At 32.9% G+C, this 72,089-nt stretch overlaps 1 pseudogene; it reads left to right on the top strand.

The window, feature by feature from the left end:
• The first annotated feature begins 19,583 nt into the window (after positions 1-19,583).
• On the top strand, positions 19,584-19,701 carry LOC145007638 (5S ribosomal RNA; annotated as a pseudogene).
• The last annotated feature ends 52,388 nt before the right edge of the window (positions 19,702-72,089 follow it).

Genomic DNA, 72,089 nt, shown 5'->3' with positions numbered 1-72,089 from the left:
GCTTAAAGGGAACAACTTTCAAGACAAGATTACAGGAAAGATTATACTTTGATGATAATGTGTAACCATGTTCTAAGAAAAGACATAAGAATCAAGAAAAAAACATATTTTTTAACATTAATTAATACATAAAGAGCTTTATAACCAATTATTTATCATCCCTATTTACCATCTGTGGGTAGTGATGTGTGTATAGATAATCATCCCATATAGACAAAGTCTGTTTATTTCTTGCACCGATTGAGCTGTTTGAATATAATCAAATCAAATGGCCATTTTACCATTGTATATACAGGAGGCATAGGGGAACAACTTTCAAGACAAGATTACAGGGTTTGTGTTGTTTGGATCTAGCATTAGTGATGCATATACTGACAAAGATAGAGCCTGTTCATCAGCAATTGCTAAAAAGTTTTGAGCTAATACTTAAAGTCCCTGTTAGTTTTTGAGCTAATGAGTTAAGCACTTAATGCCATATGGTTGTTACCTGTTGACTTAATTTGGACAAAATTACTTAATAGGTTAAGCCAAGAAAAACCTTGGTTGAATGTCATTTGTCCAAATTATTTTACCTGTCTAAATTATATTCATTACTAAATTAAGCATTACCAATCAGGAAAATTAAGCATTACTAATTTAAGCATTACAATAATGCCATTTGTCTAAACGCATCTAGACACCAATCATTTACCTGTCTACATATTTTCATTTCTTCTTTTTTCCTTCCAAAATCATGTTAATTAAAATTGATGAATGTTGTGAACCTACTCTGATTTATCAAGATTCCATGTCTACCTATTTTCCTTTATTCGTTTTCCCTCCAATTATTTATTATCATCTCTTTGGTATACAGTTCCTCCTCATGATGAAGGGTGGCTTTGCCCTGTTTGTGATTGCAAGGTTGACTGTGTTGACTTGTTAAATGATTCCATGGGGACAGATTTGTCCATCAACGATACCTGGGAGGTCAGTTTGGTCATTTTTAAAAAAATATTACATTTGGGTTTTTACAAAAATCTTGATTTTCATATCTTGCAGAAGGTGTTTCCTGAAACTGCAGTGTATGGGGATAAATTTAATGACATTTCAAGGCTTCCTGATGATTCTGAAGATGAAAATGATAACCCTGATGCTCCACAGGTATCAGAAGATGAGGTGGATGTAGAGGATCCAAGCTCTAATGAGTCTGATGAATCTGATTTCTCTTCTGCATCTTGAGATTTGGGAGCCATATCTAATAAAACTAATAACTGTTTATCTGTTTATCAATCTTTTATTTTTTTATTAAGTTTATTTATGTAAAAATAATTGTAAATTGAAAGAAAAAACATTGTGTAAATAATAAGCATAAAAAAAGGAAAACACAACCGTGTTTGTGGAGGGAGACGGTGAAACTGTTGTTGTGCATACCGACTATTCAGCTAAGCAAAAAAAATTGCGAGCTTTAGATCGTATGATGTAGAACTGATGAACGGACAAATGTTGAAGTCTTTGTTAAATAATGACAATCAAGAAAAACTCAAAATTAACACATCTTTGATTTAGATATGAAAGAAATAAAAAAAGACTGTTATACCCCTGCAACATATAAAGCGACTAACATAGTAAAAACAAGAAAATAAGCATCTTGCAGCTACAAATGTAAATGGTTCCTATTACTTTAAACACATAAAGACTACATAAATGATGCTAATTTTAAAAACAATTCCCCGTCCTTTACAGAAGTTACAGTAATTGTCCATAAGTGAGAAAAAATAAAAATATGTTCCTGGCCATAAAAAAAAAAAAAAAAAAAAAACTGCAAGAATGGTCTCTTTAAAAAAGAGACAAAAAAACAGTGTGTGGTCAATAACAAAAAAGATCTAGGTGCAAACAACTTGCATGAATTATCCTTATTAAAAAGAAACAAAGAGTATATTTGTGAATCCATATGATGTTTGTATGAAATTTTTTGAAACTTAAGATAGCTATGTATGACGATTTTGCCCTTATGACGATTTTGCCAGTATTCATACATAACTATTAAAACAGAGCGATAAACATGAATATATGAATGATGTATACGACAAAGTAGAAAGCTATATGCTGTTTTTAAACAATCAGTACAAAAGTTTTACAAAGTTATTTATATAATTTTTAAAACTAAAAAACCCACATAATTCTTCTATCTATATATGTAATGTAAAAAATCATATATGTTATGAATGTGATAATAAATTGGAAGCAACAGGTGATATTTCAAAAAAAAAAACTAAAAGGATTCTAATGTATATATCAATAAGAACTCAGTACAAAATTAGCAAATTGTTGGGAGTGACAATTTCTACAATGTTAGTATGATACATGGTCAAATTTAAAAAAAAATGACTATTCTGACACTGCTCATACAGAAATGATAATTACAAACACACAGACCACAGTTCATCGTCACCCGGGTTGATTAAAAAGGCACAAAGAGATATCAACACAGAGAGATAAAAAAGAATACATCAATGCTATATACGACAAAGTAGAATCGTATATGTTCACTCAATATAAGCAATAATATCTGGTTTTGTATAGATTCAATAGTAATTAACACATCAAACCTTGTTAACTGCTTATCAATCTTTTATTTTTTATTAAGTTTATGTGATACATCAATGCTATATGTTCATTCAAAATCCATTCTTAACATAAAAATAAAGAAAACAGAATATGTGAAACCAATTACGAAAGTATTCTTGACAAACCATAAAATCTAAAAATTGATGTTCGACTTGAATGATAAAAAAAAAACGAAAAACTTAAAATTGTTTGAAACGTTCATAAGATCTCACTTCTCGACTTTAGGAATCAATAGTTGGGTGGACACAACAGTTTCCTTGATTCCAATGGATATTTTTGAAGGTTTTGTTGATGACTCACAAACAGTATCTTCAAGATCGTAAACATCTACAAGTTTACGTTTCACATTGGTAGTTGGTGAGAGCAGGCTAGTGGTGTCATGGTTGGTTGATGGAGTCATTGAGATAGTATTTGGAAAAGTAGAGATATGAGTATTATCAGCAACGAAGGAAGCAGAACCCTTAAATGCAAGAATTAACATATGTTAATGATTGACATAGGAGTAATGTAAAATGAGTGAAGGGCAAAAAAAGTAGGATATTATACCTTAAAACCAATTGTATCCTGAGAGTTGAAATCTGAGACCACGACATTAACAGACTCAGTTTCACTGTCCTATATGTAACAGTTTGTAAAGTGCAATTTAGATTGGTAAATATCAAGTATATAAAACATAATTTGTAGACGGATTAATCCAATATTTGTAGGTATACCTGTTCAATGTGGTTTGCTTTTTCAAGCTTCTCGAGTGCAGAAATTATGTCAACATCATCACTTATCTTTGATATGTTGTAACTACGAATGTATTTTCTTCCAGCGGTAAAGCCTCTAACTATAATTTTGAAAGCCATTTTTCTACCAATAAGTTCATTGATCTCAACAGGAAAAGCAACAGTGTCACCCATCTAAACAAAAGTAAACGAAACAAAATTAGACTTAAAATGTAGAAATCATTAGAATAAATTATGAATTTTATATAATGGATTTTTAATAATATATACCTTTTCATACTTTTCTATCAAATCTGATGCTGAAATGTTTAGAATACTTCTAACATCCCGATCAAACAGAGTAAGTGTCACTACTCCCACCAAGCCTTGTACTCGAATTTTGAGCATAAAACTAAGGTATTTAAAAAACAAATAAAAACCATACAAATTAGATAAATACAATAATGTAAGAATATTAAATTTCTTATTATACCTTGGTTCAGCAACTATGACTTGGTTTTTGCACTTATGCTGTGTACATACCCAAGATTCATTCTCAGCCACATGATCCAAAAGATTTGCCTGTTCAATGGGCATTTTATGAACCTTTCTCTTACAGTTCTTGCAAGCCGGGTAGTACCATTCTTGATTATCTGTAAACATCTTAATTGTTCCAAGAATGATGGCATAACTCCCCTATTATTAGTAATAACCAATGATGTTGAATCAGGAAAATTAAGCATTACTAATTTAAGATTTAATAATGTAAATATACCTCATCTAATTCGTGGATCATGGAAATCTGGTAAAATTTAGTATTTTTCAGAAAGTCATCATGTACACTATACATGATAGAAGATGTTGTAGCACGAGAACATGAAGAAGCCGATCCACTTTCTTTTTCTTTAAACCTGTTTAAAAATAAAGTGTAAGCAAACTATCAATAAAAAATAAATTTAGTTTAATAGTAATATATAAAGGACTTGATTGAAACATTATCAAACTTTTTTTTGAAATCAATAATTTCTTCAACTTGCTCATCAATGAATAGCTTTGTTGCTAAATATGTGTTATTCACATATACACGCCCTGGAAATTGAATGAAAAAAATATTGGATTAAATAATTTCTTAGATAAACATTGAAAATGGTAAAGATAGAACATTGTATTAATAAAAGGACCTCGGTAATCCTTCCACCTAGCACACTGAATAATCATTACAAAATTCACCCGATGTTTGGATACATAGGAATCAATTTGTTCAGCATAATCTCCCCACAAAGTAGCAAGCACTTGTCGTCCCCTAAATGTATATGAATTAAAACAACAATTTTTAAAGTAATAATACACAAGTTTTAAAAGAAACATACTCTAAATCTTCCAATTTCAGTGTAATCCTTTTATCAAGTTTTTGGGTTGCAGGTTCCAGTGGATAGCATTGAAAAACATTACCGATCACATCTATAATATACATTATGTAAGATGTTAGTATATAATTAGTGTTAGGATGGACAAATTATATAAAAATATTATAAGAAGTAAAATGTCAAATCAAAGTTGTGAACTTTACCAAAAGAAATAGTTGAAGGGATCGCCTTATCGATAACATCTTGGAAGTTTGCAAAAGCGAAAGAATTCAAGGGCCCATTAAAACCAATGCACTTGTTTACTTTAGTGGTATATTGAAAAAACAATTTGTTTTGAATGTCAACAAACTTCATGGCATCATCAACATACAAACCAAGTGTTGGCTTATGAATGTAAACATCAGCATATTCTTCAAGTGCCTTTCCCAGTATAACATATGGTTTGTCCACAGTGCATTCAATTTTATTACCCTTCAAAAAACGATTAAATAAATAAGACATAAACAACTATATGATTAACATAATAGTGTATTACTAATAATATGATAAGTTGAAATCATTAAATATGTTTAAAGCAATTATTTTTAAATACCTCTTCATCCATTAAAATCATTCCGATTTGTCGTGTCTCGTGTGGTTTCGACCAAGTTGTTTGTTTCCAAAGCCGGATTATTCGCACTTTAATTGTGTAGTTGTCATTTGAGAGACCTAGATCATTAATCATTGTAATTTCTGTTAGATCCATGAGCTGCATTACAAAAATTAAACATTCATTATATAATGGAAAAAATTGAGAATGATAAACAAATTAGATTTGAGAATAATAAGCAAAGTAATCAGGATACAATTTATTATTTATTCCCCTGTTTAGATAATTGTTTGTGTAAGTCATAAATTTTCTTTTCAAAATTAAAGTTGCATCGACAATTTTTGTAATGTTAGTATGATACATGGTCAAATTTAACAAAAATGACAATTCTGCCCCTGCTCATACAGAAATGACAATTACAAACACACAGACCACAGTTCATCCTCACCCGGGTTGATTAAAAAGGCACAAAGAGATATCGATACGGAGAGATAAAAAATCGTACATCAATGCTATATACGACAAAGTAGAATCATATATGTTCACTCAATATAAGCAATAATATCTGGTCCACATATTACATATACACAACAGGGGCATAACAGTCCTTCTGGTCCACATCTTTCAAAGAATGTTGTATTGTGTTGTGATTATTATTTCTGGAGTGTCTAAACACACATTCAATTACCTGTCCAGGTTGTTTTTTCAGATTTGCTTGAACTTATATTCATCTAATACTTCATGTACTACATAGAAGTAATCTTTGTTCACATGCTCAAGAATCATATCCAAGTTCAATGAAAGAAGGATGTGCATTATACAAAGTATACCATTAATTTTTAAGAATAGTCACCATCCATTAAAAGGACCAAGTTTTGTCGAATGAATGACAGTTAACATTAAATTACCAAGAAAGGCCCAAAGAGATGAGATGAGTGGTGAATGGATTGCAGTCAAGACAATTGATCAGCCATTACCTTTGCAAATTGGACTATCATTAGCTATTTATCTAACAAAAAAACATTTACCGGAGCAAACAACAAAGCTTTTTTATGCTGTTTGCAATTGATCAGGCACATTAAAACTTAGTTTTTTCTATATTATATCCACATTCAACTAAAGACATGCTAGCAAACAGCAAAGCTTTTTTATGCTATTTGCAATCCTAGAAAAAATTAATAAAATATTCAACTGTATTTCTTCTTTTCAACTTTCACAGAAGCTTAAATTTCAAATATAACATCAAAAAAATCAAAATATAAAAATATCCAAAATCAAGAAGATTAGAGTCAACAATCAGGCACATTAAAACTTAGTTTTTTCTGTATTATATCCACATTCAACTACTTGGACAAAAATGCCCTTTTTAAGTCCAAAAAAAAACTCAATAACCGTTTTTTATATAAATAAAGTGATATTCTCAATAAAGTTACAGTAGGGATTGAATTAAACACTCACACTAAAATTGAAAAAAATAAGAAACAACCATTAACTACTGGTTTCTTGTATGGATATATGCAAATCAAGCAAAGCATCACAGAAATCCAACAGGAAATCCTAGCTACATACTCTGTTCACATATGAATACCATGTTTTCTGATGATCAAAACAATAACTAAAGACATGGTAGCAAACAGCAAAGCTTTTTTATGGTAGTTGGCATTACATCGAACAGTTGGCGGACATTATACAAATGACCTTGTTACAATGTGTTAAAAAAAAGAAAATAATTGAAAATAAAAGGAAATGCATCACTGGGCATAATACTAACCTTATGTAGTTGTTGGGATGGTAATGCAGATTCTTAAAGACAGTTGATTCCAGCGTGAAGAAGACGAGTCGTGCATGTATAAACGAAATTGAAAAGAAACGACTCATGAATGTATTATAGATGTAATAATAAGTAATTTTTGGAAATTATTACCTGCTATATATAAAGGACGAAGGATTACGCATGATTGATGCGATTCTAAATAGATTTCCAGTTAACATTCCATTTAAGTACAGGCCATACACAGAGAAGATTATGTTAAAAGAAACCGATATGATTTTAAAATCGAATCCTTGAATCCACCATGATATGATTTTGAAATCGAATCCTTCAATCCACCGTTGAATTCTGCTCTGAACGCCAATCCTTCAAACATCATAACTGATATGATTTTGAAATCGAATCCTTCAATTCACCGTGATTGAAGGCTAATCAGTTGGCAAACGTATCTTTGTTGTTCTGTATAAGGACTTAATTGAGGAAACAAATTATTTATTATTATTTATTATTTATATTTATTATTATAGTAGATATACGTGTGTTCAACAATTTAGCTGCATTCCATGTGGCATTCTAATACATTTACACGTGGAATATTTGAAAATTAAAAAATTAAGAAAATGCCATTTGTCTAAACGCATAATAATTTGCCAAGTGTCAAAAAGATGTTGATTTATTAGGGTAGATTAATTATTAATAACTTATTAATAGTTTCTTTTAATATATAAAAAAAATTGACATTGTTAAATATATTTACTATATAAACAACTATAATTATTTATAAATCTATTTATTAAAATATATATTTTTTATTTAGTTTAATTATAGATAATTTTTTAATATTTTTTTTATAGAAGATACTTAATTATTTTTATTTAATTTTAAAAAAACTTAAAATACAACACAACAATAGTAAAATAATATTTCAACGTAACAAATAATAAAAAAATTCAAATATATTTGCATTTAATCTTTGATATGTACGTGTTTCAAAAATATAAGACTTATGTTGGTTATATAATCAAAACGCCACCAATATATATAGTTTGCCATGTAGATGCAAACGAACTCTTATGGATATTCAAATATATTATAGAATGATACATTGGGTAATGTCCCTTTAAAAAACCCCTGACATATAATAATTACTATTTACATGTGCCAATGTAATGAATCGGCGGGGTTGAAACTCTTCTGGACCTCTCTATAGAGGGAAACAGGTTTAAGATTGTTTGTGGCTTAAAAAATTAAACGATCACTCCAAACTTGTCGACAATTTGGTAACCATTTAAAAACATAGTCATACAACATCGCAAAGGTGCAGGTGATTCAAAGCAGCGTAATGACTTGTATACCACATTGAACCCGTTAATAAAAATACTAAGTTGTGCCTGATATTGACTCTCTAACTCTTCAAGCATTTGTCGAATGCATATCCATTGTTCTTCATTATACCCTAGACAAACAAGTGTCGCTCGTAACCTGCAATTTTCATCAGCGTTTACGTCAAGTATATCGTTGATGTAATTATGATATATATATATATATATATATATATATATATATATATATATATATAATACTTTTCATTTGGAATGGATATCACGCGTTTGTGGTTCATCATTTAAGTCAATCATATATATATATATATATATATATATATATATATATATATATATATATATATATATATATATATATATATATATATTATTTATTTATTTATTTATGTCTTTTAGCTTCTTGTTTAAATCCAACCCAGTAAGCTCTGATGTGGTTGAGAAATTGCATCTACAAGGAGCTTGATTCAGAGGATTGACTTTTCTTTTTTGTTGTTTCGTCACACTTGGTCGTTCACGAGTCTTTTTTTGAACCGTAGGCTCTCCAATATCAATTGTTTGCATATGATATATCTCTTCTAGCATTTGTAAATTATTTTTTCTCCTGAATTTTGATTGCTTGTTGAAGTTTTCTTTAAAATTAATACATCATCATAATAAATATCGTCGTCTACTAAATGCATCGTATCTGAAATATCAAGTTTCCTCCAAAAGATATCTATTGAATCCAATGGTATATTTTCAACTGCATTGAAATATAAAACAATTATTTATCTAATATTTAAAAATCTATTTGTATATTGTAGTTAAACGTACCAACCTGAATTCGAGTACACAGAAACCATGCAAGCACATGATAACCCACAACTATTATGAAGTTTTCAACAACAATTCGAGGAGTCTAACTATAAATCATCCAACCTTTGAAGCTCTCATAATATTATATCAAAAGCGTCGTTCGAAACATGGCCCCATAGTAATTGGAAGCACGAAAAATTGTGGAGATTGTAGTGAAAAATAATACTATTTTCAAAGCTTTTGTTGATCGATGTTAGTTGTGACTGCACGACCTAATTAATTCGTTGCACAAATTTTTGCAAGATCGGAATTTGTAGAGTTTAAAATTTTCTTGAACTTAGAATGTTGACTCTCAACTCTATTGGTCGTGTGGTTTCCAAAACTAAGATGTTGATCAACCTAAACAAACCAAAACATTTCTTTGTATTTCTTTAACCATGTATTATACACATATCTCAAAACAGTTGGGAAATAAAAAATTTAACAAATAATTACATAAATAGTAATATGAAGTGTATGATCTTCTCTAATAAATTAATGTTTTTTTGTTATATGTTACATTCTCATTCAATTTGTCAAACGTAATTTTGTGGTTATTTTGAATTAATTTTTTTTTCCCATAAGTCATTTTATGAGTTTTTCTATTTTATGATATTCCAGATAATATTTTAATGTAATAATTAAAATAAATGTAGTAATAAATGAATATTAATTTCATTAATAAACTTACATTTTAATTTCAAAATTCTCAAAATTAAAACTCATTAGTTTCTTTTCTTTATTTAAATAATTTATTTAAATTTAAAAGATAAAAAACATTTTCATTATATTAAATCTTTATTTTTTTTATATTTTCTTAAAAGTTCAAAATTCTCAAATATTCTGATATTTATATGTAATTTTTTTAAAATTAACCCATATAATACATTGGTCTCACAACTAGTTTAGAAATATAACATGATCAATGAAAAATGATGATGTTTTTATGGGATCATCTTCATCTCGAGCAAATAAGTTAATTCCAAATAAGTTAAACATCTTTACATATAAAAATCACAAAAAATATATTATTACAATATCAAACAAATACAAAAACTACACCAAATAAATTAATATATATATATATATATATATATATATATATATATATATATTAAAAAGGGGTATTAAGAAAAAATAAATATTTGCAGCTTTTAAAATTTATTTAATCTATTAAAAAACTATTATAATAATTCGTGTTTTTATTAAAAAAATTAAATAAATGATATTGAATTATTTTTTGCTAAAAACTTGAAGTTTTTTGTTAAAATAAATAAATATATACATAAATTATAAAATGTATAAAGTTAAGGGGTATAAATTAAAACATCTTCAAAATAGATAGGTTGTTAATGTAAAGTTCTAGGGTATAAAATGCTTACTTTATGTTAACCCTAGCACAAAGATGCACCCACCAAATGAGAGCAAGGCGATTTCTGACGACCTTCAGACGATTTCCGGTGTGGTTTCACACTCATTCTCATTCTCTTGTTCTATCTCTAATGGTGATGATAGTGGTTCAAGTGATTTATGACGACACTTCAAGCGATCTTTAGCTAGGTTTGACGCTCCATACGATTTTCGATGACTTTCAGAATGAGAGAGATGTGACTATCTCTTTCTCACGACGACTATCTTTTTCTTAGACAATGTTTTAGGTGACTTTCAACGATATTTCTCCTCTCTAAAGCTCCGAAGGTGGCAGTGATGTTTCCTCTCTTCTCCGGCGACGATGACAAGTGTTAGTCTTAGTCGGATTCTCTTTCTCATTCCTCTCTTCTCTGGCAGCATTTCTCTTTCTTGTTTCTCTCATCTCTGACAACGATAGCAGTGTGGTAATTAACAGTAAATCGTCAATGGTGATTGAGGATAATGGTTCTGGGATGTCATGAAATTTTAAGAGATTCTGCTATTTTGGTTAACTCGTGGTTTGTTGTTTGATTAAGTGTATTCAATGCTTTTTAAGTTACAATGTATTTGTTTGTTGCAGTTAATACATTATAGTATTTTTAGAAATGGAACATATTTTTCAAAAATAAAGTTAGGCATTGCAAAACATTCTTCAATGGAAAAAAGATAATATTATAGAGTACACTGCCTTTTATAGAGTACAAAGCTAAAATTAATAGTTTGTATGCATTGGTTAAAAGTCTGAAATTTTAAAAAACTACAACTAAAAGAATAATGTAAAAGTTAACTACCAACAAACTAAATATTTAATAGGTATAATAATAAAATCATGGATATCAAAAATAAATCCCTTTGTGAAATTGAAAATTTCAGGTAATCAATAACATTGTTGAAATATAATAAATTATCCAAAAAACAACGAAAGCATTAAATCATGATAATTCCAACAAAACAATTTTTTGTATCGGATAAGTTGTTATTTATAGAAAAAATTGCTACCTATGAATAACTTCCAACGACATTACATGTTAGTTGAAAGAGTTTTAAGAGCTCCAAATTTTGTTTATGATAAAAAATATAGTTTAATATAAAATAAAATGTTGTGTAATAGCAATTCTTAATATATATATATATATATATATATATATATATATATATATATATATATATATATATATATATATATATATATCAACTGATTATGGGACTCTTATTATTGAACGTTACATAATTGCAATCAAACTAAATATCTAAACATTAGCATATTGTTACTTGCATAATTTTCATGCCTTTTCGGTGATTTCACAATTTCACACAAATAGTACGGGTGACAACTTTCGATCCAACCCGTAACCCGATATTGATCCAACCGGAAAATAGACGGGCTTGAGTTGAGATTTTTGACCCGCCAACCCTGTCAACCCGCCAACCCACCAAACCGTTTATTTCATGGGTTGGGTTGGGTTATCTGTTTGGGTTCGCAGGTCAACCCGCCAACCTATATATATATATATATATATATATATATATATATATATATATATATATATATATATATATATATATATAAATGATATTTAATTATTAATTAAATTTGATTTCCATTCGTATTCATAATATTCCATGTCATTGTATTATTTTCGTATCCATATATGAATAATCTGCATTTGCGGTTCGTTAATTAGAAAAAGAAAAAATACATGTCATTATTTTCACGAGTCACGAATGATGAACACATTCACTTTCTATGAATGTTTTCATTTTTTAGTTTTATTTGCATGTTATTGACTTTATGATTTTTTTTGAAAAGCTTTTTTTATATTAATTATTTTAATCATTTTAAGAAGTTATGTTAAAAAAGCCTCATTTTTTAAAATGTGTTGCTTATTTATTAAATGGATTATATGGGTTGGGTTTCACCAATTAACTTATGAACCCGCAAACCCATATACTTAAACGGGTTATATGGATTGGGTTGAGATTTCCAACCCACCAACCCGTGACCCGCCAACCTATCAACCCATATATTATATGTGTTGGGTTGAGTTTTTGTTTTCTGACCCGCCAACCTATCAAGCCGTGACCTGCTAACTCGAATCCAATCCAATTACTAGGCCTACAAAATAGTAGTTGTTCATAGTTTATATAATATAATTTTGACATCATGAATCCATTATTATCCGACCAGTGACTCATTTTATCATTGGGTCGTATTTATGGGTTAATGAACTGTCATAGTTTTTAATAATAACTAAGAGGTGATCTCATGCTTTGCATGGGATGGGGGTGGTTCTTATATAGAAATTGATTACACCTAAAATATTAAGATTACCATTATAGATGTAATGGGGCTTCCTGTAAGGATTCAAAAATCCGAAAAGTGTTAGGGTGCGTTTAGTTGCGGAAAAATGGGCCGTTTTCCGGAAGATTTTTTCAAGAAAAATGAGAATTTTGAAAACGCGTTTAATTCGTCTATTTTTCTAAATTTTTCACAGAAAATGAAAATTTTTCGTTTTCTAAAATTACAAAGAAGTTGGAAAATTTTGGAAAACTGATAATCATTGTTTTCCACATTTTTCTAATTCAAATTTTTTTTTATAAACACACACCCCATCCACCTCTACCTACCCCCACCTTAACATCTCCCACCAACACACACACACACATACATACCCACCCACACACACACATACATTCCCACTCACACACACACACACACCAACTCACACACACACATACATACCCACCCACCCACACATCCACCCAGAAACACACACACACACATAGATACCCACCCACACACACACCCACCCGCACACACCCCCCCCCCCCACACACACACACCCACACACACCCACCCACCCACAAACATGCACACACATGAAAACCGATAGAAAAATACACATCTAAACACGTTTTCTAATTTGCTAAAACTGAAAATGAAAAATGAATAAGTTTAACTAAACGCGTTTTCTAAATTTTTCAATGAAAAATGAAAACGGAAAACGAAAATCGAAAAGAGAAAACAAAAAACGGAAAATGAAAATTGTTTTCCGTAACTAAACGCAACCTTAGGAATTAGAAAAACGTAGGGTTGTTTTATTATAATTTTATTTTTATTAATATGTTTTTACTATGCTTTACTAAATACAATTTAAAACACAATATTTTGGTAAATATTTTTCCAAACTACGATACAAATGTATTAACAAACCCAAAACAATCCACCCATTTTAACACCTTTGGTGATTAACAAAACTAAATAAACAAATAAGAAAAAAGAGTATGAATCAAAATACAAAAGGATTCAGTAAGTGTTTACAATTAAATACAATCAAATCTGACATTGTCCAATGAATGAGTAGTTGCTTCTTCACGTTGTCTAAAAAAGCCTTAAAAACATAAACAAACATTACATTGATAATCAATGATGATACATGTGACTACCATTTTCCCTTGCCCTTTCTCTATCTCAGCAAAAAGCCCAAACCTAAGTTATATGAATATAAATTTGAAGCTATTGAATAAAAAGTCAAAATAAAAAATAAAACGAAACTCACCTTGGCATTAAATCGAGCACTTGGTGGGCATAACCTCAACCTTATTCAAATCCTATTAAACATGGCATTCCAAAGGTAAAAAAAACAATACTCAAAAAAGAACATCAAAACATAACTCAAGCTTTTCAAAAATATTGCATTTTAACACTCATATATCTTAAACTTGGTTTGATGGACAGTTTGACTGTTGTCACATACACTCAAACCATCATCCTCCATACTACAAATTCTTTCTTATTCACTGGTTGTCTGTGAACCTAAAATAAACATAGACCGAATAAACTTCTTTGGACTCCCAAAACCCATTTTATTATGCATGAATAGAAATATACATGTAATGACGGTTATATTCTTCTAACAATCAGTTACTATAAGCATAATAGATAATATGTTCGATGAAGATGTAAGCTACATACCATGACTTTAATCTTGGCAACATTATTTTCCCTTGACCTGCTTTCTTTTTCAAGTATTGGTAATTGAAAAGAAGCATCTACATGTGTTTGTCTTTGTCCTCTTTGCTGCCAACATGGAAGGGCAACTTGATCATTATTGACGGCTTTAGTAATAACAGGCGTATAGTAATAACAGACGTATCATATGTATCCTCCCACCAAATTCACGGACTGCTGCAAATTTGCCTATAACGATATGATTGTGGCTAAACCTATAGCAAATATAAAACCTAAATTATCCAAAATGTTTTCCACTACCAAAGGTCCCCAAGCTATATTTAGTTCCATTTAATTAACTTTTTTTTTCTTCCAAATCTACCCATAACAAAAATACTAAGCTGAAGTGGATGAGTAGCAATAGAACTAATCAACTAAACAAAGAAAAATAATTGGTTAGTAAACTAAAATTCTAGAACAGAAAAACATTTTGTTAATGCCAAGTATGAAATACAACAAAACAACAAAGACCAAAAGGTAATAAAAGCACATAGAAAAAACACAAACACACGCTACAGTGTAGTATTTGGTATAGAGCAAAAAGTGAGTTTTGAAGCAATCAAGATATACATACAACTTTTACTATATACAATAAAAGCAAAAAGATTTAGAACATCACATATCAAAGCTCATTCACTACAGTAAAGCTGATTCATTATCAACAAATGTCCTAATTTTTTGAAGAAAAAATGCTCAATTTGGACTATAAACAATTACCCCATAGCTTTATGCAAAAATCCATCTGAAACTCATAACTTGAAATAGTCACTACAATAATTAACGTTATCTGATTGCATTACCTGGACCAAAATCAATGGAGTGAGAGCAAAAGAATCAAGGAAAGTAACATCAACATCTGAAAACTGAATCTTAACCTCAAAACAACATCCTTTCAGGTCTCCCTTCTTTTAAAGGAGTTGATGTCGTAATCAATCAATTTGGAACAGTGGTTCATATAAAAGGTGTCTATATGTACAAATAACAACATAAAATTATCCAGCAATCATTTTTCTTTATTATTAACATTTCAGTCTTAGTAAAAACTGATAACAACTTTGAGTTTTCTTTAAGGGCAAAATGGTCAAAAAGTATTGACACATTAGTTTTAATGTTTATCCGGCAATCATTTTTCTTTATTATTAACATTTCACTTTTAGTAAAAACTGATAACAACTTTGAGCTTTCTTGAAGGGTAAAATGGTCAACAAATATTGATGACTTGATATGACATTGTTTTTAACATATAACAAAAAAACTCTTCATTCCAGTGAGATAATAAGAAGAACCACAAAACAGTTTATCTATTTAACTAAAAAAGCATCTGAATAACATGAAGGATATCTTAGCAATCATTCAAAAACATTATCTGGAACAATTTGATTTTTTTATTACGTATGTGTTTACCAGTTTAAAGGAGAATGAAGATTACAGTTCCTTCTTTCTTACTTTTCAATACCAATTATATCCCTAAGTCTTTCTCCACCTTCCATTTCACCTGTCTATCCACCTTTAATGTTGTAATATTTTCATATGTTGTAGTCCAAATTCTTGTATTAATCCATGTCTCTGGAACAATTTGATTTTTTTATTACTTATGTGTTTACCAGTTTAAAGGAGAATGAAGATTACAGTTCCTTCTTTCTTACTTTTCAATATTTAATTCCTTTTTATCAAAGGAATTTTTTTTCTTATTTACGCTTCGTTCATGTCTATTTGGGGTTGAAAATTTAGTCGAAGTTGGATCACACAAACAATTACCAAATTTCAGCATTTTACAAACTAATATACAAGGTATAAGGGATTGAAAATTTAGTCAAAGTTGGATCACACAAACAATTACCAAATTTCAGCATTTTACAAACTAATATACAAGGTAGAAGGGATGGGAGCATGATAATTTGATAAACAATATGAATCAGAAATCAACAAAATTAACATATGAAGATCTAACATCCCCCTCTGGCATGTATCACAATATTGTCCGCTTTGGGCCACTCGACACGAGGACTTTCCAGGGGGTCACCCATCCTGGTACTACTCCCGCCCGAGCACGCTTAACTGCAGAGTTCTTATGGGATCTGCTGCCCTCACGACTTTAAAACGCGTTGTGTTAGTGAAGGTATCCACACCCCTTATAAGGAATGCTTAGTTCTCCTTCCCAGCCGATGTGGGATCAGATCTAACCCACTTTCACCCCCCATTATAGGGTTCGACGTCCCCGTCGAACACATCGACCCGTGCCCTGGCTTTGATACCATTTGTAACATCCCCCTCTGGCACGTATCACAATATTGTCCGCTTTGGGCCACTCAACACGAGGACTTCTCAGGGGGTCACCCATCCTAGTACTCCTCCCGCCCGAGCACGCTTAACTGCAGAGTTCTTATGGGATCTGTTGCCCTCACGGCTTTAAAACGCGTTGTGTTAGGGAAGGTATCCACACCTCTTATAAGGAATGCTTAGTTCTCTTTCCTAACCGATGTGGGATCAGATCTAACCCACAATTGTAACGCCCGTAGATCCGGACTAGTCAATTTAGAGATAATAGGGGTCGAAAATGACTTTTCGACAAAATATTATTTAGAATAAATAATTTGAATCAAGTTGTAGTATATGTCACAAGGTGTCCGTACATATAAAGAACGCCGAAATCCGAGTTATAACGAAGAAGTTATGACTCGTCGAAGTTTCACGACGGAACCGGCACGGCACCGGGAAGCGTAAAAAGTGAATTTACGATAGAGCGAGATTTAGCCTTAGTGATCTAAACGAAAGTCGTAGAATATGTTAAACCGAGAAAATACATAAAAAGAACGCCCAAATATGACTTCGTATGAAGAAGTTATGATTTTTCTAAGATTCGACTTAGAAGTGTACAGCCCGAAACTCAAATTTTAGTTCGAGCGGTTTTTGGCTTATGCGACCTAAATTAGAGTTGAAGATCTCATTAATAGAAACTCAACGGTAAAAAGATAGACGAAAACGGAGTCCGTATGAAGGAGTTACGAATTCTTTGCGGTCTTTTAACAGTCTAAACGCCTCGTACTGTTAAATTTAAGATCGGTCGAGAATTAGCCGACGGAGTCAAAATGAAAGTTGTAGATATTATTTTTACCTACGCGTGGATATAAAGAACGTCAAATGTGAAAGTTACGGATTTTAGAAGTCGGAAGTGTGCTGTGCGAAAATGGGTGATGTGGCATAATCTTGGCCATTGCTTTCTCCCCAAGTCTTGCCACTAGATGGTGACATGTGGCACCAAGTTCAGCCATTTTCACCCTATAAATACCACCTCTCCCACCCTCATTTTCTTCACACATTTCCCATTCTTTCTTCTCTTTACTCTCTCTAGAATCTCTCTCTAGCCCCGAAATCCCCCGAAAAGCCTAGGGAACCTCCCTAGCACGAGGCGGAAGCCCCGGAGTACTCAACAGCTCCGAGAAGAAGAGCTTTTCGGCTCGGAAACGCTGCTCCAAGCAAATCTTGGTTTTCTATAAAACCCGCTGTAAGTGAGCTACGCCCACGCTATTTTTAATATAGTTTTTATTTAATTATATTAACGTTATTAAGAACATATAATAAATACTTGGGCTATTATTATGAGTTATATAAGTATTTTTTTAACGCTTATATAATAGTAATAATAGCTAGACTATTAATTAGTCTCGGTGAATAATAGACTAAAATCTATTGGTGATAATACTAGGTTTCGTCGAAGGAAATTATTTTACAGTAAACGAAGCACTGTCCGAGTACCGAGTCACCACCTTCTCAGGTGAGTGCATGGTCCCTTTCATCTTACACATAGATATGAAGTATTTATTATATAATTTACGTGTTGTGAGTGCATAGTCTCTTTCATCTTACACATAGATATGAAGTATTTTAATATAAATTACGTGCTATGTGTACATATTGTCTGAATACTTGCTGTCTATGCTGAGTGAAAGATTTTTATACATGTTTTAAATGATTTAAACTGTATACGTATTTTATATCTACAAAACGTGTTGGGAAAAACATGGGTAGATGAAATAGTTGTTTTGTGATAACACGATGGGAGACATCAGTGTTGTCAGTGATCCAGTCATCTAGTGGAGTATAGATGACGACTATGGACGATACTAGACGGTCTAGTGGAACGATAGCGGTTTCGTAACATGTAGGTATTTTTGAACTAGGTGCTCATTAGGTATTTTTGAACTGAGTGTGTTCACTACGTATCTTTGAACTGAGTGTGTTCACTAGGTATTTTGAACTAAGTGTGTTCACTAGTTACTTTTGAACTAAGTGTTTACATGATGTTTCGGACTACGTGTTCACCAGATATATTCTATAAGCCTTGGTAATGATGGACCTCGTGTCGATTCCTTGGGATGATCCTTTGGAATAAATAAACGAGGAATAGCTGACTCTTAGGGTAGATCCTTAAGACTAAAGAAGATAATGAGAATGGGTAATTGGGTTGATTGTTTGATTGTTTAAATATAATAATTATATTATTGTGGGTTGAAAACCCTATGTACTCACCAGGTTTCCTAACCTGACCCACTCAGTTTATTTATATCACAGGTGTTGATACGAAGTCACTTTACACTGAGAGATTTAAAAAGATGTAGATCACTAGTGTAAATAAATGTAAGTTCTGTTTATGCTTATGTTCCTGTATTGACGATGACATCCCAAACATTTTAAAATGAATAAAGTACGTTTCTTTAGAAATGTTTTAATAACGTATTTATCATGTTTTTCTGGGAACAAATTCCGCAACATTTTTATTAAAAGAAGAACTTTGATTTTTATAAAACATAAACAAAATCGGTCTTTTCTGGCCGTAAAAATGGGGATGTCACAGTTAAAGTGGGTTAGATCTGATCCCACATCGGTTGGGAAGGAGAACTAAGCATTCCTTATAAGGGGTGTGGATATCTTCCCTAACGCAACGCGTTTTAAAGCCGTGAGGGCAGCAGATCCCATAAGAACTCTGCAGTTAAGCGTGCTCAGGCGGGAGTAGTACCAGGATGGGTGACCCCCTGGGAAGTCCTCGTGTCGAGTGGCCCAAAGCGGACAATATTGTGATACGTGCCAGAGGGGGATGTTACAGAAGAAGACAATTTTGACGAAATTTTTGAACAAATTTCAGATAGATTGGGAAAAGTCGATGATCAGAAGTTGAAAAGAGAAAGAAATTGAATTGAAATACCTTATGAATCGCAAGAATTGGGTGCGATACCGTAAATTCTTGGAGGAGAAATCACAAATATTTTACATATGAATAAATCTTTTTATGTTGATGTTTTGAACAAATTCAGAAACGTTCGAGAAGTTCCCTGATCAGATTTAACAAAGAAAGAGAAGTGTGCGATACCGTAAATTCTTGGAGGAGAAATCATTAATATTTTACATATGAAGAAACCTTTTCTGTCGATGTTTTGAACAAATTCAGAAATGTTGGAGAAATTCCCTGATTAGATTTATGAACTTATTTCACAATTTCTGAATTGCAGCGATTGGAAACGAAGAAAAAGAATTGCAGAGAATTTTCACTGTTTCTTAACTGTGGTCCAATGTGATAGAGAATGAGATTGCACTTGATGTACCTTCTGAGTCAGAAGAGTTGCAGAGAATTGGAAGCGAAGAAAGGGTTGCAGAGATTGGAAACAATGGAAAGTTCTAGGATTTTAAGAACATACAGAAAACGACGATGTAATAAGTAATTTGGTATTTACAAGGACGGCGGTTGGAATTTACAAGGACGGGACAGTCAATTTGTAGATATTAATGGGGTTGAAATCTGAAATAGATGAAATATACTGTTCACATTAGCTAGGACTTTTAATATATTATATAATGATACCGTGTTCCACAACTAGGCTGCGAACAACAACAATATTGTTGTAGAGATTAAAAGAATAGCTTTTTAATTGGCCTAAATGTAAAGCTAGGAAATGTGTGATTCTTAGTTGGTTGAACTGTGTGGCCCATAAATGGATGCCTCAAAATCTTGTAATCGCAACTTCTCGCTAGCTAGCAATTTTTCAAAAAAAATTGTTGTTCAAAAAATCATGATTATTAACTTATGGTTTTGTTGCTTATCATGAATAGTTATTTGAATAAATTTATCATTACTTTTAATTATTACTATTACCTTAAACTATTTGTGACCGAAACGAGAAGATAGTGATGCCATTCATATTACTATAAAAACATAAGTACATATGTAACAACTAAATATATTTATATTACAGACTCGTTGATTTGTATCAACGGGTATGCAACCCATGTTCTACTCAAAACGATGCTCATGATTAAAGAAATTTTAAACGGTCTCAAATGACCTAGCTAGCTAAATGAAACCATATGCACAAGTTAGAGACGTTTACAACTCAACTACAATAAACGAATAAGAAACTGATTCTCAAAGCACTGCAACATACTACATGGATTAATTCGTCAAATCTGCTATGATTGTCTTACGATATAGTGATCCTGTCTTTCCATAATCTACTGATTCCATCAATCATATAATGAAACAACTGAAAACCTACACGAAAACAAGCATCCAATGGTCTAGTAACATATATGTACCAACATGATCCGCAAGAGGTCGGATCTCTAATCCTTTCCAAAAGACTGGTTAAACAATTTGTATCCCGTTGTACAAGAAATGCCGATTGGACGTATGCAGATGCTGCATGTTTCACAAGCACATTTTTTATGGAAATGTTTGAAGAGTTAATCATCATATTTTCATCATTGTTCATCACATGGGTTGTTGACATTGATGACGATGTTAATACGTCCTTCAAACTTATATACCCACGATAATCAATCTCTGGATCTTCTTTGTTTAGGCTAGAACCGGCTCGTTTTAACTTAAAAGAACGCATTTCTTTTAACTTCCGGGATTTTGTATCCATAATGGAAAAATGTTGATCTTTATTTCAAGAAATTTGAAAAGGTTTGAGAATTTTCGAGCTCATGTTTCTACAAAATGGTTATGTTTTCCTTTTTAGTTGAGATCGATTGGGAGAGATTATAGTTTTGTTTGATAGTTTTTTTTTTTAAACACATGACAAAATATTTGTGAATGTCCTTCAATATCGGATCCTCAAAACGCAAGAGTCAATTAAACTTTCAAGATTTCTAACGTGTCTGATGATTAATAATGTCCATACAATTTTTTTCGCATTCTTAAAGCTTTGCAATATTATTTTTTAGCACCAACAAAATCAAACAAAATAGCTACTTTTGATAAAAGAAAAAAAATGGTAATATCAATGTATTTCTCTATTTTCTGCTTTTTATTACTTGGCTTTATTTTCTCTTATGATAATCATACATTGTAACGCGTGAGGTATGAACTCTAAATATGAAAAAAAATAAGCATATGATTGCTGACAACTAACATCTATTAGTTTTAATAATTTATACTTATTTATTAATAAGTTAGCTATTAGCTATTGTTTATACGTAAAATAGAAACATTGAAAAAATATATATTTTATTAGCATAAATTATAAAATGAAGGTATGTTACGCAATAAAACCAAAAATGATTTGATGATGGACTCTTTATTTTTATTTTATCTTTGTTTTGTATATTGAAAGGGAATTTAATAAAAATATTAGTTGTAGAAAAAACAATTAAGGTTTTAAAAACACAAAATAGTATATATATATATATATATATATATATATATATATATATATATATATATATATATATATATATATATATATATATATATATATATATATATATATATATATAGGTTAATACGAGACCATTATATTTTGTGAGATGACAAGATGCAATCCTAGTCACTCATTTTGTAGTTAAAAAAACATTTTTAAAATGAAAAATAATTTAAATTTTTGATTTTTTTTAAATATTATTTTCTTCACTTTTTTTATTCAGAAAAAATAAAAATTAAATAAAAAAATTACTGTTGTTGAAAAATATCTGTGAAATATTATAATAGGATATTAGAATATTTTAAATATCCAATAAATATCTAGTAAAACACTAATACATTCTGATAGAATATTGTTGTTAATAATTCTGACAGAAAAAATGTTAATCAATTTTGAACGAATATTATTGTCTTACTTTCTATTATTCACTGGGCTTCAAACCGAGTTTTCATTCGTCACCAAGTTTTTCTTATCTTTATTTAATGTTATTTCTTTCTGAATTTATAGCTTCACAAGAATTTATAACATTCTTAAACCTTGCTTTATTGCGATATACACACAAATAAAAAAAAAAAACAATACAACATACTTTTAGAGATTAATGTTATGTATATTATATGGACATCATGATAATTCTAAACCAACTATTTTGAGATAATATGGAGGGTTTTTTTTTTTTTTTTTTTTTTTTTTATCTTGACTTTAGGCAAGTAACTAGTCAAATCCATAAATTTAGTTAACTTATTCAAATCAAGTTCATTTTGTTAATTATTATTTATAATACTTAAAAAATACTTATATATTCTTTCAAAATTTAACATCCATGAACCACACAAAAATCAAAAAATTTAAATTTATAAAAGGTAGAGCCAACATTTTTTCCGATGTACATCCCCTCCAAAATCAGAAACCTTAATCAAGAGCATTCTTAAAGAATGTTTATAAATATTCCTAAAATAAAACACATTTTTTGTTAGAACATAAAAGTAACCCTCTTTAACTTCATCAACCGCAGCCATCTTTGATACGCAATCTTTTAAGCAGTCAAGACTCATACGTAGCCATGATCAGCAACCACAGTTCTTTATCATCAACATTTTGTATTAGTCTTTTATCTGTTTTACAAATGTAATCTCCTTTATCCAATGTGCCTTACATGGCATCGTTTAACAGATATGACCCTTGTAACTTCTGAAACTCTGTAAAAGGAGTTCTGTTTTTCTTAATGAATATACATCTTCTCCGCATCTTATTTCTAATCTCCCATCTCATTCTTCTCTTACTCACCACTTAATATCGGGTTAACTGATTCGAATCTCTCTTCAGAGCAAGTCATTCAAGACTTCATCACTAAGTTTGATCTCATTTATTAACTTGAATTGACTGTAATTCTTGTTACGTATCAACTTAAGTGTATACTTAATATTATTTTTGAGCTTTAATGATCCTTTGAGTTAAACTTTATTCCGCATTATCACTTGTTCTAACGTTTGTTCAAGTGTGATTCAAGTTTTTCTCTCAACAATTGGTATCAGAGCCAAAGTTGTTGCCTATTGAAGAAATAACTATGACTTCTTTAAAAAGCCTTCTATACCACTGAAGCTCACTTCTTTAAAACAAAAAAAAACTTTTCTAAACAAGGAAATATGAAACAAGCATTATCTCTCAATGTTTCCAACAATGTTGGTGGTTAGAATAGAGCCCCAACACTTGTGGCAAACGAATATCATTACTGGTCACTAAGAATGGAAAGGTATTTGTGAAGACTTGGAAGAGATGTTTGGAGATCTGTGGAAGGACCTCATGTCCCTGTTCTCACACCAGTTCAAACCGACAGTGCCATAGTCATACTTACAGGCGGTCAACCAGCCATTAATTGTCCCACAAAGGATGATCTCGATAAAATGGAAAATGATGCGATTGCCTTTTATGAGATATCTTGCGGAGTTGCTCCTAATAACTTTGATATCATCATAAATTGCAAGTCAGCTAAAGAGATTTGGGAGGTTCTCAAAAACGTGTATGAAGGAACTTAACAAGCTCAAGATAAGAAGCTTACAACCACACTCAATGAATTCAACAACTTCAAAGCACATGCTTGTGAAAGTTTGGAAGACTCCTATAAAAGGTTCAATCTGATTGTCACAAAACAATCAAATGTAAGAACCATCCGAAGTAACCATGAGACAAGTCTATAGTTTGTCAATGGTTTGGGCAAACATTGGACTACTGCTAAGATGATAGTCCAAGGAGACAGAAAAATTCATTCCTTATCCATGTATAAGCTCTATGGTGAACTTCAAGGTCAAGAATCAATCGTACTCAAAGATTATGCTGACTTCGGAGGACCTCTTACCCTCATAGCCCAAGCACTGCATACTCAATCTTACTCTTCCTCGTATGACAATCCTCCGCAGTCATACAAAGCTGACTCAGAGTATGATGATGAAGAAGAGTTCCAGAACGCAATTGCTTTAGTCATTCAATAGTTTAGCAAGCTACCACCTCCATCGTTCTGCAGAGTCAGTAGTTCACTAAAGCTCCCTTTAACTGCAACATCAACTATCAAAAAAACCACTCTCGATTTCCAAACAAATCCCACTCATCACCGTAACCTCAGAACATTCAACCCAAAGAGGCACCGCAACCTATTAAAAATGACTCCGGTACCTCAATTGAAGATAAATCAGAAGTCATAATATGTCACAAGTGTAACAAGGGGAATCACTTTGCCAAGGATTGCAAAGCCAATGTGGTAAAAGATCAAGCATTATACCTTAGAATGGCTCAAGAAATGGAAGAAAATGAGAAGTCTAGAGCATATGTAGCACAAGTCAGGAGAGACCGTCAAGTGTGGTCATCCGGAGATGAAGATGAGAATGACAACATTAAGGGTAAAGGCAAGCTCTGCATGATGGCTACCTCGGATGAAGATGCATCCACCAAACTTGAGAAGAATTACTGCTACATGGCCAAGGATAGGACTTTAAGCATCGTTGAGCAGGTAAATCTCATGATCCAAACTCTTAATTATAGCATGCATGATTGTCAACCATTCATAGACAACTTAAATAACACATCTGCTGCCATCCTTTCAGACTCTAACAAAGCTCTAGATGAGAAGAATATTGCATCCCAATAGATGTTTCACGTGAGATGATGACTGGATAACAAAAGGCTCAAAATGGCTATGTTAGAGAAGGACTTAGAGTTAGAGAAAGACGCTAGGATTTTAAGTGAAACACAATTAGAAATATCTTTAAATCAAAGAAATTTAGCTCAGAGTGAAATCGTACGTTTAAATCTTTTAATTGAAAAACTCTTTAATGAAAGTGAAGCTATTGAGAATCTAATGAATAATGGAACCATTGACAACACTTATAATTGGCGTTAGTCCAATAGGTACAATACCGTAAAGGACTCATCACCTAGGTTTAACAAGGATCGTCCCTATGTCCCTCCGGACTGAGAATTCCATTACCCTATCAATGATAAAACCTTACCTAAGGACATCAAAGCGCACTTCGGTCTCCTTCATGATCTTAGCAATAATTGTGTCATTGCGGAAATTCTTCCTGAATCCTCAGATCACACCTGTTATCAAAAACCTGTTTTGACACAATTAATCCCAACTCTTAGGCGTCATCTATTTGTGATTAGGAAATTATTGTGGAAGATACAGTAGACTTCACAAACTTTCCTTCACTGTATTCGGATCGCAGTAATCCCAACTACAGTCCTAAACCGCAGTCTGACCAAAAGCCTCTATTGAAGTGTCCTAAAACTCAATCTTACTCTGCGGTAGTTCAATCATCTTTACCGTAGTTCCCTGTCAAAATCTTAGTAACTCTTCAGCCAATTCCTCACGAACTGCCCATAGAAAACTTAGAATATGGTCAATGTTCTCAAAATCCTAAAATATCCAGTTCGGATGAGTCTAGTCCTCTCTTTCAGAAACAATCTAAGGACTCAAAGAGATCGCAGTTGAATCTCACTGACTGTGGTACACCAAAAAATTTAGAAAAAATGGATTTCAAAAGGGAATTCCAACTTTGTAACAAAAGGAAGAAAAGTTTTTTAAATAAATAAGTCGATGTTTCAAATTCCAGGAGTCCAGAAAAAAACAGTATTTTCAAGTTATCTTTCTAAAATCTCAACTGTCAGAATATCAACCAAAAAGGAATGTACAGTTCCTCAAATATTTTCAAAGAAATCTGACATAAGCCAAAAGTAAGTAAAGTCATTTCGAAGCAATGGATTTATTTTCTATTGCTTAGATAACCCAAAATGGAAAGGAATCTTTCCTACACCAACCCATCTCAAATCACGTCAGTCTTCAATAATGACACATCCTAGGAAACAGTCATGTGCGCACACTGAATCTAGGCATTCTGCCTCACAAAGAAAAGACAAAAATGTCAGATCCCATCCTCAGACCGGTCTTAAAAATAATCCCACTTCCTTTGGACTGCTCACCAAAACCAATGTCAGGACTAGTGCTAAAAAATGGTCATCTGATTTTCATCAAAAGGGGTTTCCTCGAGCCCAACCTCGTATTTTTCAAAAGACCTCCAATGTCCAAAGAACCTGAACTTGTCAGAACTTACATACTTTTCAGAAACCTCATACCCATCATAGATCTCGTAACTTTTCAAAATCACACATGACACCAAAAACTCACAAGTACCCAGGTCTAGGACTCAAACATGACACTAAACATGTCCCTACAACCTCGGTTCATGCATCCCTTAAAAAATCATCTGTTACCCCGGGCTGCAAACTTGCTTGGATGCACAAACTAACCGTGTAATTCTCAGGATTTGTGCAAGGAGGAACAAGAAGAAGAGTGGTTAATTGATAGTGCCTACTCCTTGCACATGTCCGGAAGGTTAGAATACCTTCGAGACTTCAGGCTAATCAGCAATGTCGGAAATGTCACCTTCGACAACAATGCAAATGGGATCATCTAAGGTTATGGAGTTCTTACTACGGGAAACTTCTCTATACAGAAGGTTGCTTATGTGGAAGGCCTTAAACATAATCTCATCAGTGTTGCAAACTATGTAAAGTACGGAACATAGTTGAATTTGACAATGCTTACTGCTACATTATGACAAGTGATAGGAGCACCTGTTTGATCAAATCAAAATCCGAAGGGACCATGTGCCCTTTGGATGTCTCTCTGATCATAGGAAAACCACAGTATTGCTTTCTTTTAAAAGCAGTAACCGAAGTTAGCTGGCTTTAGCACCGCAAGCTAGCTCATCTCAATTTCCGATTTATCAACAATCTGGTCACCGGATAAATCGTCTCAGGTCTCCTAATTCTCAAATTCAGCAATGGTTCACTCTGTCCTGTCTGCGAATGTGGCAAACAATCCAAAGAAAGTCACCCAATGGTGATTGACTCTTTAATCTCTAAGCCCCTAGAACTCCTACACATCCTTCTTTGCGGTCCATCAACTTTAGCCAGTCTCCATCATAAGAAGTACATATTGGTTATAGTAGATGAATTCACTCGCTTCACATGGGTCTTCTTCTTGAGACTCAAGTCAGAAACGCCGTAGGTTCTGATCAATTTTATCAAGGAGATTTAACTTCGGATCAAGTTACTAGTGTGCCACACACGTAGTGACAATGGAACCAAATTTACCAATCATCTCTTGAACAATTTCTTGGTTTCAAAGGGGATTAGTCACAATTTCTCAGATCCTTACACACCACAACAGAATGGAGTTGCAGAGAGAAGAAATCGAACTCTGGTAGAAGCAGCCATATCAATGCTCAATTTTGCCAATCTTACTCTCTACTTCTGGGCCGAAGCAGTTGCCACAAAATGTTTTGTTCAAAATCGGAGAATAATATGCAAGCGTCTCAACAAAACTCCATATGAAGGCCTTAACAACCGTAAACCAAATGTTCGATTCATTCATATCTTTGGGGTGCATATTTTTGTGATCAACAAAAAGCATCACTTAAACAAGTTTGCACCGAAATCTGATGAAGGCATTTTTCTTCGCTACTCAACAAACAAAGTAGCCTATAGGGTACTCTAAGACATACAAGGCTAATAGACGAAAGCTTCGATGTCAAATTTGATGAATATTATGTCTGCAACACCACTCTATCCAATGAAACTAAAGCCATTATGGAAAGTGTTATTCCATCCTCTTTGGGTCCCCACAATATAGTTGAAGTCATCTACGATGATCTCTTTGACTCCAATGAGACCGCTCAACTATCCGAAGTTCTAGTGTCTCCTGAAGCTCAACAACAACATGCTGAAGTGTTTGGTCCTACGCAATCTTCCGAAGCTTCACTCAATACCTCCACACTACCAATTGAAGGAGAAAGCTCAACTCCAGATCGAGGAACAACAAGTGATGTTCCAATCACTACTAGAAAAACAGCCTTTTACGACGTGCAACGCATATCGTAAAACGTTCAGACGACGTGCAAATGCATGTCAAGGAAGGCCCTGTCATAACAAGAGATGACACGCTTTTGCGCGTCATCTATAGACGACGCGCATTTACGATGCGCATTTATGACATGCATTTACGACGCGCGTTTACGACGCCCATTGCGTATCAAGGATGGCCCTGTCATAAAGGAAGACGACACGCATTTCCATGTTGTAACCTTACAACACCCATGTTTATGACACACAATGCGTATGCGGAAGCCCATGTCATAAAGGAAGAAGACACGCATTTTTGCGTGTCATAATTTTAAATGTTTTTAAAATTATATATTTTTGATAGATTTACTAATTTTCAAACTAAATAACACATTAAAAGTCTCATAATACAAAATAAAATACCATAAACAAGAAAGATAATTCATTTCACTATTATATAAAATACAAATAATCATTCTAATAGTAAGTAAATGTAACACATTGCTAATATTTCAACAAGCTTTTTTATACTCGGTTTTGGCAGAAATGAACAAACACTAGACATATCATCATCATGCAAATGAAAAAGAAAAACAGACAATACAAAACCCCATTTACAAGCTGGAGGCTTCTCCTTTGGATGCTTGGAGCTGTAATGATCAACAAGCTGCTTCTCATTTGCTAAATGCACCTGAAAAGTCAAAACTCCATTTACAAGAACATAGTTCTAAGAATAAAATCAATAGCTGCTCAACTCCTCCTCCTCCTCTTTACCTCTTCTTTATACTAAACTAACAAGTAAAATGACTAAAAGACCCCTAGCCCAAGCCTTGACCTGTTTGACCTTATTTATTTGACCAATTGACTTCCCCTTAATTTTCATATCTAACTCATAATTTCGTTGCTAAATTGATAGACTATAACGGATGAAGACTAAAATTAGTAACAACAAAGTTAAGGAGGGAAAAAATCATGTGAAATTGCTAACCGGGGAACACTTTAGAAATTTTAAAAGGGGAGTCATGTGCGATGCTTGACGTTCACTATCATCAACATTACAAGTTGTGGCTACCTGATGCAACGGCCTTAATGTGACTCTTCCAACTTTGGCTTCATTCATACGTTGGACTTGTTATAATACACTCACTTTATCTCAATAATTTAAAATCCAACATTATTTATTTTTCAAAAGAGTACCTATAGCACCAATGTTTATAAAGGTCCCCATAGCTCCACCATTACCCCAGTCCATGTACTCCAAAATCTTTCTTGTACCTGCAAGCTGTAATGGCATTCCTGCAAGTGCTCCAAGATTATTCTTTCCAAGATTGTTTTCCTTAATATTTCGAATCCAGTTTTTGTCAAGTTCAAGTGATAACTAGATCAAGTAAGAACATCAAAATAAGTTGTTCCAGCAGTATTGCTACTGACAATGAAAATGAGATGGGAAAGAACTGATATAACTATTATTTGTATATGGAATAGCTTGTAATAGACATGAGGTTGATAGTTGAGTTACTAGTGATTTCTCCTTAAGGGTTTTCAGCAACTAATCAAATTATCAATGCAAAAACAGAATCATATGTTGATATTATACAATGTTTTGGGCATTCTTGAACTTCCTTGCTATATGTGTCTAGTGTATATAGTCTAGGTGCTAAATATATGTGGGGTTCGTGAAGTTGTCTAGTCATCTTGTATTTGCGCTATTTTGAGTTTTATATCATATGATAAACATTACCTGAGTGAAGTTTCTCATATCCCTGAATTCTTTTTTTTACTGTAGACTATAATCCTGGAAGTTAATGAGTGAAGTTTCTTAATGTTGCAGGTTCGTAATTGCAAAAATGGGGTCTAAACCAGTGGAGTATTTAATAGAGGCTTCATTAGGGGCACACTTTTCTGGATTTCACATGAATGGGATGCAGGCAAGAAATTCACAATTATAGGAAGGACAAGCAACAAATTCAGTGACAGAAAACGTGCATAAGCAACCTTTTATTATTGGTATGTATGTAGCAAGAAAACATCCACAATGTACTTTGTTACTTATATGCTTTAGGTAAAAACAAAGATTATCATTTTAATAGAATACTAGTGTATAGTAAATTCAGAAACCTTAATTCTGGATCTCATGCTTCATCATGATGTTTTTAATTAGTTAATATTTTGATAAACAACCAGGGGTTGCTGGAGGTGCAGCTTCAGGAAACCTAAATAAATTTTAAACTTTTATTTATATTAGAATATTTTTTTTGTTGTATATACAATAACTGAATTTGACATTTTTAGTTTAGGAGTTGGAATTGCAGCTTCAACATACCTTGCGAGGAACTTCAAAGATAAAAAGTTCATCCCATGTGGCATTGCCAAGATCATTAGCTATGGAAATCAATGGTTGAACGCATCTAGTCCTTGCACTCCGAGGGAACAACCTCTGTTGACTTCCCTCTTGAGTATCAACAACAAGCCGAAGTTCACAGAAGAAGGTATTATTATTTCCATCATCAACAGTTAGTATCCTGAAAGTTTGAGTATTAGCAATCATGTTCAGACATATTTCATGACACTAATGTTGATAATACAACCTTGGCTTCAATTAGCTAGATTGCAACATAACATTGTCCCTCCTTTGAATCCTCAACCGCATTTAATCGATCTGAGTATCTTGAAGGTGGAATCCACACATAAGCATTATCATCATAGTGCAACAGGCTAATTGCATTGAACTTTGATCAAACTTATTCAAGTAAATGTCACATCCAAGTCTGTTCTCTATGGTTACAGTCTGGAATTCGTCCACATCCAATGCAGAAAAAAGGGAATCGTCTTCATCAATGATACGACTGCTAGTTTCCTGTTTATTCACAAAGAAAAGGGAAACATCAATTTATGTAATTGAAATACCATAAATTGTTGAAGATAACTGATAACATACCTCATTTGACTTGATTTCCTTTTGTTCTAGTTCTCTCAGTCTTTTCCAAGAAAGGATGGTTTCAGCAAAAGTATCAATATTTGCAGCACTAATGTTTACATTAAGGACACTTGTAGCTGCAATTCAAGCTTTTTTTCCTGCTTACTCATTCGTGTCGTATGTCTCAAATCTTCAAAAGGAAATGAAGAGTAAATGAAAGGCAGTGTACTACAATCAAAATGAAATAAACAACATAGGCAGTTGTAATACGTGAATATAAAGTTTTTGACAATAAACAAGAAAAATATACCATTCCACACATACTGTCTAAAATGGTAAGAGACAAGCATTTCACTTTTATTTCTGCCATTATGTTGTCTTGTATCTTTGGTTTCAGAGAATCACCATTGGTTAATAAGATTAAATAAATATCAAACCTGAAGTGTAATCATATATAAACTAAATTTCAATATTAAAAGAATATATTCACTTCTACTTGTAAAGTTATGCTTTTTAACTTTTAACATATTATACTTAATTTATTAGTTTTAATATATTGTCGGATGTAAACCATTGTCATTTTAAAGCTACAACTTTTGAACAATTTGTATAAAATACTTAAATTATTAATTTAAATATAACATTACATGGTCAACTTAAATAAAAAATTTATTTGAACTTAAACAGCCCAAACAATATTTTGTAAATAGTTAAAACTGATAAATTATAGAATCTTTTGAATAAAGATGATAAGTTGGTTAATAAGGTTAACTAAATATCAAACCTAAAGTGTAATCATAAATAAACTAACATTCAATATTAAAATAATATATTTACTTCTATTTATAAAATTTTGTCTTTAACTTTTAAGATATTATACCTAATTTATTAGATTTAATATGTTGTTGTATGTAAACCATTATCGGTTTAAAGCTACAACTTTTGAACAATTTGGACAAAAATACTTAAACTGTTAATTTAAATATAACATTATAATATCAACTTAATATAAATTTCATTCCACTTAAAAACCCAAAGAATACTTTGTGAATAGTTAAAAATGATAAATTTTAGTGCCAAATGCAAAAACTAAATTGTAATCTCAATTTAACTAAAATATTTCCTAAATATATTTTTATAATCATTAAAAGTTTTCAAATAAGTAGCTTAAAATATCTTACAATAGCAATAATTAAAAATAATTCTATATAAATGATTATATTGTTACCTTTAAAATCAAAATACAATGTTTGATGTTTTAAATAATTATAATTATAGAAATTAAAATATTAAGCAAATAAATATTAAAAAATTAATTAACAATAAAAACAACTATAAATAACATTAAACAATATAATATATTTACTTTTATTCATGAGTAACTCATTGATAAAAATAATTCAAACGATTAGATTACGTAGTTATTATAGATGTATATATTATCATATAATTCAAAATAATCAATATATTATATCAATTTAGCATACGAATTATTATAATAAATTTAAGAAGAACACTATTGTTATTTAAAAAAACATATATTTGTAAAGATTTCAACTATATAGGTGTTTCTGTACAACACACGTGCATTCGTCTAGTATACTTATAAAAGATACATTTTTTCTTCAACCATATTTATTTGAAACCCAAACTTTTCAACTTTTTTTTTTTAATTGACACATTAAATCCTATATTATTGCAATTTCAATATTAATTCTTTATTCTCAATATAATATACTTAGTTTGTTAATCTAAATATGATGTTAAATTTAAAACATAATTTTTATAATATATTCAAAACCATTTTTTAAATAGTTAAAAAGTTTAAATGGATGATCTAAATCAAAATGTCAAATTAAAAAAAAAAGTTAAAAATTACTTTTTATAATAATAATATTTTCCAATAAATAGATAGTCTAAAATAAATTTGATAGAACCCATTTTGAACGATTGGTGGATGTGGAATAGATAATATCTTGAGATTTAACGAGCATAAAATGAAGAACATGAAGAACATATGATGAGAAATTCCATAGACCTTAAAAAAACATAAAACATTGCAATACAAGAACATTGGTGGGAGAGAAAACTCTCCCCACGTGGGAGAGATCCCACCACTTTTTCTCTCTCTTTAGGAAAGCTACATTGGAGTGCACTCTTACAAATAAAATGACCAAATCTCTCTTTATATAGGAGACAGAAAATACCAACAATACAATAAAGGGAAAATAATAAACCTAATTTATCACTCATTATTTGTAGAGCATTTCCATGCTCCAACAATCTCTCCTTAAATGCTCGCAAATGATGCGGGATACAATAAATAATAAAAGGCTAAAATACAGTAATCCGACTAGCAAGTGTGGTAATAAAATGAAACATAATGAGAAGGAAATGTTGAAATGTCTCTGAAACTCTGAAATGTCTGTAATGTCTTAAACTGACCATGAATCTCTAAACAGTGAATGTCTTCGGCTTCAAAGCACCACCAATGAAGCAGAAAAATAAGATCAAAATCTTCAAACTAGATTTAAGCACCATGAGCAAGTAGAAGATCCAATAAAAGAAACATTTCGGCTTCAAAAAGTTTGAAAAACATCTCTAATTCTCGAATCATAATACACCAAAAATTCTTCAAAGAATTGTCTGCTAAAATAGTGAAGCATCAAAAAAATGATGTCCGGATAATAAATAATGTGAGTCCAAAGACATGGTCTAGCAATGCCAAAAACTTGATCAGATGATCATAATTAAGTGTCATGTCACATCGCCAAAATAATCATCGTTTTCAAAATCTCACAAATCCAAACTCGAAAAGTCATAAGATTTGAACCGGATGCAAACACAAGAGAATCATCTTGTGGTGAAGTCTGAATAATAAATAATCTGGAACCGGAAACCATCTAGTAATGCCAAAAATTTAATCTGTGAAGACCATAAATCAGTGCCACATCGCATCACTAAATAAATCATCGTCGTGAGAAGTCTTCAAAAATCCAAACTCAAACAATCATAAAAACCATATCCGGATGATATCATAATATTCTCTCCCTATTTTTGATAACCCAAGACTAGATATCAAAAATAAATATATCGTCGGGATGGAGAGTGTCGGAAAGCAAGAGCTAAGACGGTTCTCCCTAGATGTATGAAGGGTCTCGATAAGGCACAAAAAAGAGAGTAAAATAAATACTCTGTGGTCATATGTAGCGGGCTGATTCAGTTGCTGACAATTGCTCGATCATATACCATAGAAGGAATAATAACTCTGCGTGTAAAAAATAATCTTTGTTGTGCTGAAAAGATACCGATATACCCAAAACTGCAGTGCCGGAACTTGTTGGGTATTTGAAGATAATCAAATATCATATGGGGAGACAGATAAATTTTCGAAATTGGTCCTTAATGTTTCGAAAGTTTAACTATTTTGACCCACCTTCGAAATTTGCAGATACTGTCAAAGGTTTATCAAAATGGGGAAGATAGATAAATTTTCGAAATTGGTCCTTAATGTTTTGAAAGTTTAACTGTTTTGACCCACCTTCGAAATTTGCAGTTACTTTCGAAATTGGACCCCGTAGTTCTGAAAGTTTGAAGCAAAGTGGAAGCAGTTTCGAAAGTTACACTTGTATTTTTGAAAGTTTGGTAGTTTTTGCCCAAATTTGAAAATGGACTGATTTTGCTGAGAAATTGAAGAATATGGATTTCAGGCCCCTGCAGTTAATACGAATTGACGCTTTCTACCCACTCTCACAAATGGTGGAGAGTTTCGCATTTTTGTCTGTTTTGGGTGCACCTGGTCACTACAGAATTTTGAAATTGATAACTTCTACCCATTTTTTGAGAAATTTTGTCAAAGGCGGTCTGTGAACGAAGCTAAAAACTGAAGATTTTTTGGATTTTCCAAATTGAAGCAAAAAGTTTATGCCACATGTTAATAGGGAATTTTGTCAAAGAAAATCCCGAATAGATTACTTTCTCTTTCCTTGTTGGTTTTATAATCAAATTTCGATTATAAAAAGTGGGAGAAATTTATATGGAAATTCGAAAGTTGAATTTTTGATATTACGTAGACTTGAAGACCGAAGTGACCTTGAGTATTTGAAGTTTATGAAATTATTCGATTAGAGATTCGAAAATGATTTTGGTTCATGATGGGTTTGGAATTATTGAAGTTTTTTGGGGTGTGTTTTGACCTTTTATGCTCAACTTTAAGGTGATTATTTGGAATTTGAGAAGCTCTTAATCATCTGTTGATGCTTGGTTCGTATGGTCTCACATTCTAGAACCTAAATTGAAGAATCATGGAAGAATTGAATGTTTGTAGTTCATATCTACATGTGTCATGCTTGAGGCTCAGTCCGCGTAGTTGCTTGGTTTTGGAAGATTTGAAGTGGATCATCAATTCCTAACTTTGAGGGGGAGAATTTTGGGTACAAAGTTATCCATGTATGACTTTGTAAATGGTTTGACTTTTGTATACCCACTTGCATGTGGTATATTAGCCTTGTGACATGATATATATATATATATATATATATATATATATATATAGAGAGAGAGAGAGACATGTAAACACCTCTATATAAGGTGAGTTCATACCACTTGTAGAGGTGTGCTTGAGAGATGTAAACATTGAGAGTGTTTGTGTGTGTTAATTATGTAGATTTAGATCTAGATCATTTTTTTGTGTAACACAATACATAATCGAATGCATCTCTTAAACACCCAAATCACCATGCTCATTGTGTGTTCTTTAATTCCACATGCCAAACAAGTGCTCCTAATAATGGGGTTTGAGCATTCTAACACTTCCTTAGTGTACATGCAACCTTAATAACCTTGGATCTATGTTTGTCTAATTATCATGCAAAGTTGAATTCCAAGGTTATATTCCTATCTAGCATACATGGGGAACAATACTTAACTTTAATGGAAGATAGAATAACTTACCTTGTTGTTGCTTGTGATCCTTGAAACCTTGTGAGCCTAGCACCCCAAGTGTGATGCCTCAAATGCTTCACACAACACCAGATGCAAAGGAGTAAACTTTGAGAGAATCTTACACATGCAAAATCAGCCTAGCCCTCACTTGTTCATATGTGTAGCTGATTTTGGTGGAGAATATGATCCTTATATAGTGTTGACACATCTAGGGTTACACCATGTAAACCCTAATGTGTCATGACTCTTCATTTCCATGACCCATGGGTTTGTAACTCCTATGGAGCATCCTATGGGTGGAACCCAACTTGATAATCCATGGAGCCTATTAGCCCACTATACAAGTATGGATGATTTACATAATCAACCCATATATTTAGTTAGTTATCTTTTGATCACTTAATTAATTCTAAATTAATTCTTGATCAAACTAATTAAATAATAGTATTAATATATTAGAACTTATAATATATTAATAAATCCACAAGTGTTATTTCTCTCATTTAGTCTATTGAATTGCATGGTGCCATGCAACCCAAATGGACCATGCCTGGTCGGGTCAAGTACATACCAGAAATACTTATGGGCTTAGACACCTTATCCAATAGTTTCCCACATGGATAAGTCTAATAACTATAACTGCAAGTATGACTTCAGGAACCGATAAGTGATTATATAATCCTCTGTTCGAGATATCAGCCGAACAAATACATGGAACAATGTCTTACTTATTGTCCAACAGTTTGTTTCCCAATTTCCAATTTGTTTGAAAAAGAACTTAATTGAACACATCAACTTAATTCTGACCGGGCCCGGTACATAGGTCAAAACAAAATCATCGAGGGGACCATATATCAGCTTCTAATCCAAGAAGGAACAGATAAACTTCGACTCATATGATTTTTCTAGTACTCATTGAATTATACACAAAAGCACGTTTTATAACATCGAGTAACCAATGCGTTTTCGTACAATCAATGCATAACCAACTCATAAATAACAAATCATATCTCAAGGTTTGAAGACTTATATGATATTACCGTCTCACGATCACTCGAGATAAATTCCATGAAGTGATTCCAGTGAGCGTGGGTTGAGTCCAATGCTCAGACCTTATGAGCACTCATGATTGTTGTAGCCATATCCAACACCTTAGACCTCTGCAACCAATCATGATAGTCTTGATTCATACCTACTTCCGACATATGACCGACTGTGGAGGTTTGAATAATATGATATACCAAATATAATTATTCTGGAAGTCAAAACATGCAAAAAAAAATATAGTAAATGATTGACAAGAGATAGCAACACTTTACTCATAAATAAAACACCTTTTATTCATCATCTAATGTCAATTACACTTCAAAAATTTTAAGGTTATCTAACTACTAAATCTAATATCATCCTTCAGCCCTATGCTCTGAGCATGCTGGAGATGCTTAACCCGATTCAGTCCCTTCGTGAGGGGATCTGCTGGATTCTCATATGGTGATACCCTCTTTTCCACGAGGAGTCCTTCTTCTATTTGATGTTTGATGAAATGGTATTTTCTATCAATGTGTCTGGATCTCGCGTGATCCCTTGGTTCCTTGGCTAAGGCAACAACACTTTCACTATCACAGAAAATTTCCATTAGCTCCTTAATAGCTGGTACAACTCCGAGGTCTCCAATGAAGTTCTTCAGCCATATCGCCTCCTTTGCTGCCTCACTAGCTGCTATATACTCTGATTCGCAAGTTGAATCATCCATTATCTCTTGCTTGGAACTCTTCTAAGAAATTGCTCCTCCGTTTAGGGTAAAGACCCATCTTGACTGAGAGCGGAAATTATCCCTATCAGTCTAAAAGCTAGCATCATTATACCCTACAACTCTCAAGTCTTCACTCCCACCGAGGGTAAGAACCCAGTCCTTAGTCCTCCGTAGGTACTTAAGGATATTCTTTACCGTAGTCCAGTGTGCATTGACAGGGTTCCCCTGATACCTGCTAACCATGCTCAAGGCAAAGCCTACATCAGGTCGAGTACACGTCATAGAATACATGATCGATCCTACAGCCGAAGCATAAGGTATTCGACTCATTTATGCTATCTCAGCCTCAGTACTAGGGCTTTGTGTCTTACTTAATCTGGTGTTACTCTGGATGGGTCACTCTCATTTCTTAGAATCATGCATGCTGAATCTCTTCAGCACCTTAGCCAAGTAGGTATTCTGACTAAGTCCAATTAATCATTTACTCCAGTCTCTCAAGATCCTTATCCCTAGAATATAGGCAACTTTTCCTAGGTCCTTCATAGAGAAACACTTCCCAACCCAAGACTTAACTTCCTGCAGAGTTGGGATGTAATTTCCTATGAGTAGTATGTCATCCACATACAACACCAAAAAGCTAACTATACTCCCACTAGCCTTGACATATACACAAGATTCATCTTCACTGCTATAAAGCCAAACTCTTTGACTTTCTTATCAAAGCAAAGATTCCATCTGCGAGGTGCTTGCTTTAATTAATAAATGGATTTCTCAAGCTTATACACTCTATTAGGGTACTCTGTATTGAAAAAACCCTCTGGCTGACTCATGTAAACATCCTTAGCCAACTTTCCATTAAGGAAAGCAGTTTTGACACCCATTTGGCAAATTTCATAGTCATGAAATGCAGCTATGGCTAACAGAACCCTAATAGACTTAATCTTAGCCACTGGAGAAAAGGTTTCATCATAATAAACTCTCAGAGTTTGTGAGAAACCCTTTGCAACCAATCATGCCTTATAAGTGTGTATATTACCATCCATGTCGGTCTTCTTCTTGAAGATCCATTTGCACCCTACAGTCTTACGACCTGATACATTCTCAACCAAGTTCCTAACTTGATTGTCATACATGGATTGTATCTTGCTGTCCATTGCCTCTTTCCACTTGGCTGACTCGAGGCATGTCATGGCTTCCGTGTAACTGTTAGGTTCATCCAGACCTATAAGTGTCTCATCACTGATAAGGGTATCACCTTCCGCAGTAATATGGAATCCATAGTAATGCGCAGGTGCATTCCTAACCCTTGTGGAATGCCCCAGAGGTACAGACATGTCAATTGGCTCAACAGGAGTTTCCTCCTCAAGTTGAGTGCTAGGGTTTGAAGTTCCTTCACCGCTTGAATCTTGAATTTCTTCAAGGTCAACTTGCCTCCCACTGTTTCCTTGGATTATGAACTCTCTCTCTCTCTCTCTCTCTCTCTCTCTCTCTCTCTCTCCCGAAAGAACGCCCTCCTAGCTACAAAGACCACATTTTCACTAGGTCTGTAGAAGAGGTAACCAAAGGATTGTTGTGGGTAGTCGATTAAAGTACACCTATCGCTTCGAGGTTCGAGCTTATCATGAGTCTCGCGTCTCACGAAAGCCTCGCAACCCCAAATCTTGATGTGGTCTAGTTTGGGTACTTTACCAGTCCACATCTCATGAGGAGTGCTGGCAACTTGCTTTGTAGGGACCAGATTAAGGATATGGGCGACAGTCTCTAAGGCATACCCCCAAAATTGATGGGTTTTATACAAGCAATCCTATGTGTGCATGCAACCCTAGAGTTGGATCTATGTTTTCAACATTAGTTATACAACTTTATGAACACAAAAAGAAACCCGGCATGATACTATTATATTTGAAATTCATATATTAAAATAGAATACATACATTTTGTTGTTATATAGTAATAACAACTAGTTCCTTGAATTTCCTTTGCTCTTGAAAGCAAGTACCACAAATATAGTACCTCTAATGGCTAACAAACACACTACGTGAAACGATGAATATGGGTGAGAGGAGAGAAGGGTATGTTACCCTAGATTTCGTCCCTTTTAGGGTTCCCCAAGGCTTGGACGAAATCTTAGTGCCTTAGGGTGCTATTTATACTTAAGGCTAACTAGGGTTTCAAGGTGTAAACCCTAATCCCTTAACTTAGGGCCTAAGCAAGTCCATAGACTCCTTTCCTTAAGCCCTTGAACGAAAACTCCTAGATCCTTCTAGGATTTTCGTTCAAGCCTTAATATAGGTGATCCAATGGCCCAAAGCCTCAACCATTGAATAATTACAAAATAGCTCCTACACTTTCAGTCAGTTCCTTTAATCCCAAAATTAATTCTAAATTAATTTATGATTAAATACTATTTAATAATATGATTCTAAATTAATATATTATTCATATAATATATTAATAAATTATATTCATACCCTAATATATTATTCTTAACAATAAACCAGCCTCTCTCCTTAACAATCATCCTGTCTAGTCACCAGTGTGAAGGCAACCTAAAAGGACCATGCACAATCGGGTCAAGTATATACCAAAATAGTTATGGACTTAGACACTAATCCAACAAAAATGAGATTGGTAGCGAAGCTCGACTCATCATGGAACAAACCATGTCCAACAAGGTTCGATTACGCCTCTCAGCCACACTATTCAACTGCGGTGTCCTGGGAGGTGTCAATTGTGAGATAATCCCACATTCCCTAAGATAGTCGAGGAACTCTGAACTAAGATACTCACCACCTCGATCGGATTAAAGCATCTTAATGTTCCTACCCAATTGATTATCGACTTCCTGTTTAAACTCTTTAAACCTTTTGAAAGTATCTGTCTTATGCTTGATTAAGTAGACATATCGATATCTACTATAATCATCAGTAAAAGTCAAATAATAACGATTAGCATCCCTTGTGGCATGTTTGAAGGGCCCACACATATCTGTGTGTACAAGATCCAACAAACCTTCACCCCTCTCACACGAACCTATGAAGGGTGATTTTGTCATTTTCCAAGTAAGCACGATTCATAACTATCATCTGACTTAGGTCAAATGACTACAAGACTCCAACCTTTTGGAGTTGGCTTATGCGTTTCTTGATTATATGTCCAAGACGACAATGCCATAATGATGCTTTATCCGAGTTATTATCATTAACAGAATCATTACACAAAACATTTTTTCCTAAGTTATCAACCACAGATACAGTTTCATACACATCATCACAAGGTAATGCTTTAAAATAAAGAATATTATTAAAGAAAGCATTAATCGAACCAACTTCATTATCAAATGAAAAGGTGAAACCTTGTTTATACAATGCATGAAAGGAAATAACATTTCTTGCCGTTTCTGGCGAATAACAACATTTATTCAAATCTAAATTAAACCCACTACTTAGCGATAAAGTATAAACTCCAATCTTGGTGATAGGTAAAGCTTTCCTATTCCTCATGATTAAGTTTATTCTTCCTTGCTCCACATTCTCACTTCTTCTTAGTCCCTGCAAATCAGAACAGATATGAATACCACAACCGATATCAAGGACCCAAGAATTATAATGGGGTGAGTTTTTAGATAAGATAGTGTAAATACCAGCATGGTTGGGTTTAACTTTCCCTCCTTCACATCTTGCTAGTACTTTGGGCAGTTCCGCTTCTAATGTGACTTTTCATGGCAATAGAAGCATTCAGCCTCTTTTGGGTCAGAAGAAGGAGTGACAAAACCTTTCTTGGTTCCACTTGAAGAGGAGCCATCAAGGGTCCTAGCCTTGGTACCCTTCGAAGAGCTCTTCCTCTTCTTCCCTCGACTTTTCCAGATTGCCATAACCGGGGCGGAGTTTGGAGTAGGAGTGTTAACAACTGACTTCCCCTTAAGACCTGTTTCTGTGGTCTTGAGAAGTCCCTGAAGTTTGCTGAGTGTGACCTCTTCCTTATTCATGTGATATGTCATGCGGAATTGATCATAGCACGATGGTAAGGAGTGCAAAATGATATCTATTGCAAGCTCCTCAGGGAAGTTCACATTAAGCTTCAGCGATCGATCCACATACCTTTGCATTTTCTGCATGTGGCTCGTGATGGAGTCTCCGTCCTTCATCAAGGTTGTTATCATGGAGCAGATGATTTCATACCTCTCTTGTCGTGCACTTTGATGGTATCTTTCCCTCAAATCTTGGTGCATTTCAAAAGGGTAAAAGTCCACATAGGACTTTTGGAGTTCCATTGTCATGGTGGCCATCATGATGCATGCTACTTTGGTAGCATCCCTTTCATGTGCCTGGAAGTCAGAGATCTCCTGAGGAGTTGCAGTGGTCTCATCAATCTCCTTAAGCTCCTTATCAAGGACATATTCTTTGTCCTCGTAGCGGGTAATCATCCTGATGTTTCTGATCCATTCATTGAAGTTGGATCCATCAAAAGTGATTTTCCCACACAAGTTCATAAGGGTAAAGGAGCTATTAGGATTAGAGCCAGAAGCAGTGTTGTTTGAAGACATCAGAATGGAGAGGACAAGATTAGTTTAGATACTAAGAGAGTCCTTAATAAAACACCAAATATGATATTAAGGCTAGGATCTAATCACAATATATTATAACTTAGAAGAGGTATGCTGTAATCTAAGCTATAACATATTTGAAAGGTAGGTGAATGACGATTCACCAATTTCCACCATGAAAAAACGAAATATTGATATTAGGTTTTTAATTGGTTATTTGAAATTCCTAGATTCTTTGAGATTCATTGAACTTTTCAATGACATGTTTCAATTTCGAGTGTGCCCTCCAGGTTTTGTGCTGGGATACCGAGGATCACAAAACGAGGTGTGAAGTAACCATGCAAATCACTTGGTACCCTTAAAGTTTATCACTCAATCGATGTGTCGGTAAACCACACACGCTCCAATAATACTATTATAAACCTTAAGTCACCCTTTACCTACCTTGTTAAGTCGATGATAGTGTGCCGGTTAACCACACACGCTCCATCAACGACTTAAACAAAGTGTAAAGTGTAATTTCATGGATTAGCACCTTATTCACATTTTTCCTAAAGTAACTAAGATTGGGAATTTAATAAAACATTTAGTTACTTTATAATATTCATTATACTTTTAATGAGAATTTATAAGTCCTTGTCACACCCGTTCGGCTAACGACCCTCCGCCAATCAAGGAAGTGGTGGGTGAGAGTGGACACGCATTAAGTTGCCATTTTATGGGCAACAACCTTATACCCCCTTATAAACCGACTTCGTGAATGAGGCGTACTAGAGGTAAGACGACTTGATCTTATATATATATATATATATATATATATATATATATATATATATATATATTATTAACATATAATATTATAAAGTATAAGGGTTGAATTTTAACTTTTAAAATTCTAAGGGTTGGAACTAAAGTTTTAATTAAGACTTTACATGTTCCAAAACTTGAGGGCAAGTTTTGTAAACTTTCAAAACTTTTCATTTCTTGTAACTTATGAGTTAATAGAGTATTAAAAATGAAGACTCTTCAATTTTTATAACTCATGTGTTCTTTTAATGGCTTTTAACAAAGTGACTTTTGGTTTTTCATAACTTGAGGATAAGTTATGGACTCCATTAAAACACATTATGATCATTAATTAATCTACCACATAGGTTACAAACAATTCCTATGATCATCTAAACATCATAAGAACAAGAACATGAATATGAACACTTTCAAGAATCAAAAATTACACTTAAAACTTGTAATTATGATAATTGTCATTGTAAATGGATTAGCATAAACATTACACCATCTAAAACATGTTTTCAAGTACCAATACAATTTAGGGTAATGTTTCTAGTCCATTTCCAGCAACTAAAATCGAAATTCTAAAGACTGCAGCCTCTACTCGTCGAGTGCAAGAACAAACTTGATGAGTAGCTTGCATTTGGTCATGGACTCGTCGAGTCCCCCCATGGACTCGGTGAGTTCATACGAGCAGAAAGCAGAAAAACAATTTTTTTCAAGCAGTTTGCACAAAATAATCAACAAAAAAGCCTAGGCTCTGATACCACTGATGGGTTTTGAGCATTCTAACACTTTCTAAGTGTACATGCAACCCTAATAAACTTGGATCTATGTTTGTCTAATTATCATGCAAAGTTGAATTCAAGGTTATATTCCTATCTAGCATACATGGGGAACAATACTTAACTTTAATGGAAGATAGAATAAATTACCTTGTTGTTGCTTGTGATCCTTGAAACCTTGTGAGCCTAGCACCCCACATGTGATGCCTCAAATTCTTCACACAACACCAAATGCAAAGGAGTAAACTTTTAGAGAATCTTACACTTGCAAAATTGGCCTAGCCCTCACTTGTTTATACGTGTAGCCGATTTTGGTGGAGAATATGATCCTTATATAGTGTTGACACATCTAGGGTTACACCATGTAAACCCTGATGTGTCATGACTCTTCATTTCCATAACCCATGGGTTTGTAACTCCTATGGAGCATCCATGGAGCATCCTATGGGTAGAACCCAACTTGATAATCCATGGAGCCTCTTAGCCCACTATAAAAGTATGGATGATTTACATAATCAACCTATATATTTAATTAGTTATCTTTTGATCACTTAATTAACTCTAAATTACTTCTTGATCAAACTAATTAAATAGTATTATTAATATATTAGAACTTATAATATATTAATAAATCCACAAGTGTTATTTCTCTCATTTAGTCTATCCAATTGCATGGTGCCATGCAACCCAAATGGACCATGTCGGGTCGGGTCAAGTACATACCAGAAATGGTTATGGACTTAGACACCTTATCCAACACATAATTCACTACAGAACTCTCGAAGTGGTCTTTAAAAGAAATAAAGGCCACATGCTGAAGATACATGGTTCCTCAATCGTAGATCAAAAGCAACAAGTCATAAAAATCTCATAAAGCGAAGAATGCAAAACAACTTTGTTGATCAGACGCCATTGTGGTGCAAGCATCACAAAGAATAATATGAAGTCCGACTGTGGTATGGAGTAATTCTCATGGAAAGAATAGAATTCTACCAATATAATTGGCATGAAGTAAACCAATGTGACTATCCAAGGTTGGGTTGTGGCAAAAATTGATGTTAAAAAATAATTGGTTTTAATAAAAAAAATTGGCTAAATAAAAAATTTATGTTAAAAAAAATGGCTAAATAAAAAATTTATGTTAAAAAAAATGGCTAAATAAACAAAAATGGTTGAAAAAAATGACTAAATAAATAAATAAATAAAACTGAAAAAGAAAAAATTTGTTGTAAAAAATGGTGTTAAAAAAAAGAGGTTTAAAACAAGGAGGGGAAGAGGGGATGATGAGAGGATGAGGAAGAAAGGAATGATGAAGGAGGAGCAAAAAAGAAGGAAGGAGGAGGAAAGAGGAGCGAAGGAGGAAGAAAGAGGAGGAGAAGGTTGAAAGAGGAGGAGGTTAAAGAGGGAGGAGAACCGGAGAGAGGAGAGGGAGGTACCGTAAGAAGAAGTAAGAAGGGTTGCGGGTTAAGAAGGTTGCTGGTGGAGAACGAGGGTACAGACGAGATAGCTGTCGTAGTGGGAAGTAGTAGTTGTGGTCAAGGATGGATGTGGTAGGGAATTGTGGTTGTGGATGGAGCTTAAGAGTTTAGGCTGCATTACGAGATTTGGTTCTAAGCTATGGTGTGAAGATGCTGAATGCGAAGAGAATGCAGTAGCAGTGAAGTAGAACGGAATGCTTGCGGACCGAGACTGCGGTCCGAGAAGAGAAGAGCAGCTGTGGTCCAAACTTGAAATGCATAATCAATGTTTGATTTTTAAATAATTATAATGATAGAAATTAAAATCTTAAATGAATAAACTTTTTAAAATTAATTAATCATAACAACAATTATAAATATCATTAACCTATATAGTATATTTAAGTTTATTCATTAGTAACCCGTAAGTAGTGGTCATTGAGCCAATTGAGATTATATAATTTTAAAAGATGTCTATGTTATCATATAATTTAAAACAAATAATGTTTATACCAACTTATTATAAGATTTATTATATAAGAGCTAACAAAAACGTCATTGATATATTTAAAAAACATATATTTGTAAAGATTTCAAATATATTGTTGTATTCTGTATCAATGCGTTATCAAGCTAGCATTTTTTCTTGAATCTCATGCATTTGAAACCCCATTTTTTTAACTTCCTCAAACCACATTCATTTGAAACTCCATTTTTTTAACTAATGCAACTCAAAAGTTTTCTTAATTATGATTTAACACTCAAAAGTTTATAACTTATATTATATTTAATTAGCATTTAGTGAAAACTTTATTATAAAAAGACCAATCTTTTGTGTTTTTTGTGTTATATAAAATCTTACATGTATGAAGGATTTGAAGATATTATGATTCAAAAGTTTTAATATAATTGAAGCATTCATGATCCAAATATGATGATTTGAAGAAATGGGTTATGTCGTATCGATGGTAATTGTATTATGATTTTTCTTTCAACCAAAACAAATGAATCGTTTATATTCTTTCTTAATATTCAGTTTCTCATTTAATCTTTATATATAATTTGTGTGTATTACTCAATCTTGAATGTTTTGCTTGGAATATCTTTCTAATTCTTCTTTTTAAAAGGAAAATATTTTGATTTTAGTGAAGAATTATCATCAAGTTTCTATGGTTGAATGGTGTTAAATGAAGAAAGAAGATTCATAAAATGGATATAGGTTTTTTTGTTTGAGCAAAGTTGACGAATGTTAGTTTTTTCTTTTGATTTAAATGTATGCATATGTAATATCTTTATATTCAACCACCTAATGCTCTTATTTATTTGATTGTAGTTTTTCTATTTTGATTATGTTTATTTCATCTTTTTTTTTTTTTTTTTTGGGGTTATCCTACACAACATATTTAAAAGACAATATTTAAAAGATAACATATTTTTGAACATTTGATATGTAATTATGATAGAGTTATCATGATATGTTCTTTATATAAAAGTAACTTATCCATATTACTACGACAAAAATTACATGACATTTACGAATATATACATACACACATACACACACACACACACACACACACATATATATATATATATATATATATATATTATTTGTTTAACATGTATATGCACTTATGTATGTTATAAATTTATAATTAAATAGCTTTATGTTAAATAATTGAAGGAATTAAAATGATGCATCAAAACCAATTATTTAGACGAATAAAATAATAATAATAATAATAATAATAATAATAATAATAATAATAATAATAATAATACATGTTCAAGTATCGCATTCATTTGAAACTCACGCTACAACTCAAGAGTTTTCTAATTTATGTATATTTATTAGTTATAACTCAATAGTTTTTAACTTATGATTAGTAATTAATAATCACTAATAACTTTTTAGTTTCCTTTCTTTTATATGGTTGTAAAGTTTTGCTCTCTAAAAATATTAATGTATTTAAAGAGATTTGTGATTTAAATACGAAGAGTTAATATAAATCTAATATAAATTTTTTTAGTGTTTTTATGTTACTAAAAGTTATAGTGTTTATTTTTCATATTTCTTAATATTCGTTGTACATATATATATATATATATATATATATATATATATATATATATATATATATATATATATATATATGTTACTAATAAACTTTTTTCTATTTTTATGTTAGTAAAAGTTGGAGTTCATATTATTGTTCATACGTTTTGTTACCCGTTATATTATCATTCATTTGATATATAATTTACACAAATTTAAACGGTTTATAAAATTATCAAATAATTGTATATATATCACGACTTAAAAATAAAACTATAATGCTTAATAAAACTAATATATTAACTATATGTTTGCTTTACTACTAACATTTTATTCCAAAGTAGAAATATTAAATAATAATTTGGTAAAAATTATTATTTTAACTATATAATTTTATTCTCTCGCAACGCGCGAGAATTCGCCTAGTATATTATAATTGAGGCATATTGTCAATAACCATATTGATTTGAAACTCCTATGTTTTTTCATATTCTCTAATGACTTTTCAAATGTATTTTAATAATTATCATTAATTGCTTATACATCAAACATTTTATATAAATTATTACATGTGATTTATGAATCTTTGTTTCTTTTTTAGTTATTAGTTTCTTAAACATCTCATTTTGAGTGGAATTCTTGGTGCATCTTCTTAATCTATAATGTCACCAACTTTGGACATTACATATTTAACAACATTCCACCACACTTCTCCAATCACTCATGGATGAAGAATGTTGATTAGATTGTATTTTTATATAGAAAATGATAAATATGATTTGTTGTGTTATATATTAAAAAAATGGGGTCAGATGTTGTATATTTATGTCTAATATTAAGATTTAGTTCATAATATTCTATTTTTATGTTAATATTTCTTTGTTTATGTTATATGACGATTATTTGGCAACGTGGGTGGTTGTGTGGTAACTATATGTTTGTAATTGTATTGTATTTTGCATTTATGATATGAAAACAACACAACTAGAGGTGTTTAAAGGCAAGAAAAATAAGAGAATGATCGATACTTTGATTGTTGACGTTTTTTTATGCATCATATCCATATTAAATATAGATGGAAAGTTAACCTTATGGTTTATGCTATCATAAACTAACCAAGTTTTACATTTTTTTTTTATTTATGCACCTTTACCTTGTTTTTTGAAAAAGTCTTGCTATTCAAATTTTATCTTTGTTCCAATTATATAGAAGAAATTGTAAAATGTTTACATGTTTATTTGTTTGCTATTATTATTATTATTATTATTTTTATAATATTGGAATGAATTGTCCTTTCTATATTTTCACTTTGGTGTATAACACAAATCAACACAAGTAAGATTTAAAATAATTAGTATTGTTAATAACTTAATTTATAAATAACTTAAAATGAATTTCATCATGTTATAGTATATGCATATTTTCAACCAAATGATCAATTTTATTAACAATGAAACAACGGTAGATGTTTATATTTCCAATTTTTTTTAACAAATATTATTTTTTCTATGATGTTTATAATTCCAATTTTATTAACAAATATTGTTTTTTTTTTTCTATGATAAGTCAATAAAAATTGCTATAACTATTATATTAAAACAACATGATAACAATAACAGTTAAAACAAAATAAAATTAAAAAATAAATTATGGTAATGTTTGAAATTAATCATAAACAAAATAAAAAGATTCTTTAATAAATTGTTTTTCAATTAACAATGTTAACAGTTAAAAAATATATTAAATAAAAAACTATAATTAATTAAATTCACACAAAATTTATGAATACAACTTATGAATATTGTATAGCATCTTAGTGTAAAATACATCTATCTAAATTGATTGACTCTATCTATTAGGATGATTATGTTTTAATATGTATCTATTATAGGGTTTATTTAAAATAATTACAATATTGTATAACATTTTGTGTAAAATTCATTTGAATCCCCTCTTTTAATTAATATCACTCAAAAGTCTTCTTAGTAATAACTTAAACACTCAAAAAAAATTCTAACTTATGTATTATGTTTAATATGCAGTTAATAGAAGTATTACTATAAAAATGTCAATCTTTTAGGTAAACAACCCTATAAATTACATACAAATTTGACAAAGAAAATCAGTTTAAAGTTTTTTTGTGTTGATTTGAGGTATTTTGACAAATTTTTGAAGTGTTTAATTATGTTAGAGATTTTAATTTATATGTTTGTTATATATTATTATTATTTTTTTAATATTTTTATAGTTATAGTATTCTTTTAATACAATTGTTGTATGTTGTGGTTAAATCGTTAGTATAAACTATATTGTATACATGTTATCGATCGTATATTATATATGTTGCTTCAAAAAAAAATCATGGATATGTTATATTTTCTAGGGGTCTATATGTGTCAGTTTGGTTCAGTTATAGGCTACAACCGAACCATAACAATTGCAATCGGTTAATGCATTTTGGTAACCAATGTGTATCAGTTAATATTTTAGTCGGTTAATGGTATTCGGTTATCGATTAATATCGGTTAACAATAATGGTTCAAAATGATATGGAAATAAAAAGTACATCGCTATAAAATGTGAGTAACGAAAAGAACTTTGCTATAAAAAGTGAAAAAAATATAAAGTGTGTTCCTAAAAATACAAGTCGTAAATTAATGATTATTAACTAATACCAAATTGCATAACTAAATCTAATTCAAATTAAGTACTTGATACGCGTGAAATGATTAATCTTCAACTTCTTAATTTATAATTTAATTACATATTGTATACCAGATTAATATATTTTTATATTATCGTTAATATTGTTGGATTTGTTCGGTTTGTTTTGTAGTCATTCGGTTTTTGATGAAAATCTTAAAGAAATTATATGTATCCTATTAATCAATATTAGAAACTACACCATATTTTAGTAATGCATCAATTATAATGACTCGGTTATATTGTTTAATTGGGTTTTGGTTTGGTTTTTTGGTTAATATATTCACCCTTAATATTTTCCATGTAAGTCTCTTTTGAAATGCAAATCGTTACTCTTATCACGTTATACCAATCTTGCGCAACACACGGGTATATGTCTAGTTATTCAATACAACACGCATACCATGTTACATAAGTATCAACAACTACGGGTGTTAGAGTAATGTTACTCACCTAATCAATTGGCAGATATATTAACTTTAATCCTCGACTTACACTGCCTTCCAGCTCATCACACGCCTATTGGAGCCTGAAAATGCTCTAAAATGATGAGTGTTTATTAGGTTAGAATATTCTCTTATATGGAAAGCATATTCCCTCCACTAGTATATAAAGTGGAAGTGAGTGGTCTTTTATTGTATGGGTACACCATGTAGACTTTAGAGAGCGAGAGAGTATGTGTGTTTGGCTGGGGATTCTTACTAGCCATGAGAGTTGTTCATGTAATATTTTGTATCTCTTTATCTATCAATTATTTTTTACTCATATATTATGTTCTTCATTGTTCATATGAATATCTTCTTGATAATATTATTCTGCACTAATCCGATCGATAAAATGTGTCCCTACAAGTGGTATCTAAGTGAGACCTTGAAGATCTCATGATTAGTTCAAGGGAATGATCCCGATTGGTTTATTATCTTGAAGATTTTCATCATTTATGAATCGTTTCTCAGCCTTCACAACTGAAAAATCTTTTGTGAGTTATTTACTGTTTTGTTGGTGATGTTTGTGACAACCAACAAACTTCTGGTCAAAGTCAAAGTCAAGTCAAGGTCAATAGACCATCTGGTCAACTCAACTAGTGCTTATATGTTAGGAAATTCTTTATGTTTCCTAATGTTCAACTAAAATTCCTAATGAAAAGTAACACTTGAAAGTCTCAAAAGTTCAAATTTTAAAACCCTAATTTGATTTAGGGAAGTAATAGCTCTACAAAGCACTATTGAGTACCCTTCGAGGGTGTATAACACTCAAAATAGAATGTATCTAAGTCTAACGACCTTGCACTACGACGAAAAACACTAATAAAGGCTCTCGACAAAGTCTCTCCCAATCTCTCCCACTGTATCTCTCTCTCTCTCCCCCAAATCTCTCTAAGAATATCAAATCTCTCCCAAATCACTCCAAGAAAATGAAGTATTTTCTCAAATCTCTCTAAGAATATCAAATCTCTCCCAAATCTCTCCGAGAATGTGAAATCTCTCCCAAATCTCTCCAAGTATGTGAAATTTCTCCCAAATCTCTCCAAGTATGTGAAATCTCTCCCAAATCTCTCCATGTATCTCAAATCTCTCTCAAATCTCCCTAAATATCTTTCTTAGTCGAAAACAGCTTAAAACCGGAAGAGGAAACCCTAAAAGTACCCTCTTGGTTCGGAACCTCTTGGTCCGGAACCTCTCGGTCCAAAACCCTCTTGGTCCGGAATGCCTTCTAAGGAAACCAAGAGGAGTTGCACCACTGAAGCCTCTCATCCGGACCACCTCGAAATCTCGGAACTCCTGACTCCGGACAACCTCGCCTATGGTCGCTTCGGAATGGTCAGCTAACTTTGGAACCCTCGGTCCGGACTGCTAGCTTCGCTCCGGAATGAATCAAAAGACTTCAGAAATCTGAGAAAGCGCTTTGGAAGTTACTGTGGGCTCTGGAATTTGGAGGAGAGCTTTGTGATACAGCTTCAGAATTTGCCCCAGAGTTCCAAAATTCACTATTTATCCCCGGATTTTGGACTATTCTGGACTTTTTCACCATTTTAAGGTATTTTGAGGTCGGGAATCAGACCAAACTCGTGTTTTTCTTAACTAAGACCCGTAAGACCCCCATTTTATACCAAAATCAATTATTTTAATATATTTATATAAAATAGAACCCAAGATTTTTAAGGAGATTCTAAGCAAATAAAGGGGTTGACTTTATGATGGGATGTCGATTCCTTATTTCCCTTGTAAATCCCATATAAACACACATTATCCATAAGAAAAGGCACTTTACCGACTAGTTTTCCATGAAAGTGTCAAGTCACTCCCTTATCCTCCCCTTCAGATACGTAAATCTCTTTTCTCTGTTATCCCACTTGTCGCTTCCTCATCTAGTAAACTCCCAAGAATTCTCTCAAACTCCTTCAAGACTCAAGTTTCATTCCTTCAAGGAAAATTTCCAGAATCTTTGGTAAGTGTTCATCCTCCTTGAATAGTGATTTTTCCTCACCATTCCTAAGATTTCACTATACTTACACCTAAATTTATTCTTAGAATTTTTCTGAAGTTCAAAGAACACTTCTAAGTGCTGGAACTTGGAAACTCCTTACACTTCTTGAAATCACCGAAAAAGCTAAACCAAGGTGAGCTTCATACCCCACCTTTTTCCTTAGTTTTTGTTGATTTTTGGTGAGAGTACAAGTCACCTCTTGTTCTAAATTCTTGAATGATTGCATGTGTATGTGTGTTGAAATATTATCATTTTTTATATGTATAACTCTCTGTGAACGTGAAGCCTCACAGAACCCATGAAAATAAATAATATTTTATTCATTATATGAGTAATACAATTTACAAAAGGAGCCTCCCAAGTTTTTGGGGGTGTTTAACATGCATCCTTGTATCCATGCTCTTTATATTTAGAGATAAAAGTTGTTGAAATAGACCTTGAAAGGTTGACACTAAGTCTAGAACTTCGAAATTTGAGCTTGGTGTTCCATAAATGACTTTTTTCAAACTGTTAAGGGGTTATTTATAAAAATTGGATATAACTAATCTCACCTAGAAAATATGAAAATAGAACCTTTATGACATGAAATTTTGCATGTCATAAAGCTACTGTCATAATTTCACAAAAGTCACAAATTTTACACAAAGCATAACTTGATATTTTCCCGGTAAATGGGGTCTCACTCAGTAATATATAGTGAGGAGAGCCATTTTAGCCGACATCGCTCATATTGAATTGATTTGATAAATACTTAAAGCGGATCATTTTCAATAAATGAAACGAAACGGAATATCTAGTCAACAAGTACAACTAGTATTAATTATTTGGTAAATAATGAATTTCAACGCTTTGCGTGAAACAATTAGTATTCTAGTTAGACGAAATCTTCACAATACATATATTATATACAATATTGTACACCTTAAGTCATGTAAGAGTTATAACTAGAGTCTCCTGGAGGGGGAGCGGGAATTTGTGTATAGATCTATACGGGGTTGACACCCCGCACCTTCGCTGTTCGCTATAGCTAGACCGGCCAGTCTAGGGTGAAAAATGTCTTGAACAAAACCGACGCCTAAAGAACGTCATAATAGGCACTCCGTCATATTAGTATGGTTATAACGACTCACTAGAATATATCAAAAATGTAATTATACAGATTTCATCTTCGGTTAAAAATCAACTATTCTGACTACCTCAATGAGACTTTTTTTTGCACCCGTGTTATGTTATTACCAAAATTACTATTTTATACATCAGAAAATATAGGATTTTCTGGAGAAACAATTTGTACGATTTTGGAAAACAATGAATTAAGACACACATGCAACTATACTCGATTTGAAAAGGGAATTACAACCATTTGATAAGAAAATATTGGATTTTCTAGATCTTTAAACTATCATCAAAGTTTTTATACTCAAATGCTTATGAACTCACCAACATATTTTATGTTGACACTTTTCAAACGACTTGTATTCTCAGGAAATTAATAAGCAGGTTATGGATTGTGGACTCAAGCTTATTTTGTTGTATTTTGGGAAATTTGCTTACTGATGTTCCTTTTGTGTACACTTGAAAACATAAACATGATGTAAAACAATGTAAGCTTGTTATATTTATGTATGTTGTTTGGATTTGCTATGTTTCATTTATATGCAATTGTCATGATACTATACAATGAAGTCACCCGCCTTCGGACGTTTCCGCCGTTCTGGTTTGGGGGTGTGACAATGTTGCTTGAAAAATAAAAAATTTGTTGCTACTGTTCATTCATTTTGCTGCTATTAAATCTATGTTATGAAGAACTTTTTTTTGTTGAAGAATATGAAGTTTGTTTTTAAAAAAGTGGTGTTTGATCTTGTGATCTCTTGCAAAAATTTGTTTAGAAAAAGACAAAAAAAAATATGGTTGTGTGGTAAAAGATTCTATCAGACGGTATGAGTTCGGATGATATGATTTTTAGAAGTGTTGGATATTTATTTCAGAATGTACAAGTCGGTTGAGATGTGATACAAGTATTACATGCATACATTTTCCGAGATAAAATGTAGTGAAGGATATGATTTTCCGAGATGACATGGTTTTTAGTGTGTTTGGGTATAAAATTTACCAGATTACAAGTGATATACGCAGATTGTACATGTATTAGAAGCCCTGATTGAAAGTTAATGATTTGTCAATGTCAGCATCTCTCCATACACGAATGGGAATGGCTAATGAGTCAAACCAAAGGAGTTTAATGTTGTCTTGAAATGAGGAACAAAAAATCTCAACTTCAGCAAGTGAAGCTCAGACACCCATTCAACATTCAACACGTCAGCAGTGCCCCAATCCCACATCACAAGTCTTCTAGAGACTTTTGTCTCATAAGTTAACCTTTCATACATGTTAAAGCTTTTTAGCGATTCAGCTTATGTCGACATGTCATATGAAAGCTAGGCATAGGGCATACTTGAAGATCTTGATGTAGAGAACATCTAATTTCATCAAGTATTTGCATTTAATGCACCCCATCACATGCCAACCTGAAGCCAACTCTCTTTGTTCAGCGCGTGTCTCTCACGCACTACTCAAATCTCGACAGCAAGACAACTTCTTTTTCCCCATCATATTTCAAGAACACCATGTCACCTTCCATTTCCTTTTATCTCATCTGTTTGTGTATTCTGAGACCATATTTTTTTTTGTTGCCTTCACCTTTTCAAACTACACCCCACCCTTATGTTAATCATTTATCGAGATTCCATATCCAAACCTCAACCTAAATTCCTTTTGTTCGGACCCACCTAACCCATCTCAAACTTAACCCATGCCTTTAATCCTTTGCTATTCAGATTCCAAATCGAATTCATTACTTGGATCCATCTAAACCCCTTTTCTTTGTTTCAGATTTAACCCATTTTCTGAGGTGAATCCATTTTCATTTTGGATCCACAATATTTCAAACATTTTGAATCCAAATTCCAAGATCTCGTACTCATCTTTGTGAATCCATTTTTCTTTTAACCCATTTCCGAATTTTTTTTATTAGTTCCGAAATTCTTTTTTTATTTATTTCATCTCATTTAATTTTTTTCTAACCCATTTTAAGCCTTTTTTACTTAAAACCAATTTCCATTTTATTTTTGTTGGAAAATTAAATTTATTAATTTCCAAAAATGGATTTTCTCCATTTTTTAGCACAAATTTTGGACTCTAAATATAATCAAAACGAGTTATTGATTATATATTTGTGTTCTCCTCCGTGATATCTTCATTTTCATATATCACATGTCCAAAACAGAATAAAAATGATTGAGAAATTATGTAACATACACGTTCTGAAATTGTGTATTGTTATTATTAAAAGTGAATAAAATTGAGTGTTGAGTTCTAACAAGATGGTTTTTACTAGAAATGAAGTAAAACTATGTTTAGAATCACTCAGAAAATATTGGAAGTCTTATCAGATTCCAATTCAAAGCCAAATAGTGAAATTTAGCGAAAATATAAAATTTTAAATAAGTAAAATTTTATTATTTGATGTTGTAAATCATCTCGTTAGAAACTTGTAGGCGAAAACCTCGTCGAAATCCGAGTTATAACGAAGAAGTTATGACCAACCGAAGATCCGCGACAAAACTGGCACGACGCCGAATGACATAAAAAGCATGTTTTTGATAAACTACTTTTTAAAGTCGTAGTATTCATTAAACCGAGAAATTCGATAAAAAGAAGGCCAAAATCTGACTTCGTATGAGGAAGTTATGATATTTCGAAGTTTCAACTTACCAGTAAACAACTAAAAACTCGAATTCTAGATCGAGCAATATTTGACCGATACATCCTAAACGAGAATCGAAGGTCTCGTCATTTGTAGTACAACGGTTAAAAGTCTGGCGAAAACGGACATCGAATGAAGAAGTTATGAATTTTTAACGGATATTCCTATTCCGGTCTGTTAAAAATAATAATATTAAAAATAAATTCAAAATTACCCGATGAAGTCTAAACGAAAACTGTAGAGCATAATTTTAGCTACGCGTGCATATAAAGAATGTCAAAAACGGAGCTCGTATGCAAAAGTTATGGATTTTAGAAGTTCAGGGCTTAATTACCGAGAAATCTCGCATGAATAGTAACATACACGTCACCTCGCACGAAGTTGCTGTGTCACTGAGGTAGTGGCCCAATCTGATAAGTAATGCGTGTCAGACTGTGATAGCACCAAAGGGAGGTCCAACCGAAGCCTTCTGAGTGTCGCATGCGTGGCATGTCCGAGGTGAGCCACGTCTCGCCTACGAGTTGCTGACGCTTCGCTCCGTGTCACCGCTCCGAACCTCGCACCTGGCCGCCTCACAGGTGCGACATCTGGCCACCGAAGCTCGCTCCGGCTGCTGCATGGTCATCGCTGCTGCTGCCACCTGCCACTCCGGATCCGAGCCTCTCGCTTATAAATAGGAGGCTTGCGAGCCTTCTCGGTTAATTTTGAGAAATTGTCATTTTTGGCCCCCTTTTCCACATTTTCTTCATTTTGACTTTCCCCAAAGCCCCAGTATCAATTTTAGCACCCGAAACACGCCCCAAGACCCTCGAGAAGCCTGAAAATTTTATCTTTTCGGTTTTGAAGCCCTACCTTCGCAGAGCCCGATTTTCAATTAAGCTCCCGGTTTTCAACATAGAAAGTCATATTTAAAGCCGAAGTGCTGTCCAAATTACTATTTTAACCCCCGGTTAACTTAAGGTGAGTTCAATATATAGGAACAACTGTATGTTATGTGTTATATGTGTTATGTGCTTCTCAGTATTATTATTCTGAGTTATTTTCCCGTGTTATTTTATTCGCTATGTTTATAGCAAATATAATACTTTGACCATGTGATCAGTGAAAGGACTTAGATTCACATTGGTATTGGTACGTAGCCTCTGGCCATGTAGAACATGTCTTCGTAAGAGAATGACTTCTATTCTATGGCATTGGCATAAAGTTAGATAGGAATGGTATGTAACCTCCAACCATGTAGAGCATGACTCCGTAAGGGAATTGAACTCTATTCTATGGTATTAGCAAATGGTTAAACAGGGCGTGAAAACCTGAAATCTACCAAAATGGTTAAATAGGGCGTGAAAACCTGAAATCTACCCGAAATGCTAAACAGGGCATGAAAACCTCAAATCTATCATATTGATAATCATAAATTATATGTCTTCTGTGCCATTTGGGCCAAAGCTTTCTTGATGCATATCAAGTATTGAAATCGTTATGTCTCATTGAAAAGTATATCTTTGAATAAAATCTTTAATTGATATGAATGCTTGTCACATGATTTCACATATGTCTTGTTGTTCCTCTTTGCTTTTGCCACATTGAAGTATATATAAGGCGTAAAATTATATTGTATCTATTTATTGAATTCACTAAGCGTTATCGGTTATTGCTCTCAATGTTTAACAATTGCAGGTGATGAGTATCCAATATAGTTTTATACTGCTGAAAGATTTAGAATAGTTAATACCATTTCTCTGTATTTTAATGTTCATGTATGTATATGAATAGTAGATTCCTGGGTCGACATGAAATGTAATAAAACTTAGTCGGTTTGTATCTAATCTTTTGTAATCACTTTATCAATATAAAATATTGTTTTATACATATGCATGTAGCATGTTTTGAGGAAGTAACTTAAGAATAATGTTAGAATAGTATGAAAGTTTGGGTCTTTCATAAATACGAAAGTTGGGGTCTTTCAATCATGGTATCAGAGCAATGGTTTAAGTGAACTAAATATGACGGATTGGTATTTTGACTTAAACTGTTGGAAGCTCAATATAAGAGCTGATTCATAATAAGTATATGGATACAAACCATAGGAAATATTTAAGTGGGGGATTGGGTAGTGATAAACCCTAGTATTCTAAGATATTAAGTTAATTCAGAATTTTAAGAAAATTAATTTAAGTAAACAAGAAATTTTAAGAATTTCTAAACTTAAACAAGAATTATTAAGTAAAGATGATACGATATATTGAATACCTAATGGAGGCAAGCACTAGAATATTAAGAGGAGATGTGCCTTATATTCTATTATGTGCTAAATGATAAATGAATATAGAGAAGAGATATGCCTTATATTCTATTATGTGAGAAAGCTTAAGGTCTATTGCTGACCATGGTTTAGAAAATTTTAAGAATTTTCATAATACAATTTTTCGGAGTCATAAAGAGACTTATGATAGTTGACATCGATAAGTTTATAAATAAACGATCGCGAGATATCGTAAAATAATAAATATGAATTGTTATCGTGATATGTGCATATTTAGTGTGTATTAAGTGTAGTATTTATTCATATATTAGCTAAATTGTTGCATATTATGGACAAAAGGTACTTAAAAGTGTTAAATTGTGTTTTTCAGTCCAAAGATGAAGCTCGGAAGAGAAAGGAAGCAAGAGAAGCGGTTAAGAGCTCAAGAGTGGAAAGAAGAAAGAAAACAACCAAAATAAGGCTTCTACTCGTCGAGTTATCTCTTGACTCGACGAGTCCGGTCGCGGATTCAGAAAGATAAGCATTCGGAGGTCAAGACAGTTATCAGGTTACGACTAATGTGAGAGGGACTCGACGAGTCGCCATATGACTCGACGAGTCGGTATGCATATATAAAGATAACTCTTTAATGCGAAAAGGGGAGAATTCTGGGAAGTCTCAGAGGTGTTAAGCTGCGAATAAGAAGCCAGAAGAACCCTAGAAATCGACCAAAGAAGCTAGAATCCAATTTCGGGAGTAATTAAGGCGTAATTTCATCATTCTACTTAATTCTTTTGTTTTGTCAATATGATTAAGCAACTTGAACTTATTTGTTTGCTGTTATTCACCTTAGTTATGAACTAATTTCTTTATACTTCTGTTTGGGGATACAAAGTTGACAATATGGTTTGATTGATTGATAGGATTAATTCTAAGTTGGTGATTAATTGTTATTTTAGCTTGCTAAAGAACCTTGTGTATGAATGATAATTTATTTTCTGTTAATAGGAAGATAGTTAATTAGCATGAACATCTATTAATTATCAACCTCATATGATAAGTGACCACTAAATCATATGTCTAGGATTAATGAATATGAAACTAGGATTAATAAGTAAATTGAGTAAATTCATGTGCAAGCTTGTAAGATGACTATTGAACAAGAGGTTAATTAAAAAATAACAATTTAATTAGCTATTGCAAGTCTAACTTAACCCGAATAATTTATCTAGTAAATATAATTAAGTTAAGCAATTGGCCACTGTTTGAATTAGTTTATTTGCTAAGGATTAGGGTAGTGAACACAACTTAATCACTTGAATCGGTAACCAACGAAAGAATTAATCCATTGCACTATTACCTTAAAAGCAACCATAAAGTTAACCGAGTTGAACTAAACAGAAGTTTCTTTTCCATTATTGAATCTAGTTAATTTGTTCCTTTCTAGCCTTGCATTAGTTTTGTTTAATAAGTTTCTAGTCTTGTAAAACTAGAGAAAAACCCTTATTTGCTAAAGTAATTTAGATAGAATTAGTTTTTAATTTAATTTGCCGTTCCCTGTGTTCGATACCCTGCTTATTTAGCTATACCACAATTGATAGGTTCACTGCCTTTTGTGTGTTATTTGGTAATTAAAGTAGGATTAAAACTAAGTGAGTTTTACACACAACATATCGTAATAAGTGTATAAATACCAATAGAGTGGTAATATACATTTAAAGTATGTTTGATATATAATAACATCTTTGGAAGAAAGATGTCGTTTTAAACATGTTTGGACAAGATAAATGTGTTGGTACAAATCCACGAAGTTGTTCTACCGTTGTTCAGATTAAAGAAGTGATTGTTTAATAGAGTCAAAAGAACCGAAGATGGTGATCAGTACTTCGGCAGTATCACAATGAATGTTGTACAAGATTTAGAAGAATTAAATGAAGATCAAAAGAAAGGCTAATGAAGTTTTCAGACTCAATAGGCCAAGACTTTGTAATATAAAGTTCCATTGTGTGTTAAGCCGACTTTAACATACAAGATTGGGATGGTGAATTGAGTCATTTTAGTGGTAAATGGTTAAGCAACTTACTTGTTTAAGTAAGGTAGAATGCTTAATTGAAGAAGAAGTACACCCATAGTATCGTATGAGAAGAGATGTTGTAGTCAGGAATGACAGAGAACCAAGTTGAAGCTAGTAAAGCTTGCTGAGATGCAGCTAAGATGCAGACTTCTTAGGATAGACTCCTATGAAGTAGACTTAGACTTACTCAGATACAAGAATAACGATGTCAAGGAAGAATAATGAAATGAACAAAAGTTCATGATGGATTACATGAGTTAGAAGATGATGCAGGTAGTAGAAGACCGTTTGTCTCCATACTACTAAAGTAAAATTTTGAATAGCGTGTCTTGTAGAGTAGACACTACTCAAGAAAGAATTAATATGAAGAAATGGAAGTAAAATTTCTATCATCCTATAGAAAATTATTAGGATATATTCAAGCATATGCATGAGAAGAATCCTAAAAAGCAAGTATAGGTAATCCAATATATGTTTGATAGAAACGTGAAAACCCTAGTTGAGTCTAGGAGAAACTGTTGTATGAACACATTCATGGGTAATAAGTTGCTTTGTGAAAACTTTTGAATGGTGAATTAGGAACTGTGAGACAATACTTGGGACGGGTATGAGTAGGTGTGAATAGTAGTAGAGGCCTATACTACTGGAAGCACAGGACTCACACTTGGATCAGGAAAAGTCACAAGGTTACCAAGAAGCTAGTAAATGATTCCATTTTATTCATGTGTGTCGTTACCTTCGATTCGGTAATGAATAAGAAAACAAGTATTGTTCAACTCTTAAAGAATCGAGTCCGATTAGTACAAATTCGTGAAAGGAGTTAATTGGTTCAGAGAACCATGTCTTATATAGTGACAAAACATCAGTAGGAATACTGAAGAAGTAAATGGTCGAGATAGTCGATAGAAATATAACAATCTTCATTAAAGAATTGAGCAATCATTAGCCAGAGATGTGACTTGCTATGTGGTGTTACTGGCCACAAGAAATGTATCTGCCCTACTCTTACTAGTCAAATGGTGGGGAGTCAAGTTGCCGTTCAACAATCAAAGAGTACTCCAACTAAAAAGGAGGTGTCAAAAGCTAAAAGATGCGTATATCCGAAAGCATGAACTAGAGATACGCGATGTTATTCTTTCTATTCTTAAGCATCCACGTGTTGATCAAACTCTTTTTGTTTTCGTTATTCTATCAACTCGATTTATTCGATCTGATTCTAATACAAGAGTTTGGATCGTTATGTGTCTTGTGCGAGATAAAATCAAAGGTCATTAGAATATGACCATTCGAGTTGTTGTTATAGAAAGAGTAAAGACCTTATCTTGGGTTTAGTCTATAAACCAAGAAGGAGAAGGAGTCTGCAATGAGAATTGAATTTTAACTCAAAGATTAGGATCGAATGAAGAGCGGGTGCAAATTTGAACACTGCCAGTAGTTAGGAAGTTCGAAGAATTTGACAATCGTTTGGAAAACTAAAAGTTTAATATCATACATTTTAGATTACCACAAAAGGAAGTAAGTTAAAACTCGAATGTTGTGACTAGTAATTTTTTCGTAAACTCTAGATCTACTCACATCTTATTTGATTTCAATGCCTCAGATTCTTTCATGCCTTATAAATTCGCATATTCTTTTCAAATTGCTTGTTACACAATTGTCCAATAATTTCATATAGATAACATAGGAAATATATCATTACTTGCTGATAAAGCCTATAGAGTTAGTGTTAGAGGAATTGAAAGTTCTAATCTTCCTGCTAACCTAATTCCTATCTTTGATATTATTCTCGACATGGATTGGTTGTTAAAGAACCACGCAGAGCTCTTGTGCTACAAAGAGAAGATATGCATCCCTATCGAAAGGGAAGATTTTATTTATGTCTACGGTGAAAATAATAAATTTCTTTCTTAAAAACTCGTAAATTATGTCGAAGGGATATTCTACTTATCCGGCTTATACAGTTAATACCTTGAAAGAGGAGAAGAAAACTGTGAATGATAACCTTTGGATAATCATCGATCGGCTAATAAAGAGTACATATATTCTCACCACACGTGAAACGACTCCATTAGAGAAATACATGTAAGTTACTTAGACAAAATTGTGGCAAGTCATGGTGCGCCACTATAGATTATTTCCGACTATGATACTCGTTTCACTCCTCACTTTTGTGTGAGAATGAAGCATGAATTAGGATCTCGAGTTGCTCTTAGTACAACTTATCATCCTCAGAAAAATGGTCAGAAGAAGAGAGCAATCCAAACAATAGAAAATATACTGAAGGTATATAAAGTAATGTATGAGCGTAAATACTCAAATATGTTGGCATGACGTAACACGGAAGATCTTTGGAGGTTCTGAATTGAGTCAAGACATCACTGACAAGATAAAAATTTTCCGAGAAAGAATAAAAGCGGCCCAGGATCGATAAATTCCCTATGCAGAAAAGAGGAGATGACCCGTAGAATTCCGGGTGGATGATTTAGTAATACTGAAAGTATTTCATGAAAAGGCGTTGTATTACTTTGGAAGAAAGAACAGCTGGTAAGTAAGCATACTGCTTGGAATTGCCTAAAGATTTGACAAATATTCATGAAGTGTTTCATGTGAGCTATCTATGTAAAGGTTTAATCATATATGATGAAATGGTTCTATTATCAGAGGTGAAACTGGATAGTAAATTAAGTAGAAGAGATCGTAAATGAAAGAACGACTAATCTACATAATAAAGAAGTAGAGTTGGTGATTTTCAAGTAGAAACACCATCAAGGCCCAAATTATACTTGGGGAAAATAATAATAAGATAAGAGCGAAGTATCCCCATTTGTTTTAATCGTTATAATTTCGGGGATGAAATGCTCAAAAGGAGGAGGTATTTGTAACATACACGTTCTGAAATTGTGTATTGTTATTATTAAAAGTGAATAAAGTTGAGTGTTGAGTTCTAACAAGATGGTTTTTACTAGAAATGAAGTAAAACTATGTTTAGAATCGCTCAGAAAATATTTGAAGTCTTATGAGATACCAATTAAAAGCCAAATAGTGAAATTTAGCGAAAATATAAAATTTGAAATAAGTAAAATTTTATTATTTGATCTTGTAAATCATCTCGTTGGAAACTTGTAGGCGAAAACCTCGTTGAAATCCGAGTTATAACGAAGAAGTTATGACCAACCGAAGATCCGTGACAAAACCGGCACGACGCCGAATGACGTAAAAAGTGAGTTTTTGATAAACTACTTTTTAGCCCTAGTGATCTAAATGAAAGTTGTAGTATTCATTAGACCGATAAATTCGATAAAAATAACGCCAAAATCTGACTTCGTATGAAGAAGTTATGATTTTTCGAAGTTTCAACTTAGCAGTAAACAGCTAAAAACTCGAATTCTAGATCGAGCGATATTTGACCGATACATCCTAAACGAGAATCGAAGGTCTCGTCATTTGTAGTACAACGGTAAAAAGTCTGGCGAAAACGGATATAGGATGAAGAAGTTATGAATTTTTAACGGATTTTCCTATCTCGATCTGTTAAAAATAATAATATTAACAATAAAGTAAAAATTAGCCGATGAAGTCTAAACGAAAATTGTAGAGCATAATTTTACCTACACGTGCATATAAATAACGTCAAAAACAGAGCTCGTATGCAAACGTTATGGATTTTAGAAGTTCGGGGCTTAATTACCGAGAAATCTCGCATGAATAGTAACATACACGTCACCTCGCAAGAAGTTGCTGCGTCACCGAGGTAGTTGCCCAATGACGCCTTCTGAGTGTCGCATACGTGGCATGTCCGAGGTGAGCCACGTCTCGCCTACGAGTTGCTAACGCTTCGCTCCGTGTCACCCCTCCGAACCTCCTACCTGGCCGCCTCGCAGGTGCTACATCTGGCCACCGAAGCTTGCTCCGGCTGCTGCGTGGTCATCACTGCTGCTGCCACCTGCCTCTCCGGATCCGAGCCTCTCGCCTATAAATAGGAGGCTTGCGAGCCTTCTAGGTTAATTTTGAGAAATTGCCATTTTTGGCCCCCTTTTCCACATTTTCTTCATTTTGAATTTCCCCAAAGCCCCAGTATCAATTTTAGCACCCGAAACACGCCCTGAGACCCTCGAGAAGCCCGAAAATTTTATCTTTTTGGTTTTGAAGCCCTACCTTCGCAGAGCCCGGTTTTCAATTAAGCTCCCGATTTTCAACATAGAAAGTCATATTTAAAGCCGAAGTGCTGTCCAAATTACTATTTTAACCCCCGGTTAACTTAAGGTGAGTTCAATATATAGGAACAATTGTATGTTATGTGTTATATGTGCTATGTGCTTCTCAGTATTATTATTCTGAGTTATTTTCCCGTGTTATTTTATTCGCTATGTTTATAGCAAATATAATACTTTGACCATGTGATCAGTGAAAGGACTTAGATTCACATTGGTATTGGTACGTAGCCTCTGGCCATGTAGAACATGTCTTCGTAAGAGAATGACTTCTATTCTATGGTATTGGCAGAAAGTTAGATAGGAATGGTATGTAACCTCCAACCATGTAGAGCATGACTCCGTAAGGGAATTGAACTCTATTCTATGGTATTAGCAAATGGTTAAACAGGGCGTGAAAACCTGAAATCTACCAAAATGGTTAAATAGGGCGTGAAAACCTGAAATCTACCGAAATGCTAACAGGGCGTGAAAACCTCAAATCTATCATATTGATAATCATAAATTATATGTCTTCTGTGCCATTTGGGCCAAAGCTTTCTTGATGCATATCAAGTATTGAAATCGTTATGTCTCATTGAAAAGTATATCTTTGAATAAAATCTTTAATTGATATGAATGCTTGTCACATGATTTCACATATGTCTTGTTGTTCGTCTTTGCTTTTGCCACATTGAAATATATATAAGGTGTAAGATTATATTGTATCTATTTATTGAATTCACTAAGCGTTATCGCTTATTTCTCTCAATGTTTAACAATTGCAGGTGATGAGTATCCAATATAGTTTTATACTGCTGAAAGATTTAGAATAGTTAATACTATTTCTCTGTATTTTAATGTTCATGTATGTATATGAATAGTAGATTCCTGGGTAGACATGAAATGTAATAAAACTTAGTCGGTTTGTATCTAATCTTTTGTAATCACTTTATCAATATAAAATATTGTTTTATAAATATGCATGTAGCATGTTTTGAGGAAGTAACTTAAGAATAATGTTAGAATAGTATGAAAGTTTGGGTCTTTCATAAATACGAAAGTTGGGGTCTTTCAAATTCTATGTCAAAGTAGGGAAATTGGAAGAGAATAAAAAGGAGTTAAGTGGGTTTTAAAACTCATCCCACATTGGTGGGAGAATGAAAAGAAAATTGGTTTATAACTACAAATACTAGCTACATTTGTAATACTTATTTGAACTAAGGCTCTCTCTTGCGTGCACACGTAGGGGGGTGCAAATGCGAGCCAAATTGGGTTTGGGCCACTGAACTTGTGTACGAGCATGCGTCTTGCAGGCACGAATGCACCACTAGTCGACAAGAAAAGTTCAAGGACCTTTTTTCCTTTTGGTTAATAGTTACAAAAACGAATTAAGATTAATTAATCATAGATTTCGGTTTTGATTTCTTGATTAACTTTCTTATTTAATTGTGATAGTTATGTTTTCATTTTAATTACATCAGTTACATTAGGTAGTATATATACAACGCCTATGTGACTGATTTAATGCACCAGATGAAACGAAATCACTATCTTCTTCTCTTATGCTTTTGCTTCATCTTTTCTCTCTTGCTGCAACCAAGGTATAATCTGGGCCAAGTGAGGGTTTAGGTGAACTAGACAAATTGCTTTCTACTGTTTTATCTTGGGAAACAAACGCCCATATAGGGCGAATTTGTTATTAGGAAACTCTGTTAAACATAGTCCTCAGTCAAGAATTTTAGGGTTTTATTCTTTCGTACAACTTTTGGGTTATATTTTCCTAACACTCTTAAAACAAATCGTTTGTGCGAAACGAAATTCGAAAAAAAAAATTGTTTCATCTTATATTGCTTATAGAAACCTATTTTTTTCTCCCTCACACTTGCAAAATCTGTTTTCAGAAATCGTTTTGTAAGACATTTTCTAATTTTTCTGCTTTTCTATTTACATGTATCTAACTGTTTAAGTTATTGCATCCATAATCTGTTACTATTTTCAGAAACTGTTTTCTAGAACAATTTTCAGATTCGTTCTTTTGTTTCATAGCTTTTCAGAACTTGTTTTCTAGAAATAGACAATACTTAACAGTTTAGTTGTTATTGAATTTTAATCTTTAACAGTTTTACATTTGATTCCTTTTGTAGCATACTACTGGTGAAGGTTCCCAACCACCAAATCCTAATGGTACTCCTAATGCTCAAGGAGCTCCAATGATGACTATGCCGGTCAATTATGTTGAGAATCTTGAGAAGTTATTTGAACTGAACTTTAAAAGTTGGCACCAAAAGATGCTTTTCTATCTTACCACATTGAATCTTGATAGATTCTTAACTGAAGAGGCTCCTCGAATGCTCGAAGGAGAATGAGATGTGGAAGATTTAACAACTATTGATGCTTGGAAACATTTTGATTTCTTGTTTATGAAATATGCTCTTAATGGCCTTGTTGATTCACTATATAATGTGTATTATGTAATAAAGACAACCATAGAATTATGGGACTCACTGGACAAAAAGTATAAAACTCAAGATGCCGAGACAAAGAAATTTGTAGTTGCCTGATTTCTTGACTATAAAATGGTGGATGGAAAAACTGTTATGTCCCAAGTCCAATAACTACAAGTCCTCCTACATGACTTACATGTTGAGGGTATGGGGTGTAATGAGCCTTTTTATGTTGCTTCCATGATTGAGAAGCTACCCCCTAGTTGGGTTGATTTCCAGAATTACTTGAAACATAAGAGAAAGGAGATCTCTATTGATGACCTTATTGTTCGTCTTTGAATTGAAGAGGAGAATAAGATAGCTCAAAAGAGTTGTTATACCCCTAATTCTAAGAAAGCTAATATGGTGGAGCATGGTCAAAATTCTGGGAAGAACAAATCTGGAAAAGACAAATTCGAAACGAAAGGCAAGGGTTCAAACTTTGGAGCGAAAGGTGGAACTTATAAGAATAAGTTTCATGGAAATTGCCATAACTGTAACCAATGGGGTCATCGCACTGCAAATTTCAAGCTTCCAAAGAAGGCTAAGGAGAAAAATGTTGTGGAGAAGATAACCAAAGGTGTGTCTGACATCGATCTTGCAGTGGTTATTTCTGAAGTTAACCTTGTGGAGTCCAATTCAAGGGAGTGCTAGACCGATATGGAAGCTACTCGTCATGTTTGCTCAAATAGAGAACGTCTAGAAACTTCAAAGTTGTGAATAATGGTGACAAGTTGTTTATGGGAAACTCGACTATGTCTGATATCCAAGGTGTTGGAAAGATTGTGTTGAAAATGACGTCGGGAAGAGAGTTGGTGTTGAATGATGTGTTGTATGTACCCTAAAGTCGGGTTGCTTGTTGAACAAACATGGTTTTCTCTTGGTGTTTGAGTCATATACATTTGTGTTAACAAAAAATGGTGTGTATGTGGCTAAGGGGTATGCTAATACGGGTATGTTCCAACTTTGTGTAATGGATCTTAAGCCAAGTGACAATGATAATGAAATGAATAACTCTTCTACTTGCTTGAGTCTTAAAATATATGGCGTGCTAGATTAGGACATGTTAATTTTGATACTCTTCGTGGTTTAGTTAAGCTCAATCACATACCAAACTTTCATGTTGACTCAAAATACAAATGCAACAATTGTGTTGAATCAAAATTAACATGCCGATCTTTCAAGTCCATTCAAAGGACAACCGAACCACTTGGATTAATTCACACCGATATGTGTGACTTGAAATCAATTCCATCTAAAGGTAGAAATAAGTACTTATCACTTTTATTGATGATTTCACTAAATTATGCTATGTCTATTTACTTAAAAGTAAAGATGAGGCTATACAAAAGTTTAAAGTGTATAAAAGTGAAGTTGAGAATCAACTTAATAATAAAATTAAAGTACTAATAAGATACCATGGAGGTGAATATGTATCACTGTTTGAGGAATTTTGTGCAAATCATGGTATCATACATGATCTTACTACACCTTATTCACCACAACAAAATGGCATGACAGAAAGGAAAAATCGGACCTTAAAGGAAATGATGAATGCCATGTTGTTAAGTTATGGGCTACCACCCTCAATGTTGGGGGAAGCTATACTTTCAGCTAACTACCTTTTAAATAATGTCACATGAAAGAAATAGGATAAAACACCATACAAGTTATGGTCAGATATAAAACCATCCTACAAATACCTTCGAGTGTGGGGGTGCCTTGCAAAGGTCGTGTTACCTGCACACAAGGCGGTTACGATATGAAGCAAGACTGTTGATTGGATATTGGTTGGATATGCACAAACCAGTAGTGCGTATCGATTTCATGTGCATTACTCAAAAATTCCATAAATTCACAAAGGCACAATACTGTAGTCCAAAAATGCATCGTTCTTTGAGAATGTGTTTCCATATCTTCATAAGGTTGAGACAAATGCTTCAAAGTTAATTGAGCATAATGAATCCTATTAATTTTGATACTCTTCGTCGTTTAATTAAACTCAGTCACATACCACACTTTCAATTTACTCAATAAAAAGGCAACACTTGTGTTGAATCAAAATTAACACGATAATCTTTCAAGTCCATTCAAAGGACAACCGAACCACTTGGATTAATTCACACTGATGTGTGTGACTTGAAATCAATTCCATCTAAAGGTAGAAATAAGTACTTTATCACTTTTATTGATGATTGTAATATATGTCTATTTACTTAAAAGTAAAGATGAGGCTATAGAGAAGTTTAAAGTGTATAAAAATGAAGTTGATAATCAACTTAATAAAAAAACTGAAGTACTAAGAAGTGACCGTGGAGGTGAATATGTATCACTATTTGAGGAATTTTGTGCAACTCATGGTATCATAGATGAGCTTACTACACCTTATTCACCACAACAAAATGGCATGGCAAAAAGGAAAAATCGGACTTTAAAGGAAATAATGAATGCCATGTTGTTATGTTATGGGTTTCCGCCCTCAATGTGGGGGGAAGCTATACTTTCAGCTAACTACCTTTTAAATAAGGTCCCACGAAAGAAATTGGATAAAACACCATACGAGTTATGGTCAGGTATAAAACCATCCTACAAATACCTTCGAGTGTGGGGGTTCCTTGCAAAGGTCATGGTACTTGCACCCAAGGTGATTAAGATAGGACCCAAGACAGTTGATTGTTGGATATGCACAAAATAGTAGTGCGTATCGATTTCTTATGCATGACTAAAAAATTCCAGAAATTCACAAAGGCACAATAATGGAGTCTAGAAATGCATTGTTCTTTGAGAATGTGTTTCCATGTCTTCATAAGGTTGAGACAAATGATTCAAAGTTAATTGAGCACAATGAATCCTCTTATGAGGAATTTAATAGAGGAAGAAACAGAGCCCCGTATAAGTAAAATGGCATGTGTGGAGAAGTCATTTGGAGATGATTTCTACACTTATATGGTTGAAAGAGAGCCTCAAACTTTCAAAGAGGTAGTCACCTCCTCTGATGGACCTCAGTGGAAAGAGGCAATTAAAAGCGAAATGGATTCCATCTTGAAAAACCATACATGGGAGCTACTGGATTTACCTCAAGATTGCAAACCACTAGGCTATAAATGGATTTTCAAGAAGGAAATGAAAGCGGATGGAACCATTGACAAGTACAAGGCAAGACTAGTAATAAAAGGATATAGACAAAAAAGTGGCCTTGATTACTTTAATACGTACTCTCCTGTCACAATTATTACATCTGTTTGATTGGTACTTGTAATTGCTTCTATAATAAATCTTGAAGTTCATCAAATGGATGTTAAAACAGCTTTTCTAAATGGGGATTTAGAAGAAGAAATCTACATGGAACAACCAGAAGGGTATGTTTCCCCCAAGACAAGAATTAAAAGGTTACAAACTAGTGAAGTTATTATGTGGGTTGAAACAAGCCCCAAAACAATGACATCAAAAGTTTGACCATGTGATGTTGGAAAATCGATACAAGATTAATAAATGTGACAGGTTTGTTTATGTTAAAAACACATGGGAGGGTTATGTTATATTGTGCCTTTATGTTGATGATATGCTTATTGTTTGTAGCAACGATAAAATGGTTCAATCGACAAAGAACATGCTAAAGGCAAGATTCGACATGAAAGATATGGGTTTGGCAGACGTCATCCTTAGTGTGAAGATCACAAGGACTAATGAAACTACTTTAAATCAAACCCATTATGTGGATACAATTCTTGAGAAGTACAATTCTAGTGATACTACTGTATCTAGGACACCAATTGATACAAGTCATAATCTAAGTAAAAATAGAGGTGAAGGAGTTGCACAAGTCGAATATGCAAGAATTATTGGTAGTCTGATGTACCTGATTTGACTTAGCTTTTTCAATAAGCAGACTAAGTAGATATACCAATAATCCTAGTGATAAACATTGGAAGAGTATTAAAAGATTATTACAATACTTAAGGTACACTCGCAATTATGGGTTGCACTATACAAGATATCCCGAGGTGATAGAATGGTATAGTGATGCAAATTGGATATCTGACATTAAAGACTCCAAGTCAACCACTGGGTTTTTGTTCACACTTGGAGGTGGAGCTATATCATGGAAATCTTCAAAACAAACAGTTATAGCTAGATCCACCACGGAATCTAAAT

The sequence above is a fragment of the Lactuca saligna genome, chromosome 7 (genome assembly GCF_052625555.1).
Source record: "Lactuca saligna cultivar CGN05327 chromosome 7, ASM5262555v1, whole genome shotgun sequence".
NCBI classification, from domain to species: Eukaryota; Viridiplantae; Streptophyta; class Magnoliopsida; order Asterales; family Asteraceae; genus Lactuca; species Lactuca saligna.
The sequence above is the reverse complement of the archived record's forward strand: the minus strand, read 5'-3'. Positions and strand labels throughout refer to the sequence as shown.